We start from the raw sequence: 72089 nt of genomic DNA, 5'->3' as shown, positions 1-72089 counted from the left end.
TTTTCGAATAATTTTTTAAATTTGGAATATTCATTTTACGCGTTTTTATAAATTACCTTTAGATTTTAGGGTTGGGAACAGTAAGAAATCAAATATTGTTCTTGAAACATAATTTGTTCATTATTCAGCTTAATCTGTTTTAAGTGCTTGTGCAATTTTCTGAATGAATGATCAAATTGACTGACTGACTGAAATTAATAAGCAGTTATTTTTCAAAACAAATTTTAGAAATGTATACCAAAAGCCACAGCTGATATTTACAGCCTAATCGTGTGTCTCGCTTTTTTTACTCACTTTTTATTCATTTTCAAATCAGAATTCTCCGTTTTTCTACTAGATATTTCATTTTTCCAATAAAATTACTAATTTTTTCAATTGGATTTTTACATTTTTTCTGAAATTATCGACTCAAAACATCGACTTTCAAAAACAAATTGAATAAATTGTGTAAACATTTTGGAAAGAACAAGATATGCAATACGAAATAATTCTTCTCATTCTAAAATTACATTATACAAATATATTTTATGATAGGTACTCACTTTCTTATCACTTGCCAAGTAAAATAGCGAGATAGACGATCGGACCGTAAATTTAAAAATATTAAAATTTGACAGCATGTCCTATGATTGTTTTAATGCACTATAAATTTCCAATAAAATTTATAGAAAATAATTATTTTTTTATGTATGTATGTGCTTCCACATTATTTTGGCACAATGTTCTCTTTTATATTCTTGTTGAACCAATAAAATTATTATATAATCATTGCAAAAAAGTTCTTCCGCTTTTATTTTTCATATAACCGCAATAAAATGTAATTACTATTTTTTTTTTGTGTTCCTAGTTATATAACATTTATTTTAAATGAGAGTACGATGACCGATTTAATTCGATAATAATTATGTACATTTATTAACATTATATAATTAAATACTATTTAAGTATATATGTATGAATGAAAATTTTCTAATATTAAATTAACATTAGGAAACTAACTGTTATTTTCCGCTCCAATTTTATTATTTTATCCACAAAAGTACTTACTTATATGTAAAAATTATTATAACAATAAGTATTTTAAGTATTTATTATTTAATTTGATATTTCAGTTAATTTTGTATATATACATATATATATATATATATATATATATATATATATATATATATATATATATATATATATATATATATGGTAGTTGTGTGTACCATGGATTAAAATCTTGTTTATATAAAAATTTTTTTGTTATTCAAGTTAATATCCTTAAATAAATAATTATTGTACATACATCAAATATATATGAATGTGTATGTAAATGTAATTAAGAATTTATAATAACTAAAAGTATAAAAGAGGAGCGATTTAATTTAATGATTAAAAAAATAATAAATGTCAGCATATAAAAGGTTAAATATTTATATACATAACCTTCCTACACTGTTATGTAACAAATTGTTATTATTACAGAATATTAGAATGTTAATTTGTACAGTATTACTGAGAATATTTTAAAACAAATTTGTTCAGTTTATGGTTAAGAATAAATTTACATTCGGGTGGGTGTTCATTTACGATTAAAATCATTCATTTTATATGGTGAAAAGAAACTTGCATATATTTTTGAATAATTTAAATATTACAAGACTTTTTACAATTTCTTCCTTCCTGGACTTACTTGTACATATATATGTACATATACATATACAAGGTATTTTGCAAAAGGTGGCAAATAATTTCAGAGATGATTACTTGGTCAATTTCCATAAGAAAATTGTACGGGTGGAGGTGCAAATATAGTCGTTTTCGAGCTATAGCCTGTTCAAAAAAAAGTACCAGATTTTTCCTGCATATAAATAAATTTTTATAACTTCAGAAACATGCGACATAGAGCAACCATCGATTGCTTGTTTTACAGGCAATTGATTGCGCTTCTGATCTCACGAACAATTTGATCTGAGCCATATTTTTCGAGGTACAAGCGCGCCAAAATCAAATTTTTTTTTTAAAAAACTCGAAATTTCTCAAAAACTTTTGTTATTTTTTTTTTGTTGTTTTTTCAAAGCGCTACAATGAGAGCTAAAAGTTTCTCTCATAATTTTGCCAGTAAGACATGTTAAATGTGTTTACACCATCTTAGTGCGAGGAATCAAAAATTAAGTGAATTGTAAGCAATTTTTCTTATAATATTATCGGCTCTCTTTGTCATCATTCTCGAACCAAATCAGAAATTGCAAAACGGAATAATAATCCATACGAGTATAACTTTTGCCTCCTATATTTGAAAGATATAGGCGAAAGATATAAGAAGATCTCTACACTCCCCATCTTAACAGTCTTCCCCGTCATAACCAATTCAATCACCCAAATTCCTTTAATGATTTATTATACACCCTTTTACAGTGATAATGTGATTTTTCGTATTACGTAGATCTCGTTTTGGTCACAACAATCAATTTGTTTTTAGAATTCCATCGTATCTTATCACAAATATTTTAGAATATTAAGTTTCTTAAATATTTAAAATAAATAATTCTTAATTGATAAAATTTTCTGAAGTAAATGTGTAGGTGTCGTTTTATTTGTAAATTATTAATATATGCACATTATCCATAGTAATTATTGTTTATACTTGAATATCCTTTATTAAACTTAATCTTGTATAATACTTTGCACATTCTCTATACGTTTAAATATTATTTTTAAGTACAAAATATATTCATATAGAATATATGTAATTAAATAATCTAGAAAATAATGTTTTATTAGTGGTAATTTACAAAATAAACATAAGAAGAATCTATATCTATGAGAAGGATATTACATATAAATGCAATGAATGGATGTTAAACTTTAATCTTTCTTATTTGTAGACAAAATTTATAAATAATTAAGGTAAAACGAACTACACTTGAAATTATTTTAAGAATTATTATAAATTTCTTATTTGTATATTATTATTACAAGATATGCATTTGAATAGAATTATTAAAACAGTGTTTATTAGTATTATTCTAGATAGAATAATCTGCAATTTTTTTAAATATATAGAAATTTTCTGTTGTTAATTAATAATATTAAAGAATATCTACATTAATACATTTACAATACACCCACTTAATACTCAAATACTGTACCTCATTCTTATGGAGGTGTGTAGATTTGAAATTTATATTATTTTCTCTTATAATTTTATTAACAATAGAATTTATGTAATGAACACACACACACATTGCATTCTTGTAAAGAAATAATTTTCAATAAATTATTTAAAATTATTTGAGATTTGTTATAGAAAATTTTCTATTGCAAGTATAAAAACACAATATAGATCGAATATATTGATTATTGAATGAAAAATATTTCCGTATAACAATTATCCTTTTAATTCCACGCAAATTACTTTGAGCAGAAAATATTTTATTAAATTATTTATTGAAAATTTATGTATGATTTTTTTTTTTTTGTAAGAGCCTTCATTTTCTAGTTAATTTATTCCATTTTGTATTATTGTTAATATTGGAAAGAATTCAATTATATCGATTTCAGTATTAATAAACTATAATTCATTTGTATGATTGTGTATATTAGTATAATAAATATTATGACAATATTAGTTATACTAATATATGTATGCCTTTTGGAAACTATTTAGAAAATTCACAATGATAATATTTTGTCTTATATGCTGCTGTCATTTTCTCTTTTAAATATAAAAAGTTTAGTAATTATCATAATGACATTATATGGATGTGAGCAACTGTTCCATATATTAAAATAAATTAAATATACTCTGTATTTATGAGAATATTATGAAAATATGTACTCACGATATATGCATGAATTATATGAATCTGAATCAACTGAACTGTGAATCCTATATGCTATTTAATGGCAAGGCAATTGCCATTAAATACATTGTATTTGAACAACTCTTATAGAATGGATGGGTTTTAAAGGCTCAAACTACGTATACATTTTATTTCGAAATAATTGAGTTCAATATTTTTGTAAGAGATGTGCAATTTTTATTCTCAATAATTGGAATATAAAAAATTATAAAGAATTCAGGTGAATTTCCGTTCCAACAACATTTTATATTCAATAAAGCTTTACTATTGTGTATAGTATAATAAATTTTTCAAAATTCAATTGATGTCATATTCAATATTAAGTATATAAGTTACGAAAACTATGAGAATTGCTTGTATACTCTTTTATCAATGGTAAATCTAAAAATTTTATATATTTTAGGATTATAATGTGAGGCGATTAAAAATTCAACAAATATGTATATGGTTATATCGTTGAAAAGAACTAAAAAATTTTATCCAATTATTTTTCGAAAAATCCGTCATGCACTGTTAAATGTGCTAATATTAACAAGAGCCTTAAGAAAATTAGCATATGGTATGGTTTTTGTGCCACATTCTAGAAAAGTTCTTGGCAAAACTTTAGAATTTTTGGTTCGGCAAGATATTTGTTTGCTTCAATGACATCTCAGTTTTCTTAAGTCTCTCATAATCAGAAGACAATTAAGAAAAGGCAGTAGTTTCAATTTTAATCAAAAACCAAAATTAAATTTTTTACTTGCTTCATTCCTAAATCATATTTCTACAACGAGAGATTTGATTTTGCCATTAGCAACGTTTTCATATATTAGAATTTCGCAAATCGTTCGTGTGAAATTATTCCAAATAACATATGAGTGTATTTGATCTTACATTTGTTATTTATGCCTAATATATTTAATACCTAATATACAATACAATAATACATAAATGTGTGGAATATGCGATGATTTGAATAATAATTCAATAATTTTTTTTTTCTTTTACTCTTTCTTGTCATTTAATATTCTTGATATGTCACCATAAATTCAAAACTAATCAGGTTTAAGATAAACAAATAATAATATATGGAATCTATGAACATGCGATTTATTTCAAGTAGGTATACATTTTTGATGTATAACACAAATATGTGTATAACAAAACAGCTTTAATAATTCTGATTGAAAAAATGTGTAATATCATCTTTAGAATTATTATTAATTTTATTCTGAGTGTGTGTTTGAGAGAATGATTAAGTAATTTTAGTTTAGTTTGTTTGATGTGCGAAATTGTATAAACTTTCTCAATTTTCGGATTAAATTTAATTGGCTTTGGTTTTGTTTTAAAAAGGATCAAATTAAGAAAAATAAAAAAAGCAATATCATTTTCATGACACACTCAAAGAAAAATATTAGCGATTTCTTAAAAATTTTGTTAATATTTAATACTATTTATAGAATTCGAATATGGTATATCGAATATGTTCGAATTTGAATAATTCATACAGATAAACTTGTTATTGGTACGGTTTATTTTATTGTATATTATTGTGTATTATGTTGCCATTATTAGAAATAGAAGACTGTAAATATTTTTTTTTTCAAATTAGTACCCTCTTGTCGGAAAATTTTAAAATTATTTAGCAACAGCAGTATATGTAAACAAATTAAACAATAATATGCATAATAAAGTAAGAATTCACCAACTCCTGGAAAAAACTTATCAAAAGGAACTCGTCCTTTTAAAACTATTTCTGTTCCAATTAAAAGAATTCACACTTTCTATTACTAAACTGTAATAAAGAGGTATGATCTTAATAACTAAAAATTTAAACTGTTTACCGCAAAAAATTTTAAAGAAATTTCTGCTAAGACTGCGTAAAAGTAAGTTTAGATAAAAACCTACATTTTATTCGACTAAGATTCCGATTCTCAAAATTTTCTACTCAGATAGTTAAGCAGCATTATCAATTTTAAAAAAGAAAACCATAATTTTTATGCTCTCGAAATTCATTAAACTACATAAAATATTTTGTTTTTCGACATTCAATATTATTGTAATAAATTTGGACATTGAAAATTTTCTAATTTTATAACAAAAATTTTAAGTATTCAATTTGTGCCCCCCGCCTATTTTTTTTTTAACTCTAATATAGTTTTTAAATGCGTTTGTAATATGTAAGAAGCAAAGGATGACGTTAGAAACCCCTACGCAAAATCTAAATCAAATTCCTTGTTTTTTTTTTCGTTTAGAGCAAAAATAAAGTATATTTGGTTGTAAGAAAATCAAAAACGATTGAAATATAAATCAATCCTATAATAACGATTGATTTTTTTTTTATATTTTTCTTTTTTTTTTTTCTGTTTCCCCTTTCAAAATTCGTTATAAGTTTAATTTTTTATTTTGTCACGAGGTTTTATCATTATCCTTTTCACAATGTCAAATAAATCCAAAAATTTCTACATATCAACTTTACCGCTTTGGATTTCCTGTGGGTTCAAAAAAAAAAAAAGAAACAGAAAGAAAAACAAACGAACAGAAGAAAAGAGAGTATAAAAAAGATAACAGTAAAGTGTTATTGGTATTTGAAAAGCAGCAAATATTCTCTATTCTATAAACATATTTTTGTAATAATGTGTGTATATGTATGTATGCAACAAATATATATATATACATACTACACATGATAATACATGCATATGTGGGATGATGGCATATGTTTAACACAATAAGAAGGGAGAAAAGAATGAAAAATAAAAATATTTCTGATAATAAAACAGTATGTGTGTGTGTGTGTGTTTATGTATAAATATTAATCACATGTTTGTGAGTATTCATATGCGTATGTATATAAGCCGGTATTATATTGAATTCATAGGAATTGTGGCATGCAAACTCTATAGATTTTCGCACTTACAAATTGAAATTTATCAAAGTTGTGCTTTTTACCATTTTTTTTTTCATTTTTTTTTCAATTTTGTTAGTTTTTTTGTATTTTAGAGCAACAAAATTCAGATGGAAAGGAATAATGAATGGTTTTTCATTGGTAAAAATATATACATACGCATATTATTGGTATGTGTGTTTGTATATGCTTAGACTTTGCCGTAAAACGAAAAATAGCATACGTAAATTGCTGTATGTACAATAATATATGAGATATACGACCAAATGGAAATGTAGAGGAAAATCTAAAGTGGATACATTTTTTGTAGAAACCATTCGAATTCCATTTAATTTTTTCTCTTGTTTTTTTTTTTTTAATTTCCTTTTTTATTTATAGATTATTTTTGTTCTTTTTTCTTTTTTTTTTCAGTTTTTTTTTTGTTTTATTACTGAAATTGTAATGGCAATATTCTGGAATTTATTTTATAAAGTGTTATGCGTTTTTATTTGTAAATTTCAATGAATAAAATTATTTTTTGTCTTTTGTTCAAAAATATCACGCGAATGGTTTTAATAAAGTGTTGAGAATCTTGTTAAAAAGATGATGATCATGATGATTATGATGATGATGACGATGAGGATAATAATTTAAAGGACAAAATTCAATTCTGTGTTATTAAAAATAAAAACTTTTAATCCTTTTTACATGATATCATTCATGAGATTTTATTTGAAAATAAATGAAGTTGGGTGAAATTGAAAAAGTGTATAGTGAGCAATTTAAGTGTGTGTATATATAATTACATAAATGTAGTTAATAATTTAATGATTAAAGATTTGTTTTATACTTAGTTACAACCCTCTATCTTTGTAGTACATTAATATTTCAATAATTCATGTGAAAGTAAAAAAAAATTAACGCTAATATTTCTATTTCAGTTACTTTTAAGACTTGCAAAAAAAAAATTTCACTCAACAATAACAATCCAAACATTAACAGGATAGTACGCAAAATAATTCCGCTGTGATCCAAGTAAGAACTCAAGTAAGGTTGGTTTCGAACGATTGCGCTATTTCTTTAAGAAATTATCTGAAATTCCGAACTGTTCTAGAAGTGGACATTTCCGCTTCTCTCTCTCTGCAAAGGTCTCACCACTTCGGTGTTAATGATGCGTGGCTGGATGCCCCACCTCTTTCCAATGGCTCACTTGCACGAGTAAAGTGCAGTAGTCCAAGTTCAGTCCCAAGAATCGAATCTCAGAAGATAAAGAGAGCCTTACAAGGCATTTATAGCCAATAGGTAAACCAAAATGGATGAGGTATACCGTGATCAAAATTACAGAATTGCTCATGGAGCATCATATATTTGTTGCTTTGAAAACAATGAAATTAATGGTTTGGTTCCAACACTAGACTTTTGGAATTGAAAATAGGAATTCGAAAAAATTTAAATTTCATAGATGTATAAATTTAAATACATGGAACTAATTTTTTCTTTAACAATCGGAACGATGCAAACCACGTTAACCATACTAAATCGTTGCTGAAGCAGAGTAAAAATATATTAACAAAAAAATGGTAAAATATAAATGCAGTTGAGACATAGCAAATTTTGAAGAGCAAATTTTTGAGAGAGCAAATTTTTCTGGTCGAGTTAAGTACCTCAAAACTTATATTTTTTTTTCAAAGGACCTTTATTTATTTCGTTAGGTAGGGGGGAGCGGGCGTTTCGATTTTTATAATCAAAACTTAATTGCCCTAAAAAATTAATAAAATATAGTCGACTCGTATACAAGTTTTTTTGCTGTTTTAGTATTAAGGATTTTTCTTTTTATGAATGTTCTTAATATATGGACTCGACTGTATTTTTTAATAAAAATTAAGGTAGATTCAAACCAATTCTTATGTTTTTACTTTGGTATTTAAGTTTTACATTTTTTTAACATTTAATCATCATCATTATTGAATATGTTCTTAGTTTCTTAATATTTTTCTTCTTCTCCAATTCGTTATTTCATCTCCAACTAATTCAAAAAGGAAAAACCCCTTTTTTATTCTAATAATAAAATTTTAATTTTATTCATGCATGTTATTTAGGCATGTGATGCATACAATTATATAAATATATGTATATAATATGTATTTGCTTTAATCTATATGATAATATGCATATATATGCCATTATAGTGTGTAAAACATGGTTTCATAAATCCCTAATGTATTAAAAATTTAAATATAATCTTAATTCAATTATTTTAGAATTTTTTTTTTTGTCCTTTAACACTTTGTTAAAATTGTTTTATATTCTAAATTTAATATTAACCTTGACACTTATAAAGGATATTATATGAGTGTGTGCAGACATATATATATATATATATATATATATATATATATATATATATTGTAATTATAATTATTTTTATGCAGATATGTGAATATATCTATTAAACTATACATGGCATGTCATGCGTTTGTTATGCATTTGATGAGTAGTCCTTTGAAATATTTGATATTTAGATTAACACACGCATACACACATACATTCCTTCCAGAATGTTTTTGGATACGTTATAATACATTACGTACTTATACACATATACATATAATATTAATCCTTTTCAGTTTTAATATTCTGAATTAAATATCGGATTTTTTTTAATAACATAAAAATTTGTAAAGGTCAAATGAAAAAAAAAAAATAAGCATTTCATATTTGTGTATATATGTATGTGCGTACTCGTTTTCATATGTGTTCTAAGGACTTTTTAACATTTGAAAAACAAATTTATTTGTATTACTTGCTCCTTGTGACATTTCAATTTTAAATTTAAAACTAAAATTACCGTAATCAATAAATTGTCTTTTCGGCCAGTATTACCAAAATTTTTATCCCCATGATTTGAACTTAAATTTTATCTTCTTAATAAAGAACTAAATATTAAATTGAATTTTAAACAATTTTTTCCAAATTTTATTGGTATTTTTCCTAGAATGCCCAGAATTGTTAAATAATTAATAAAGTGTTATTTTAAAAACACCTAACGTGTGTGCCAAATTATAAAATAGAATACGCATAAGTGTATTGGATGTATTCATAAGCATGTGTTTTCTATAAAAAAAATTTTTATAGAAAAATATCATGGGAAATTAAAAAAGTTTTAATGAAAATTCATATTTTTATTTTTTTGTTGATTTTATTAAAACAAGAAAATATAAATTAATTTTAACAACAAAATAAAATTGATATTAGAAAAATTTAAATAGAAAATTTTAAATTTTAATATATATAGATTTAAATTTATTTGTAAAATATAATTTAAATATTGTCAGTGCCATTTACATTTTGCCCTGCCACTGCGTAAGCATATTAATTTAGGAATAAACCCAATACAATATAAAATTCTAATGAATTCACTGGTTCAAAAGAATTCGACATCTGCCATAGACAATAGGGATAGGTGATGATAGGATGGAAATAAATTTAATTTTTAAAAATTTAATAATGCTTATAGGTGAATGTATTAATTTTTTTTTCAATTTAATTTAATTTGCTCATTTAATTTTAATTTTTTTACGGTAGATAGTTGAGACCAAAATTGATTCATATTTGAATGGCAGTTTGTGGAATGTGCCGTTATACAAGAAAATTTAGTAAAATATTTTCATTAATTTTTATTACTAGAAAGGCGAATTACCGGAAAATATATAACATGTATGTAATATCAAAATCATATCAGAGATAATTATATTGAACTCAATTTAAGTTGACTATCTCCAACCGACTTGTGAGTTAATATGGTATCAACATATAATGAAAGCTAAAAATCTAAATATTTTTATATAATTTGCCTAAATTTAAATATTTTTTCAGCTTAATCACTTACCAATATTACTTTACACTGTACCACACATTATAGTCTCAAGTATATCATCATTTGGTAGTACCAAAAGTCTTGCACGCTCCCTCATCCCACATAACTTAACATAAATAAAATTAGTATTAGAGCAATATTCTTGAATTTCATGAAATAATTATACAAAGAATTTAATATTATGTTCTATGTAACACTTTTATAACTCAGATTCATAATTAAGTATATAGATAAAGTAGGTGTTTTTTCAATAATGGAAGTATATATAGGGGAACTATCTTATTATGATATTCCCTTTATAATGTTATAGGTAAAAAAAAAAAAGTAGGTCATAAAAAAATTAAAAAGTCTTAATAAAATAAAAGGAGAGAAAATTAAAAATCTTAATTTCCCCATTTTCATTTTATGTTATAAGTGAAAAGAAGAAGTTCAGTACTCTTAGACCATAAATGTTATACCGTATATGAAATATAAGGCACTATATCTATATATACGTAATTAAAATGAATTGCAAATTGTCGGTGAAATTTTCTTTAAAAAAACAAAATGGAAAACGGTGGAAATTTTTTATTAATTTTATATGAAAAAAAAACTCTTCTTCTCTATTTTAAAATTTTCTTTTTTTCTCTCTTTTGATACTTTATATAATTAATAACTTTTTTTTTTATTTTAAATGAATATAGAAAATAATAAATTTTAATTATTTGTTGATAATTAAAAAATACACGGTGAAATGAATTAATTCTCTTTGGTATATATACTTAGGCACCTGCACACACACATTTTCAGTCTCAGTTTTATAAAACCTTGTGGTATATAGGCAAAAATATAAACGTAATTTTAAAGTACGCTATAGAATTGTGCGCTCGTTAATTATAAAAATTTTTATAATATTTATTTATATTAATAAAAATAATATTTGTTTAATGATTACTCACCTTAAGGATATTTATTTTATCTTTAATATTTTAAAAAAAGCCCACAAACATACAGCAAAATTATACTTAAACAAAAGTTTCCTTTTTTTTTTTGCGATCTATTTAACATTATTTTGTTTGTTCAAAAGGAAAAATGCTTTAAAAGCGCTTTATACCATATTTGACACAATTTCTATAACTTGCATATAATTTGTAGTCTGAAGTACATCTCCCAATATCATATATGACGTTAATAGTGAGATAATATTTATGTAGTTAAAAATAAGAACAAATTTTGAATTTTTAAGGAGTCATGACAAAAATTCTGATATTGACAATTATGAAATTTGATGTGTCATAAAAAACAAATTAAGTAGGTTCATATAGCTCGCTTATTTTCAGATATTTTTATGTAGAAAATAAAATTTTGGCTGGTGTCATTTTAATATGGCCACCTGACGATTTTCTTTTAAGAATGCCAATATTGATTATAATATTGAAGCAATGCATCTATGCTTTTATTTGGACAGTGGCAACTCTTTTCATTATTCAACTTTTATTTTCTCTTATTTTCAAATCAATGGCAACTCTTATTTTAAAATCAATAACAACTCTTAAAATTAAGAATTATTTTAAAATTAACTTAAAATTAATGGCAACTCTTAATTTAAAATTACTCTTAAAGAAGTATGTACTAAATTAAGCATTATTAACTGGAATATTTGAAAATAAATGGAAACAAGAAATTAATTTTTATAGAATATCGAATTAAATTTATTGTGAAGCTTAAAAATATTTCGAAATTTGATTTGAAAAGGGTTCATGTTATGAAAGTTGAAAATTTTTTCAAAATTATTTACCATAACACTATTAGAGGTAAAAAGAGTTGTTTTTAATTTATGTTTGCATAAGTTATGAATTGTTAAAAAATATTTTAAAAAATTATAAAATACAATCAAACCCGTCTAACACAATCTCTCGAAAGACAAAGTTCTACTCTGTTCAAAGTTCTGCAAATGAATATTATTTCGTTTGATATTTTTACCCAAGAATTCCAATTCGCCCTAATATGAATTAATTTTGTTGGCAAAAAATGGTGATTTTCATTATAAAGGTCCGACTGTGTTAATAACGAAATACTGAATTAAGAATATGTAGAGGGTAGAAAATAAAGAAGAAAATAATTTTCAGGATTTCAGAAAATCAAGTAAACAATTTTGTTTTTCTATTGTAATCAAATTTAATGAATCTTATTCAGCTTCACAACTTGGTCACTTTTCACCACTGAATTTAGTATATTTTTCGATGTGATTTTAAACTTATTCTGTTTTAGAACTATAGACCCCTGTAGACACTCTAAACACAGATATTTATACCCTCATTTAATTCTGTAGAATATACGTAACTCGCATTATTTACGACTTTCTACATCTTTTAATTATTCTGATATTTTTACATAATAAAATTTATTTGCTTGTTTCTATAATTTTTTATGTCATTTATTAGCAATTAAAAAGAAACTATTTTGTACTTATTATACGCACACTCCAGTTTTCTATTAATAAAATGCAAAATTTTTATTCTTTTATGATTGCAATTAAAGTAGCAAAAATCAAAGGTCGTACAATTTTGAAAACAAAAAAACAAATTTTTTTTTTTTTGCTCGAAAACTTTGAAAATTTAATTCACACACTTTGAATTAAATAATCAATTAAACAAAATGATTTTATTCTGTTTAATAAAACAATAACGTAATATTTAACTTTTTATAAAAAAAAATTTTTTTTAACAATAATTCATTTAATTCTCTTCTACTTTTAAAATTTTCGCGACCATACACCATGCGTGTATTATGCGATATAGCTATACGAGTATTATTGCAAAATGACAAAGGTTATGGTCCAATTTGAGAAAGAAATTACCATTCTTGTTTTTAGTTCAAATTTTACAATCCAATTTTTAGCAAATTTTCCAAAAATAAAATTTTATTAAAAAAATTTTAATCGATCGGTTTGCATTCAAGTGAAATTAAAAAATGAAAAATCAAAATAAAAAAAAAGGAAAAAAAAATGTTTATTTAATCTAAATATCATATTGGAAATTCATGTTGCCCTAAATATAATAAAATGAAACTGTACTTGAATTAAATTCAAACACAATATAGAAATATGGGGAAATATGTAGGTTGATTGGTTAAAAAAAAAATTGTGTGAATTTCGAAATGAAAGCAAAGTATTCAAAAAAAAAAAAAATATAATGAAAATTTTTGCACTTTATGCTTCCTCCCACATCAGCATCACATTACATAAGATTTTTTTTTTTTTATTATGCACAACGTATATTGAGATTTAACCACATTATAATCTGTAAAATTTAAAACAACTTAATATCACGTTTAAATGTAATGTGTAGTCAGGAATTGTTAAAATTTGGTTTTTTTTTAAATTCTGATTGCTTGTATAATATAAAATTGGTCTTTTGGTATACAATAATTAAACTTCAAATATGTTTGTTTGTAAGTTGATTTATTCAAAAGGAGAAATACAAAATCACGTGACATTTAGTTAAATTAAATTTTGTGATGGAAAATTTAAATAATGTCGAATGTCAAATACATTTTGTTAAGTAATGAATGAATTTGTATCTAGCGGATGGTTTTGGAATTTTACGCAAAATATCAAAGAGAAAAAATGCATTTATTTAAAATTTCATTACATAAAATTAAAATTTTAGTTGCTAAATTATCAGAACCCTTAAATTCATAAAGATTTTAGAATTACGAGGCTTATGACTAGGCTAAGTATCGAATTATTTATTGATATAGTGATAATTTTGCAAAAGCTTCAAAAACTTTACTGTAGACACGAATCATTTGTACGAACTGAATTGCGTTAACAAGAACAGTAATGAACTAATTTACGAAAGATATCACTATCATTTAATCACTCTATATTTTGATACTTAGAATAATTAAGAAATAATTTTGTTTAAAAATTCATTATGAACTTATGAAAATTAATTAATTAATTGCATATAATTTGAATTTTTTAAATTTTATCGGCAAAAAATTTAGAATTATGCATTTAGTATGCAAAAGTTCTGTAAACAAATATTTACAAAATATTCAAACGAAAATTGCATATTTATGGGGGTATGCCAAATACAATGAATACAAACCATAGTTTGCTATTAACATTAATAAAGTTGACAATTTTGAAAAATTTAATTTTTTATAGAAACTATACAATTCTCCACGAAACGTAAATATGTCACCCTGTGTATTATTAGAGTAATCGTCCTCTGCATATTATTAAACAAGAATAACTTTCATATTTTTCCATTTAAAAGCTAAATTCAAATATAACAGTTGTTCCCTCTGCGTTTTATGTAACAGCACATAAATAAATTATCAAAGATTTGCAATCCCCAAAATCTTATCAATATAATTTATGTCGTAACATTCTGTCAATTTGAGTCCAACTCAGTAATGGCGATATTTTGTACTATTATAAAAAATTTCCTACAAAAATGGAAGAAAAGAATTAAATGTACAAACGTCTATTAAGAAAAAGCAAACATAAATTGTATGTTTCTATATATATTAGGTCTAAATACCCTCCAATTCAGAAAAATAACAAATATATCCAGATATGCTTGAAGGACAATTTAATATAAAGTATTCTGTTTATTATGTTTGAACACTTCCGTAAATTATTCTTAAACCTATATACAAAAAAATAAATGAAACGAAAAAATAACTTGAAAGATGGCGCCGCGAGCATTTCTTAAAAAAAAATGGGGGAAATAATAATAAGTTACCGTCTTCTCTCTTTTTTCATATATGATTTCCGATAAGAATTACTGAATAAATTATATTACAAGAAAATCAAAAGTCCAATGACACTAAACTGAGATATTTTTTGTTTCTTTTTCGAATTTGTATAAAAACTTGTATATATTGTGTAAAATGTTTTATTATACACAGAGTAATTTAAAAATACATAAATACAGATAGTTCGAATTCATATTCCGGTGTGTGAAGAAGTAAAATAGGATAAAACTTCTGTTTAGAACTTGATGCAAAATTGTAATCGTGTCCGGAATGTGGTGATTTTCAAAAAATATTACAGAGTTTTTAATTTGCTCCTCTGCATTATACAAAACTTGCTGTACCTATATTTTCTGTTCTAAGAAAAGGAGGTGATTTATGAAGTTTTAAACAGTTTAATTTTTGAGTCACCCTGTTTATAAATTACTTTTTTTCATCCCGCATCGTATAGTATCAATATTGTCTAAATATATTTATATTACAAATGTAATTCTATATATAAAAATTGAGTTTAAATATGGGACATTTATAAGATATCTCTGTCTCACGAGTAAGATAAAGATAATTGTACTTCTCTATGTATTATATTGTAGAGAAAGAAGTGTACATTCATACACAACATCTGTGTGTATATGGAATCATGTAGTATATGTATGTTAAAATAGTCAGATTGTATTGACTTTTCTGATTTTGATTTGAAGTTTACATATTGGAATTGAACATTTTAATGTGAATGAATACATTAAGAGTGAAATTGTGGTAACAATATTCGATTTGAAAAGGGTTTTTGTTTTGCTGTTTCTGTTTTTCTGATAATTATATACGTTTTTTTATCTGACATTATTTATATGCGAATGTGGTGTGTTTATAATGTCCTTTAGTGTTGGAAAATGAGAAATTTACGAAAATGTATCTACTGATGGTTACCGTTATCAAAAGGAACAAAAATTATAAAAAAAATTTTTTTTTTACCCATAAAATTTATTACAATTTTGGCCTAAATTTTGGTGTTTCTTTTTAAAATAATATTCAAATATTTGTTGGTTTTTCAAATTCATTTATATATGTATGTGTCATGTAAGTGTATGCGACAATTTTCTCTCACCAACAAAAATTTTTATGTTAAATAAGAAGTATAAAAAAAAGTATCGGTTAATTTTAACCAACTGCGACAAAATTTTTCAAATTTTTTTAGGTATTCTAAAAAAAAATTTTATTAGGGAAAGTGCATTTTTTTTTATAAAAGGCATACACAATGGTTTTTAAGGTAATAGGATTGAATGTTTCAATTTTTTTTTCCATTATGTGGACAAACAGTGGTTCATTAGTCTAATTGTGGAATTCTGTTGGTAACTTTATTGAAATTTAATTTATTTGCATGCATTCTATAAAATTTTCAAAATTTAATCATAAAAATATAAATAAAAAAAATTTGGTCCAAGTTTTGGAAATGATATTAATGATTTCAAATTGTATTGAGCAATAATTATAGGGTTGGTAGATCAATTATAAGGCAAACAGATAATAAGCTTTCTAGAACAGGCAAAACTCACATTTCACTCAAAAACACGCATTTCACTGTTTAATCTAGTACTTTTTTAAATAAATCAAAGCGTTTACAATGTTCGATTTAAGATTTCTGTTGAAAATCCTGCACTGGACAATGCTCATTTCTTATTACTTGGGAAAACTTATTGAATTTTCAGAAAAATAATTCCAAAATCACTTTAATAATAATGCAAAACACACACGTCATTGTAAGAATTTTCAATTCCCTTAATTAAAATACAAAACGGTGCCAGAATGAAATTAATATTTGTAATTTTTTGACCCAATCCTGTTGATATATGCATGGATTTAGTTTCTTATTAAAGCTGATATATTTAAAATTATGATTTTGTTTCTGTTAGACTCTGTTAACTTTAATCATATAGAATATTAAATTAAGTACATATTTTTTGAATTTTACTCTAAAAATTTTCTCATATATGCTTTAGAAATTACAAAGGAATTTCGAACAATAACACGATTCTCTATTATTATAAATGGAAAAAATACAACTAAAAAAAACTTTGTTTTCTTCATGATTAATCAACTATATAAATCAACTAGAAAATCAACTTATCACATACTTTTATCTATGACAGAAAATGAATAGACCCGTAAAATAAATTTAAACGAAAAATCATTTTGTAAAGAGCTAGAATTGGAAAATTTTTTCCAAATAAACTTGAAAGAATTTTCCTCATATCATTTTCAGTTTTTCCATTTAATTCCACTTTTATCTATTTTCTTGTTTATTTTTATTTATTTTTACTTTTTTTTTTTTTTGATAGCTTTATAAAACTGTCGATTGTTATTTCTCGAATTTGTTTTTTTTTTCCTTTCAAAACAACTAACAGGAAGAAAATTAAGGAAAAACGAAAAAAAATAAAACTTTTATTTTCTTTTTTTGAAACTTTTGATCCTAAAATGTGAAGAGGAGAGAAAAATAAACGTAAAAATAAAAATTGCATTCCTTAAATTTTTTTTGAATTTTTTTTTTTTGAAATGAAGAAGTTTTAAAGAAATTTTTTTCCAGGTTATTAAGAAAAAAACATTGAAAATTAATTATTTTGAAAAATAATTAAAAAGTTAAGGTTAACAATTGTTCTTTTTTTGCAAAAAATAATTACATAGTTAGGTTGATATTATTGGTTTAAGCAAAGGTCTTATGGCTACAATAGTTGAAGGATCCATTGCATTAAGAAGAGGTCAGTAAAACAAACAACCTAAACCGAAACCAACCTGATCGTACAAGTGATTGAAAATTGCATTTCTTATTCCTATTTAAAAAAAAAAGTTGAACATATTCATGTAATTAAAAAACTAATAAAAAGATTTGAAATCGTTTCTATCACCCTGTATTCAATTAAATTTTAAATTTTCAATTCAATTTTGATTCAGAATATATCTAGATAAAAAATTAAATTTAAATATTAAACTCTAATGCAAAATTACTAATCAATAAAAACTTAGAAAATTTGAACTTCGATTTTGAATTTCACTTTTAAACTGTGGAAGGTTCTTAATTCGAATTGGAATTTTCAAAAACTTGAAATAAAATAAAAATTTATTCTATTCTACTTGTGTTTAATTTTCTCATCCTTTTCTTTTGGTTCATACAGCCAAGGAATGGGTATATGTTTTTTTTGCTTTAATGACTTATTTTTTCTACAATACTTGCTTGTGTGTCATTTTCTTTTGCAATTTTGAATGACCATTTATATAATATGCCTTCCGCAATCTAGACAGTCCCAAAAATTTCTTCAGTTTCTTGTGTTACAGAATTAATTGCATTGTAATCAGAGTATTTTATTCAATTTTCTACTTCCGTTTTACAAATTTTCATTAAAACTGAGCCGATTTATAGGTAAATATTCCCTAAAATTTTAAATGCAAAGTAATTTAAATAATTTCTATTTGAAAATTTCCAATTTTTAATATTAAATTTTGGTAATATTTTTTTGTTTTTTTTCTTGATTATTAAAAAATATTGCATAATTTTCCAAACTATAACTTAGATAACATTTAATTAGAATAAATTTAATTAGAAATTTGTTGGAAAAAAAAATTAACTATGAATTTAAAATTAATAATAATTTTTTAAAATGAAACGGAAGCAAATCATTTTTTATTCTAACAAATACACAGAAAAAAAAAAATATTTACTTTTATTTAAGAAAAATTTCATTTCATTTTTCTATTAAATTATGCACATGCATGCATTTCATGTATACTTACATTATATATAGACATTTAAATGTCTTTGAAAAGAAGAAAAGGAAGAAGTGTGCATTTAAATTAAACATTATAGTTGGTTTTTTCTTCCTAGATATTCTACAAACCTTTTTTTTTTTTAATTAATTGTTGTTGTCATCGTACTTATTTTTTAAAATTTCTATTCATTACTTTCCTCCTGTCGTCATCTTTCCCTCACCTATATGCACTTAATGTATACAAACACTTAAAATATACTTACATAAGAAGAACATAATATACATACTATTTAAGTATTTATTAGGAAAAAAAAATAAAGGTATATAGGCAGCACCCTAATAAATATATAGGAATGAAAAACTTTTATTTACGCACTGAGAAAAAAAAATCATTCAGAATATTTTAAAGAGAAGAAAAAGAACAAAAATAATAAATTAAGAAAAAAAGCAGAACAAAAATAGCTTTAAAAAAATCTTAAAAAGCAAATTTATTTAAATGGGAAAACTCTTACCTTTTATAGACATTTAAAATACAAAAAAAAAATTAAAGTGGGAAAAGAAAAAATGTTGCAAAAAATACACAGAACAAAAAAACAAAAAAAGAGAAAAAAGACTTATTTGCTCCCAGCATGCATCACAACATGCTGCTATCATCTACTTGTATACGCCATTAGAGGTCCTTTTAAAAACAAAACACAAAAGCAGAAAAGGAACAGAAAAAGAAAAAAAACAAACCCACATTTTGCAATTTTTTTTTCATTTTTATTCATTTTTCTTCATACATACTTATGTACATTACATAAGCATTATATAAATGTTAGGTGTGTGTGTGTGTGTGTTATATGCCATTTATATAGGAGTTTTCAATAGTATATGCTTTCAATTTTATTCTAATTTTGTATGTGGGACAAAAAAATATTTTTAATTTAAATTGCAGTTGGATTTCTTTTAATTTTCAATGATTTTTTTATTTTAAATTTGACTCAATAATTGAAAATCAAACGTATAATATAAAGGAAGAAATTTGAAATTCAGAAAATAAAAAAATTCAATTTTATAAAATTTTCGTAAATATTTTAACTTTAAAATTCTGAGGACAAATGTTAACATTCTAAGGTTTTTACCCATAAAAAACAATAAAATTGTATGAAAAATTCTCTAGATTTTGGAAGCAAAAGAATTTGATTCAATACGATTGAACTTCAATATTAAAATAATCGGAAAACTAAATTTTTCATTTTAAACCCTTGAACGCCCAGCATTATGAATTACACATGAAACAATTGGCCAACAGTTGGCGGTGCTGTTTAGCAAACAATAATTTTATGGAAAATTTGTTGGATTAGTCAGAAAACAACAAATTTTCTTTTGTTGATTTCGGAACATTTTTTTATTAAGTACCGTTACTTGAATTAAAAAGAAAATATAATTTTTCAAAATTTCCTTACAATTCGAACTATGCAAAACAAAAATTTTTCTATCTTCAATATAATTCGGTTTTTTTTTTAGAAATTTATAGAAATTTTTGAATTTATATTTAAAAAAGATTTCATAAAATAATTTTTACGTCATGCTCGTTAAAGCTAAAAGTTTATGGAACGTTACAATATGATTTGGAAATTTAATTTTCTCTTAGAAATGAATGAAAGAATCTTGAAGTAAATAATTTTTTTTTCAAAGCCACGAGATCCCACCATATTTCGGAATTATAGCGATAATAGTGTGGCACCATATTATTTCGAACTTATAAGGAAAGTAGTAGATTTTGTTTATAAGTATAAACTATGGAAACAAAGGGGTTAAATAAGCTGTTAATTAAATTATAACTTCAATAACTTATGTACAACTGCAATGTACATTTGCTGCAATAACTCATATTTAAGAGATGGCTTGGGAAAATTGTAGTTTTATTAAGTTTTAAACACTGTTATTGTCGATAGAAAGGTCTTAGAATCGACTCTTATTTATTAGAATGGGCCCACAGTTAATATTCACTTTTAATTTAACAATTTTATAATTTTGATAGTAACAATTTTTACGACATACTGCATAACCCTTTACTTATCATATGTATACATACATATTTAAACATAGTACTATACATATATACATACATATATGTAAAAGGATTTATCGTAAAATTGAAATAGGAATAAAATAAGAAAAATAATGTTAAAAAACAAAAATTGCGGTATAAAAGTAGGTTTCACTTTAAAATGTGAACACTTTTTTATTTTATTCTTTTCTTTTTTTTTCTTATTTTGCATACTTTAGTTTTTTTTTTTCTTTCATTTTCAAACCGTTTTTTAAAAATTCAAGTAGACTCTGTTTGTGCACACACACACACACTCATTAAAAAAAAATTTTTTTTTAAATGCATCATGAGCAATGAAAAGAAAAACTCTTTAGAAATTTTCAATTTTCTTTTGTTGTTTGTGTTTTTTTTTTTATATTTTTTTTAAATTTTGAAACACTTTAATATTCGCACAAATTGAAAATAGAAACTATAACGAAACACTACTATTGAAAAAAGAAATTAGAAGAATAAAAAAAGAAAATGTAAGAAATATGCAAATGAAGTTGATCTGAACAATCATAAGATAACAGAAAAAAAAAGAAACAAGAAAAAAGTACTTTTAAATAAGATGGGGCATTAAAGTTCTTAAAATGCATTTGAAATAATGATCAAATTTTACTTCAAGTTTTAGAAAATTGGTGAATGGTAAAGGAAAATTTTCCTTTGTGGTTTTTGAAAATTTTCTTAAGTTTTTTATTATTTTTTCTTAAGTGTTGGGAATCGATGCATAACCAATATCCTGACATTTTTTTTTCTAAATGTTATTCATATTTCAAATAAATATTTTATTTTCTTTTAATGATAATGATTTCATTTTGGTTTTCAAGGATTATTAAAATTTTACACCAAACTATAAAATTTTCGATTTTTAAATGAGAGTTGAAAGTGTGAAGATGATTTTCGAGATTTTAACAATATTTTTGCTTTTTTAAGAAATTCGGAAGAACTATTATTGCTGTAGTTGGAAAATTTACAAATATAAATTGAGTTTTATGATTTCGCCTCAACAATAGATTCTAAAGTAGATTACTTACCAGAAACTTTAATATTTTTTATAATCTTTAATTAATTATACAAAAAAATAGGCTACGTTTTTGTTAAAACAAAATTTACCAAACAAGTTAAGTGTTAAACTAGCTGTTTCCAAGCTGCGCACGTTTCTAGACGCTTATGATCAATATAATTAAGTAGACAGTCGTAAATACGCCATTCACCCTTAAATTTTGTAAAACTATTCAAATTTATTTTGAGAATTGGTTATCAATTAGTTTAATTGATTTGTTAAAAAGTGTTATATTGGCAACAAGGTGGAATTTGCAAACTGCAATACCTTCTTCAGGAAAATACATCGAAAGTATACAATCTAAAGTATACAATCTATAATATGGAATAATAGGACCCAGTGTTTTTGTCATTGATCTATCAATTTGCCATTCAAATTTAAATTATCTCTGAAAAATTTCAGTTATTTCCTGTAAATCCAAAATCGTTTGCCTCCAAATACTCGTATTCATAAATTTTGTGGTAATAATAAAAAAACATATTTTCAAAAATTAGAAAAAAAAAAACAATTATTTTTTTATATTTTACCTGAAATCCACGAAATAACAAAACAAAATGAATTCATACTTTTTATTATGACATTTATGAGAACCTATTGTTAATAATATTAAACAAAAACCTTTAAAATGTGTAAAGAACAATTCATTAAGATTTTATGATAAGAAGATTTTTTAAGAGATATGCAAAAACAAAAACAAGAAAAAAATCAAGTAAACGAGCTGAAGAAAACGGAACAAAAAACTTATGACAAAATATAACAAAGCATAAATAATAAAAGAATAAAGACAAAAGCCAAAACAAAAAAAAAAGAAAAAGAAAATCTAAGGATATCCTAGCTTATTACATAATTCAGGGTTGAAATGAAATCATCTGTGTATATATGTACGAGGACATATATACAATTCATAGAAGCTCTTCATTCTACATATACATACTGAAGACTTCATAAATTATGTTGAATACAATTTATATATGATTGCATAGCTTTAGGATATTCGTCTAATAATAAAAATGTGGTTTCTTATTTTGTTTATTTTTATCCACGTATAAATAGTTGATAATTATTGTGGGAGGTTTTCAAAAACAAAACAAAAAAAAAATTCACCAACCTCTAGGACAAATTATTAATATTTTTTTCTTTTCATTTTGCTTTTTTTTTTTGATTTAATTTCTTTCAACTTTTGCATATTCTTCCTTTTTTGCTTTTTAATTAAGCTCAATGTTAAAAAATATCAGGTTAAATATAATTCACCTAAAAATACACTCATATATACAAATATGCACTCAAGCATAAACACATACATATACATTGATGTAAAATGTATGCAAATACAAAGTAAGTAATCTACATTTTTAATTAAGAACCGTGTAATTTTTAATACATTCAATTTTCTTTCTTATACAACACCCACACACACCCAAACACATTTATTTTATGAATAGATTTTGGATATAATATAGACTGCAAGTATAAATGCAGATGACTTTTCAAAACTATCAAAAATATTACATAAGGAGGGAAGTTACAAAAATATTATGACATGTGGCAATGAAATATTGTAATTTAGTTGTGACCACAAATCTTAAATAACGGGAATTCAATGTTTCGTATAAAAGTGTTGAGTTCTTTCTTAACATGGTAATATTATAATTTACCACTGCGTTACGTGAAAAGCCGTTCCAATTAAAATTTATATTTGATTTTACTTTGGATTTGTCATAGATTGATTAACTTTTGGGATACGTTGTCTAAGAAAATATGTAACAAATTAATTTGAAATTTTATGTATACAGTAAGTTATATAAAACTAGTTGTCAGTAACTGACCTTTGACTTGAGGCCACTTCCACATTTTTTCCCATACCTATGAAAACAATTGATAGAATTTATTAGATGAGGTCTCTTTAGAACTGGAACTGTTCTAAACCGAACTTAATTTTCTGTTTCCTGTCAGGAAACTCGGATGGCATAAAATTAATAAAATTTTCATTTTTCCAGTTGTGTTTACATAGGACACTTTTAGCCCTTAAAATTTCATCAAATTACAAAATAAATTTTGCAATCGATTATGTGCTAACCACATCCGATTTTTTTTACATGCAATTATTATCTTTTACGAATCCACCATTTTTTAATAACATTTGACAATAAGGTGAGCTAAATGTATTTTTATTTGCGAATTTAATCATAAATTTTCAAAACAACCACCTTAGTGGCCAAATTCATTCGGATCTAAGTGTTTTTTGTAATTAAGAACAATATAAATCGAAATGTGACAAATTCAATGGATAATTTAGTCGAAAAACAAATTTTTATTGAAAGTCATATGTTTTTTTTGCTTTCTGTTATACAACAGTTTTTAACAAAAAATGTTTTCGTTTTAGAAAATAATTTTGGTTTTTAATATTTACCTTTCGAATTCAAGAAAATTTTCAATAAATTTTTATTTTATTATTTCGTAGAGATTAAAAGCCGTGACAAAAATATTATGCAGCCTCTGCCGAAATAATTGAAAAAAACAACAAAAATCATTTGCAAAATAAGTCTATAAAGAAATTTTAGGAAGAAAACTTGTCATAAAAGTTTGTTTTTAATTTCAATACCTAAAAATTTTTTTTATAGAGATCAAGACTACAAAAACTGAAAAGTTAAATATGCATTTGATTTTTTTTTTTTTTGCAATTTTTTTAGCTTTTTATATTTTAGGAATGACAACCCTTAGACGTAATGGCACCAAAAATATTATACCCTTGATATTTTTATGTTGTAAAAAAATAAAAGAAAATTTATAAAAAAAATTAAAAACTTTGGGAAACTTTTTCAACAATGAATGAAAAAAAATTTCTCTTTTTTTTTTATAATTTTTTTAAGAATTTCGTAAAAAACCCTGGTGTATAATGGTTGTTTTCAATTTGATAATCTCATTTTAAATAATTAATGTAAGGTTATGTACTTAAATAATTTCAATTTAAAATTTTATTTGTAATTGCAAGTGGCAACTAATATTTTGTATTTTTAATAAAAATTATAAGAAATTTACAAATGTAGTGTTAAATATTTTAAGAGATCTTCGAACATTTATTATAAGATGTTTCACCGTATGTATATCTATGTTGCTTCTAAGATTTGAACGAAATCGTCCTTAATTATTTTAAATCAAATTTATGATATATTCAACAAATATATTTGAGCTTCAAATTACAAAGTTTCAAATTACAAATTGCTTATAAAAACGGCTTAATCAGAAATGAAACCTGATTATATTTAGGATTGTTATTAAAAACTAAATAAATTTTATATTATGAGGTGCTCAGCACATTTGTGGCCTACCTGCAAAAATGACATTTCCAGTAAATTGAAATTTAAATGTTAAATATTTAATTTTTAAGAAAATTTTTAGGAGGCAACAACAAACTTATGTCAAAATAGAGGGGAAAAAAAGAGTAAACTTAAGTATTTTGAAAATATAGAACAATTCTTTAGGCCATTATAGTTCTATTGAATGTAATAACTTATTTTTTGCAAAAATATCGGATAGGCCACTGATATTGAATGAATTACTTTGTAGAATTAATATTTTTGAAACTGCAACTTTTTGAATTTTTCATCTATAATTTCATACGTTCATATGGTATTTATGTAACACTTGTGTAAATACAAAAATTATATAAAATTGCCAAAAATTAAAAATATTTAGTAAACATTAATTTAAGAATTCAAGACTATTTACATACATACAACCATATATACACACAAAATTCAGTGTAGCATAAAAAAAAATTTTATAAATCAAAGAGCAAAGACCAGGGAAAGCAATCTTATTTGGTTTTTCTTTTTATTTTACAAACAATGCAAACATATTGACGATAAAAGCGGAAATTGCAACGGTAATTTTTATAGTAAAACAATTCTTATACTTTAATTTTTCTATTTCGTTCTGTTTTTTTCTTTTTTTTTAATTTAATTTTGTTCTAGTTTCCGTTATTGGTTAGTGTTTAATTTTTTTTGTTCCATATGATATGGCCTTGAAATTTCAATTGGATATCCAATATCGAAGTATTAAAAAATCGAAGCGAAGTTAAATTTTCCAAATGTACGAAAAAAATAAAAATACAATTGAATTTTGTGAATATTTTAGAATTTCTTATTTTATTAAAATAATCTGGAAAAACTTTAATATTGTAAAAAAAATTTTTTTTAATATAAAAGTTGCAAATATTAAAAATCAAACCCAAAATTTAATCAATATTATTTTAATTCTTGACTAGTTTTGCTATTGATTGGAAAATCATACAAATGTAATATAAATTTTCTGGATTTTCTGTTCTTCAGAATATTCTAAAGCTATGCAATCATAAAAATTGTATTCAACATAATTCAGTGTTTTTCATGTACCATAAATTTTGCAATACTATTTCTTATTCTATTTTCTAGCTATCTAGATTGAAAATTTTTACATAAATAAAAACAGATCAATGTTGTCTAAGTACATGAAATTAACCTCGTACACGAACCTTTTTTGTTGATTCAAAAATATTTAAATTGCTCTCAATTTAATTTTTTTAAGCACAAATCCCTACAATAAAGGCCTACATCCTCTCATATACTTAAACTAAAAAGTGTATTTATTAAATATTTTTTTTTTATTTGGCTTAATATTTATTATTTTATTATTTTTTTACCGACCGCATTGCATACAATAAGGGAGGTTATTTGATGTCACTAAATTTTGGACGGCGAGTTTTCGGTGGGAATGCTCTCTATTATAGTAAAGAAGCGTAAATAAACTATTTTTAGACAGATATCAATCTGTCTACAGAGACCTCGAAACTGGATCTCTTTGAGGGCCGATTTCACATTTTTGCTCGTATAGAGAAAAGTGAATAACCAATTTACTTCAAATTTAATATTTATATTAGGAATATCAAAATAATGGACCTATAATTTTTTTTATGATAAAAATCCGGGCTTGCAAACCGGACTAGGGGTCGATTTTACATTTTTTATCCTATATACGGAACGGGTTGATGGAATTTCTTGAAATTTGATGTTTCAGGTCTGATTGTTACCGAAACTAAATGGCGTACTTTTTAGGGAATTCAGGCGGCACAAAGCGAAATTCTACTAAGAATCAAATTTACACTTTTCTAGGTATCTTAGCTAAAAGTTTACTAGCATTCTTATTTGGCTTAGTTTGTAAGTTCTGTAAATCATTTTTAAATATTTATATACACGTCAATTCGTTAATTTCTAATTTTAAAGAAATTAAATTTAAATAAAAAACCAATCCTGTAAAATATCGTAAATCCTCGCATAAGTCCAGTATTTTCTCGTTACATATTTGCAATTTTATCTGTTTAAGTACATATACAAATCAATATTTTATTGTATATAACATTATTGCGTAGGATGCGTCACATCCCCATTTTATTCATGTTTTCAATTTTTTATATTGTTATACAAGAAACTAACATGTTACAAGCGACATAACCTTACCGGTTTCCTGTTTTTTTTTTATTTTTTTTTTTGTGTTTAAAATTTTGTTATATTTTGGTTTTGCTATTTTTTATATGGTTTTTATTTTTGTTTGTTGTCTTATATCAAAAACATATGACGGTAATCAAAATATAAAAACTATATTTACTTGTATGCATACAAATTACAATAAAAAAAAACATATTTGCATAACATATAAAACTACTGGCATAATAACTTTCATTTTTCGTGCCAAAAAAAAAAAAAAATTGGGAAGAAAAAAATAATGTGGTTTTTTCAATTTTATTTTATTGGTACAACAATAGAATTTGAAATTCCCTTAAAAGAAATTGCTGTTTTCAGTGTATTCTTCACAAAATAACAACAATGGAGAAAGGGAAAAACAGAAAATATAAAGATTTTTCAAAAATTTCCTCTTTAATATTCTAAAGAATAAAAAAAAATAAATGTTCAACTTTCATAAAATAAATAACAAAAATGCCAAAACAAAAAACAAGGGAAGAAAATATAAAAGTTTGTTTATTCAAAACAAAAAGAAAAATTGCAAAGTTTACAGGAAAAAAAAAACTTTTCCTGATATACGCCCAACTCCTCTATGTGCTCAAAAATTGCACAAAATTAATGAAGAAGTATCCAACTTTGTACATTTTACTTTTTTGGGTTTTTTTTATGTAAAAGAAAAATGGGACCACATTTCTGTAATTTTATTTTTGGTTTGTTGTTTGCTTCACATCTTAAATTGAATTTATCAACAATGATACGAGCACTTTCTCTGTATACATGCAAGAGTAAACGAGAACTACAAATAAAATTTATATTTAATTGTGTTGATATTAAAAATAAATAAGGTATAAATTTTATATTTTTAATATTACAAGTTTTATTCATTATTTTTTTATTAATTAAATACAAAGTAGAATAAATGTTAAAAAAACAACTAGAAAGCAAATTACAGATTTTGATTTTTCATTCATATTAGGCTTCATTTCTTGTTGTATGTTGGCTCAGTATGTGTATGTAAAATTAAACGTTACACCTGCTTATAGTGGAAAAAATTTACATAATTGCAATAAAACAGAAGTAAAAAAAATCGCTCCACTTTCAATGTAAATTCTTCTTAGTAGGCAGTGTAAGAGAGAGTGCATTATGCAACATTACAGCGCAAATTGGTCTAACAATGGCGTATCGGAATATTTTTGGCAATTCATTTGACATTTTTTTTTTTACAATACATTCCGCTATATAAACTTTTAATATGGCAGAACAGGGGGCTCGTCAATAGACTGAGCCTGGAAACTGGAATAAATGAGGAGATTTCAGTACATCTTCTGGAGGATTTTGACAAAGTCGCTTGTCTTTACTTTCGACTTTCATGTTGGGGCGGTGGAGTTGCGGTCTTGCAGGACATGTCCCACATTTAATGGTGGCTCGGTTGTAAAATCTACAAATTTGGTCATTGTATTTGACAGATAGCAAAAATAATATTTTGCGTACGATTTTCGATCCCGTATTATGCATTACCGTTTGGAATTCGACATGTGAAATTTGTGACAATAGCCAAACCTCCATTACTGTATGTATATTGCATACACATTCGATGGTTTGTTATAGAACTTAGATCTATAATCTAAAAGAGAATGGAAAAGTTAAGTAAATTATAAAAGACAAAATATTTAACTGGAACGAACTTAATTTCAAAAAATATTCACCATTTAGATGAAAATTTCCCAGGCAAAATAGGAAAAACTTTAAAACTTCCGCAACAATTTTGGAATATTTTGGAATATTTTATTGCCGGACAAATTTATTTGCCGAAAATTTAATTGAAAATTGGATGTAAAAAAAATAGTTTCAATTATTAAATAAATATTTGTAATTAGATTAGTAATTTTGCAGTCGAATTCAATTTGAAATATTGTGTAGATAGGTGTAATAAATTTTTCAATTTTATCAACAAGAAACACATAGAAAAACAAAAACATAAATTTTAAAATTAATTTGTTGATTTTCAATTAAAAAGGACATGTTTTTTCAATTTTTTTTCCGAATTTTATTGTAAAATAATTATGGTGTACAAATTTATTGTATGCATAATTAAAGAAAATAATTAAATTTTCAAATTTAAATAGTCAAAAAAATTTTTCTCATTTTTATAGCTTTAAACATAAATATGTTTTATTTTTTTTTTTGTTAATTTTAAAATACATGAATTATAAAAATTTTTTTTTGATTTAATTAAATAAATGCGATGTGTCATTATTAAATTTACAAACCTTGTATAATAAATTTTAAAAAAATAACAAGAAGCATTGAACTTTTTTAATAAAACGATAAGCGTTGTGATCCATAAACCGATAATGAAAATATCCGTATTAAATTCTATTTTTGTGTTTAATTAAATTAAATTGAAATTTTTTTTAATTTTTAAATTAAAATATTTATTTTAGACTATTATTTAATATTAGCATTGTATTTATTTCATTTCATTAAATATTTTAAACATATATATACATATAATGGACAATTAAGAGTTGAACTTAAATAAATACGAGTACAGTTATAAATTTCTGTATTTAAAATTTATGAAAAATATGATACAGAGTAGGGAGTAGTAAGGATTTTCTTATTAAAATTGATTTGAATTCACAAAAGAATAATTAAAGAATATTGCAAAATTTGGCAAAAATAATATCAATATAGGGGTATTTGATAGTACAATTGAATTAAGAAAAATTGTATTAAGAATTCTTAAGCTTTACAACACAATCTTCTTTGAAGTTTAATTCTATGGTTTCCTATAACACAGGCACGGAGCTATACATAAAATTTCAAAAAGTAAAAAAATCAGTTGAAGTTGACTTTAAGCCCTTGTAACTTCGAATCTGTTGGTTGACCTCTAAACATGATTCCTATTTACAAGTTTTTTCCAATCATAGGGGTCTATACAATGGTATATAGCAGTGCAATTAGATATGAGACACCCAGCATATTCACCTAACATTCAAGGACATATAAAATGTTTTCAAAAGAGTATTTTTAAAAAATCATACTGCACTGCACTGCAAAGGGTATGTAGTCGAATTTTGTAAAGAAGTTGTTTCAAAGTTGTGATAAATTTTTAGAATTTTGTTTTCTTATGTTTAAAAAATATTGTTGTATTTTTTCAAAACTCAACAACAGAATGTTAATTATAAATGATTGGTTGCTAAATATTTATTACGAGTATTAGCAATATTTTTAGCATATATTCGAAACATATCTTAAACTAAACCTTATTTCTGTACACTTGTACATTAACATCGCTTTAGTAAGTCTTGCTAACAAATGATAGCAACTACATGATGTTCTTAAATTACATCAATAAGAAGCAATAGAAAAAATCTTAATCTTAAAATCAATTTCATTCTTTTCTTTTTTTTATTTTTAATAAATTTTTACAATATACTTAAATGTCTAGACGAATTGTAGACGAAAAAAAAAATTTAATAAAAAATTTTCCAATTTGAAGATTTTTATTTCCTTTCTTTCTTTATTTATGTTTTAAATCAAAAAATTGACTGAGAATATGAAAAAGGGATTTTTCTCGTAAACACATACTTTACCTACATTTAATAAATACCCACTAAAGTGTATACATATGTATGTAGTGTAATTTTTCAAAAAAAAATTACTATTTTTCAACTTATCACTTTTATAATGTTATTGCTATCGAAGGTTAAATATAGTAATATGTTTTTGCTCTATTAATTTCTTGAAATTTTTGAAATATTTCGAAATTGAAACCAATAAAATATCTCGATTTAAATGTAGAAAGAATTTGACTATTATTGGTGTTAAGTTAATGTTTAAGTATAGAAATGTTTTTAGTGAATTGAATTGATTGGATAGACTATAATCATAATATAGAAATTTATTAAATATAGACTTCCCCCCTATATTGCAGCCCATAACTACTCGTAAATTATAAATTCGGAATAAATTGTATAAAAAAAAAATTAATTCCAATATGAACTGAAAATTCAGGAAAAGAAAAATGTTCGTGATATTTTTGATATTCAGAATACACTTTAGATGACACGAATCACAAATCTTCAAACTAAAGAATTCATCACATGAAGTCAACATGAAGCTAAATTAATCCTATTTTAAATTCATCCAATTTTACATATATTGTTAAAGCATTAATATCCGCACATAAATAGCATAAACAAATGGGTACTTATTATTATGTAGTTAGAATTTAAAATAATTGAGAATATTACGCATAGATCACAGAACACAATAAGCATATTTATTTAAATGAATAAATTTCAAAAAAAATGTTCTCTCTTAATATTCTTGACGCTTCTTAAAAAAATATTTTTGTGTATGATTTATAAATCATTTCACATAACATAATTTAAGTGCATGCATACGGAAGTCATGAGATTGTTCATGAGAAAATTACCATATAGTCATTTAATATTAATCTCGTTTTTTAAAAAATACGGTAAATATAGTAGCACATATAAAATATATTTTAAAAAATATTGAAAATGAATATTTAATTTTTTATCCTTAACATTTTTTTCTTATATAAATTCAAATATTTTTCTACACGAATATTAAAACATTAGCATTGCTTCCGTGTTCTTGTAAGTGAAACATTGAAGAAACTTAAAAATAAAAAGTGTTTAAATAATTTTGGAAATATGTTGTTCTGTTTTTGATAAATTTACAAGAAGCGTTATGAATTATTATTGTGGAATTTCAAACTGAATTTAAATAAAAAGAAAAAAATATTTCCAAAGGTTCTCAAATTTATCAAAATTTTTAATAATTTCTGCGGTCTATAATCAAATTTTTGAATTAAATTACTCTTCTGTTCTGAAATTTTACAAAAAATCTTATTTATATGTTGAATTAAACATTTTTCTAGCAATGAAATCTCTTTTAAATTTTGTTCAAATTATATTTGAATAAAAATTTTTATAGCCCATATCTTACAGGGAACAAAGCTCTTAAGAAACTCAAAATATTATTTAGTAGCTTTATCATTTATACAGAGTATATGTAAATTCTTTGGCTTTAAAGAAAGATCGATAATCGAGGTAAAATATAATTCGAGTAATTTAAATTGAAAATTTAGATTTATAACCTTCGGAATTCGACGCACGGTATATGAATCGAATTTTGCCAGGATGGAAATAATTTGTAGTTATTTTTGAGGATTTAAAGTATAAATTGATTTTCAACAAAAATTTTCGAAATACTCGTATATTAAAATTTAATTTTAAGAACAAAAAATTTTTCGAAATCAACTTCGAAACTTAATGTAATTCTTACAAATCTTACATTTGAATCTTAACACCTTTTTTCATTAACAAATTGTAAGAATATTAATGTTTTGTATTAATGTTTTGTAATTAATCTTTTGTCAATCTCGTCTTCTATTAAGTTGCTAATTATAAGAATAATTAGCACAGTTATGAATACACAAAATATATGAAATTTAAGGATGTTCCATCTGAGCAACTCAATTTTCGTCAAAATTAGTTAGCCCCCCTTTGTCCATTTACCTATTCAATTCAAATATGCAATAAAAAACAGAACAGCTAAACTTGAGTTGAAAAGTTTTTGTGTTTCTTTCAGAAACTTTTTATTTTTTATCCCAAAATTAATAACAAAAAAAAAAGGATATTTTTCATTTAAAATGTAGGCGTTGTATAGATAGAATAAAAGCATTACAATTATTATAAAAACTAAAAATTTTATTCCTTTTCGAAAATTATTGTGATTACATCAAATTTTGTTTTCCTTTTCATATTTTTTTTTTCGCCCACACTATTTCTTTATTTGGATTTAGATACATGAGAAATGGAAATTTCTTCACTTTGTGTTAAAATGCGTTCACAGTTTTTCATTTATTTTGAAATTCAAATACATCTAAGAATAGCTGTTTCCCCACCATTCACAATCCATTACTTAGTCTTATTTGTTCTACTACATTTTATATTCTTTCACTTTTGTTATTCAAAATCACATGAATACATGTATATTTATCGGTAATCCAATAATCCTTTAGGATTTTCTTTCTTACTATTTTTATAAATTTTTTTACTTTATTCTCATTTTCTAATTTTTATTGCTTTTTCATTTTGTATGACCCTATTTTTCGACCTTATTTATAATATAAAAAAAAATTGAATACAAATTTTATATATTGTGAACCTATATGTAGGTTCACAATAGCTAGTTCTGTTTATGAAATAAAAGGTTAAGGTCGTGTACTATTGAATTTGGATTTTTCCTTTTTTTTTTAGATTATATCATGGGTATGTTAATAAAATGGAAGATTTTATAGTGGAAATGATATGCAAAGTATGAGAAATTTGAATAAAAAAAAAAAACAAGGAACTTTTTATTATTTAAGAAGAATTTTTGTTTTTTTTTCTTTTCGAAAATGAAAATTGTGAACGATTCCTTTTTTTTTTTTTTGTGAAACGGTTATGAATTCAATTTATATTTGAGATTTCAATTTTATTTTATTTGATTTTAAAAAAATGAAAACGACCATAAAATGAAAATAAAGGTGAAGAAAAAAAAAGGAGAAAGAAGACAAGAATAGAATAAATGAAAAAGTGTAATAAAAAATGAACTTACCTTCGAATAAATATTAAAATAGTTGAAAGAATCCAAACTCATTTTAAAATCCTATTAAACATTATGATTTATTCAAGAATGAATTTAAAAATATTGGTGATACTCGTAAAATGAAATTCAAATAAGGTATCGGCATTTGAATATAAATTTTTTTTTTGATTAAATATAATCGATTCCGATAGCATGGAGGTTCTTCTAAGTTTATTATTTTTTATAAATGCATAAATTGAGTGAGCATATTATCTTTAATCTTAATTCATTGTAACAGATCTGGAATATTTTAATTGCCGATTGATGAGTTCAAAACATGAAATCAAATATTTTACACACCGAATTTTTAATAATTTTGTTAAATAAAATCTTAACTAATTTGGAAGTGTTATGTTCAGGCGCCAGTTTCATTATGATACAATATGGGAAGCCAAATTGAGTCGATATTCTCTAAAATATCTTTTTCAATTCATGATAGAAGAAATTCTGCTTTAATTTGGATAAAAATGTTTTAGACTTTCACTTTTCTTAATTATAAATTTTTTAATTGTATTTACTTTCAATTGACCGATGATATTTTTAGCATTGTAGCGTGAATTAGAAAACATTTTTTACATTTTGTTATGGGAAAATATTTAAATTCAATAATTTCATTACTTTCCTCTTATTTATGAAAAAAAAAGGCTTCCTATTATAGAACAATTGCGGGATAGAATTTATTTTTTTTTTTGAATAAATTACTTCACTATTTTTGTGCTGACTAAGTTTTCAAACAATTTAGACATTTTTTTTCTTCTGCTTTATTTTTGTTCTTTTTTGTACTTCTGACTTCCGATTATTCAACTCAATTAAATTGTTTAGGTCATATTTCATATTTTTTACTTTTTCCCCAACAACTTTTTATTTTGAATATATTTCCAGAAAAATTAAAAAAAAAAACAGTCGTTTTCTCTGCGCGTCCATCTACACTATCAGTAGACGGACGTCTAGTAAGAAAAATCTATCAGTAATAAATCTCGAACCCCCATGGGCAACTCCAAGAGTTGTGGTGTCTTAAAATCTTAAAAATGCAATTTTAATGGCAATTTATTGCATTGAAATCTTGAACATTTTTTAGATGTCGAAAATGCAGAAAATTAGAGTTTTCGAAATGTATTTAAAATACAGCAAATTTTCTTTTGCTATCAAAGGAACATTTCGTCGGCAAATTCTTCATACTCCTATAGCTCAGTTGGTAGAGCGTTCGCTTAGAAAGCGGAAGGTCACTGGTTCGATTCCAGTTCGAGGAGAAAAATTTTTTAATTTCTTTGATTACGTCATCCATATGTTCTGCAATTGTATTAAGAGGTTTCCATTAAGTTAATATTAATAGTTTAATAGGTACATTGCTTATTAATTAAAGAACTACATGTTGTATTAGTAATTCAATACTTAATTCATCTAATTAACCTTCGAATTCGGATGTTATGTTAATGCTTCTTTTGCATTTTATTGTCATCCTGAAAGTATGCAATATTTCCATAACTATTATTATGTTGCTATTTCGGATATTGATGAGAATAATCAGTAATTTGTTCAAGGGAAAATGTGCTACAATACAAATACACAATTGTTTTGATCCGAATTTATTAGATTTAAGTGTACTACAATTATTACCATATTTTTTTCTGTTTTGTTTACTAATTATTATTCATATTTTAATAATAATTATTCACAAAACAAAAAAATATGAAGTTTTTCAGTAAATTAAAGTAAGAGTAATGAAAATGTCACAACTGTTTTTTTTTTTTTACTTTTTTAAGCAATAAAAGGTAGAAGGAAATATAATAATGTACTTGAATACCAAGGATTTGATTTATTTGATAAAGAAAATTTTATTGATACAAGGAGAAATATCAGTTTTCAAGGTTATTTTCTATTTTTATTTGAAATTATAAATATTTATCAAGTAAGTCGAATAATTTTTTTTTTTAATTTGTTTTCTTTTACATTTTATATAAATATTTTTTTGTGTATATTTTATTTTTCAATTTTACTACAATATGAATATTTATGATTTAGAATATAAATACATACATATATATATAAATATATAACTACTCTTAAATTGATATCCTTGAATATTATATTTGTTCTTTTAATTGTTTTCTTCAGAAATTTTTCTTTCTCTTAATCAAATTTTGTAAAAGGTTCGATACAAATCACTGATTCGAATATACTTGCCATGTAAATCATAAAAATTCCTCTCCTGCCATAATTCTTTTTTTTTTTTAATAATATTCAAAATCTTGTAAATGCCACATTTATTTTCTGATTTACCTAATAATTTTCATTTTTGAAAATAATTTTAATATTTTAAATTTTAAAATTATTTTTGTCATCATTATCTTTTGACATAAGGCTACTTTAAAAATTCATGAAGAGCAGTTAACATCAAAAGAAAATTGAAACCGAAAAACAGAAAATATAAACAAAATTTTCCTTTCATATTTACTTAGAAAAGTGATTTTGAATTAATTCAAGAAGGATTTCAAATATTATATACAAAATTATACAATTTTTTCTTATATCAAAATTTTAAAGAATCATCAGGAATAAAAAACAAAATGATAAGGTAAAATTATTTTATTTCTTTAAGCCGCAATAAATGTTAAGGAAAAATTGAGTTTTTTTTTTTTTTTTTTGAAAATGTTTACTTACATATACAAGCCCCCTTTTGGAAATGTTATGCACGTTTGTTTATGAATAATATTAAATTGAACTTTTCAAATCGAAAAATCTCGAGATTTCAAATAATTTTCTTCTTGGAAGCATACTAAATTATTCTCGAAAATCGATTTAACAAACAACATTGTGGAGAACAAGAAATTTTGAAAGAGCGTTAATCGCTATAAAAGGACTCACGGAAAATTAAAGAATATTTAGAAAAATTTAAAAATTCAATGTCATACCAATTTTAAAAATTCGCATCTCTTATCTCTCAAAGTCAACCAAAAATCTAATACAAGACTGGAGCTTTATTTATTATACTATATTCCCAGTATATTTATGTATCAATCATTATGAATGTATGTATGCGGGCTCGTTTAAATATTTTCGGTATCAGCTGCACTTTTTGAGTACAAACAAATTTTAAGAATTAAGTGTATTATAAAGAAAGTGAAAGAAAGAAAAGAAAAACAAAAATTTAATTTAATTTTCCAAAAATTCTTTTTTAAAAATAATTTCCTCATAAATAAATTTCGATTTGAAAATTTTATTATAGAATGTAGGGTTGCTGTCAACTTTAATTTTTAAAGTTTTTCTTCTTTATTTTCCACTATTTTCAAGTCATTCAATTTTGAGTAAGGTAAAAAAGTAAAAATTTTTACGTTAAAAAACTTGTTATTATTAATTTAATTTTTAAACTTTAATAATTTTTATATTAAAATATAGAAAATGTAGAATTTTTTTAAAAAATGTTTGATTTTAATTTCAAAATTGAAGAATCTACATTTTTTAATTGCAAAAAAAAAAAAATTAAGAAAAGTTTATAAGCATTTAAATAGTATTTTAATTTTTTAAGTTGAACGATCAAATGAATATATTTATCCTGATGAAGCTGCGATTTTCAGATGGAACAAAGTATTAAAAAATTCAAATCTATATATGAAAGGTGACACGATTAGTTCGAACATAGAAGGCTCGAATTATTACGCCTATAAAACAAAATTAAATGTGAAGTTTATCTCTACTCCAAATCCAAAACTTCTTAAGCTAAGTAATTTCGTTTTTTTCTTAAAAATTAAAGTTCAAATGCCAAATCTAAATTTACTAATTGAAAAGCACTCATTTATGAAGGAGTATTTATTTTTTAAATAATTACGATATTAGAAATTCTTTTCATGTATTTAAAATTATTTATTAATTCACATACTAAATAATTTCTGCAAATGTACTCTAGTTGAAATTTTTTTAATTGTTATACACTGTGTTATAAACTGTTATATATTGTGTTATATAGTTGTTATATACAGTGTTATATACATACTGCGTAACTTCAACCAATATTTTCTTATATTACAACAAGATTTTCTTATATGATAAATGATTTCTCACATTGATATTAATTGTACACATCCGTGGATTTTTTAATATTTTTATTAATAAGTTTAATTTTATAATTAAAGCCAAAATAATCTATTTAATACAATAATAATAAAATTAATCTAATTAAAATTTATACTTTTAACAAAAACTGCTTAGATTAATTAATTATGTTTATTAGAAAATTTATTAAAAATTATATTAATTAAAAAAAATTGTGACTGAAATAAGATAATAAAAGTGTTATAACTTTATATAGGATAATAATTTAAAAAGGGGTAATTTATTAAGTTGTATTTTTTAATGTTATAGGATCCACATTTTCCAATTCCATCATTATCACCCCTAAATATTAATATGAGAAATGGAACATGATATATACATTGAATTTGCCCAAAACAACATTAATATATATATATCATGTACATATATATATTCATTCGCAAATATTATTATACATAAACATTTAAATATTTCTAAAGTTTATTATATCAAGAATAGTTAAAACAAGCTTATTAAATTATTTTCCTAACATAACATAATTTAAAAGAATATTGAAATTAAATTTTAAACATTTTAATATTATTATGATAATATGAAGTTATTATATTTGATGTTATTAAATATTTTTCACATATATGTAAATATAGTTTGTTTTTTAATAATAAATAAGGTTGCCGTTTACAATGAATCAAAATTTATAAATGTTAACATTGTTTGGTTGCGATGAAAGAAAGCGCTCTGAATAATTTTTCCTACAGTCATGCAAGAAAGTATGATGCATATTATTAGAATTGTTTTCTATTATCTGCATAGATGGCGAAAAATTTATGAAATGTTAGCGCACTTATGAAATTTTTTCATGTTCAACTCAACTTGCAATGTTTTTCTCCTGAGCTATTTTATGAAAAAAAATTTGAACACAGCATTAATTGTATGTGTAGCGTTGTGCTTTTTATGAAATGAATTAACAAATAGGCTATATATGACAATTTTTTATACGAACAAATTTTTACAGTAAAGTGTACAACGAAGAATCGTCGAACTATAATCATGAAATCAATTTGCAAATTGAACGCTATTTGAGTACTAATTAAACTTTGATATTTCATAGTAAAATCTTAAAGCTGCATTGCAATTGACAATATTTGGCAATTCTAAAAATTTTAAAAAATTTCAAAATTTTTTCATACATACGAGTATAATAACAAATTTCGCTAAAAATACGTAAAAATATTTCCACACGAGTGAAAATGCATATGAGATATTTCATAAATTTTCAATAAAATAATTTAATTTCAAACTAAAAGTCAGCAAAAAAGATGATAAAAACAAAAAAAAACAAAAAAAGAAAATTATATAAAGTTTTACGTGTTATAAATACTTTATATCCTTTGAGAAATTTTAAACATATACCAACATTCAAACGTGTTCGAAGAGAAAAAACAGAATAAAATTATTTTCTTCTTAAATCCGTCTTAAATTTATTTGCGCCTTCAAGTATAAGACTGCATGTTTTTTTTTTATTATTTGTTTCTCATGTTAATTTCTTATTATATTCATACCGTTATGTGCTTACATGTATGTAGGTTTCTGTGCAAATAATATATTTGTATACATACATTTGTGAATTCGTGTAGGTAAGTAAGAGTTATATAATCAAGGTTATAATAATAAATTGTTAAAGAAAAAATATATGCTTATTATACAAATTAAAAATTTTTTTTTTCTTTTTTTTTTAAATAAAAGTGCATTTTCTTGGCAAAACTAAAAATTTGTATTTAAAGTATTATCTAAGTTTATGTTTTGTAAAAAAACATAATTTATACTTTAAATTTACGATCTGTGCATTTCTTGTACTCAATTTTTCAAATTGTAAATATGAATAATTATAGCGTATATGAATATATGGGAGGCATTCACGAATTATAAAATAAAATAAATTTTCATACCGTTGCAGACTATTTTTGTAGATTCTATTTCTGAATATTTCTAGAAAAGAGAAAATCCTCTTTTCTCTGTGAAGAGCTGCTGAACTTTGCGGCATTTATATTAATACAACTTATACATTTGTAATTGAGTGTGCGTTATATATAGAGATTCTTGTCTCAATGAGCGTGATATTCAATTATTTTCGAAATATTTGACCCGATAATTAAAAACTAAATAAAGCAGTAATACTGGTATAGCAGTTACAAAATTTAATTTATTCCTAAAATATTTATGTAGCCTTTATTTTTACTTATTTTTAGTTTGTAATCATTACCCAATTTAATAAGTTTGCAAAGCAGCTTACAAGAAATGGTTTTAATTTGGAACACTGTTTCTAATTTTTCTATAAAATAAATTCAAACACATTGATATGGTATATTCTGTAGTAGCTTTTTTTATATTTCAAAATAATTACCATATGATCTAACAAATTTAATGAGCCCGCAAAAATTTACAATAAAATAATCCAGTTAAATATCTAGAACAATTGAAATCAGAAGGGTTCAGGTTTGCATTTATTAGACACAACGTTGAGGAAAAAAATCATTTCTATAAAATTTTGTGGATAATAGGTGTAAAATTAAAATATAGTAGCTTTCTTTCTAAAATATACTGATAATAGTAGCTTTCTATTCAAAATCATTCATCATCATATGTATATAAAGTGTTAAAATCTATAATACAAAATAACAAGTGAAGAAAAACATTTTTCAAAATTTAATATTAATGTTAATATTTACCCCATCTATAAATTACAAGATATTAATCGATTTCTCTATATATGGTCATCAATATTGCACATTATTAATTTATATTTTAATATTCTATATTTATATATAGTTTCGGAAATTCACTTATATGCATATATACACCCATATACTCTATATTCCTTAAAGAATTCTATAATAATAATAATTTTTTATAGAAAACGTGCCAATATTTTAATATATGTAACTATTGTTATAATATGTGTTATGAATACATCAACAAATACAAGGCATTGTTATACAATATATAATATGCTTATATTTTAATATATACATATATACATTTATTCAAATATATATATATATATATATGTATTTATCTATTTATAGTTGAATAGAATATTTTCAAATCGCATGAATAAAACCAATTAATTGAAAGTTTTTTTTTCCCAATATATATTTTCAACATTTTTCTTCCCTCATATGTAGTTTTCAACCATATATGTATGTATATACCCACTTAAGAATTTATTATGCATATTATATATTATAATGCCGATATATTTTTTCTTATTAAATTTGTTAACTTATATACCTTATTACATTTACCATGAATCTTTGTTTTTTAATATTAAATTATAATACTAATATATATACACGATATAACATCAACCCCTTGTGTTTTAGATTTTCATTACATGCATACATATTATATAATATTGACGTATATATTTATGCAGATATACGCATATTATATACCACAAAGCTCTAGCTATCCAATATTTACCTCTTTAAAAGGAAAAAAAATAGAAAAAAATATTAAGATTTATGTTGAAAAATGTATACATAATATTATATTTTTTTTATATACATACATTCTATTATAATTTATACATATATTAATTACATAATGAATAATATGTAGGCGTGTATACTATATAATATATATATATATATATATATACTTATATAGATACAATGTTGATTTTTATTTTATTAAATGTGAAGCGAAATCAAATTGAATTCATTAAAAATTAAGTGAAAAAGAATTGCATACGATTAGGCGATTCTATTATTACGATAAAGAATATTCGTGCTTCGTAGTGTACAGCGAGTATAATATAAGAACATTTTTGTATGTGCTATTTATATTTTATATTCATGTTGAGCATATATACACATATGTAATACATGTTATATTAAAAGTATATCATGGTAATTTTACATTATATATGTATATATATTTTTTACAAACATATCCCTTTACATTACAAATATACATTTTTTTTTTTTGAAATTATTTTAAACGATTTAATGTTTATTGAATTAAATTAACACGCTAACAAAAAAAAATATTTTCAATATATTATATGTGTGAATATGAGTGTTATACTCGTGTCCATACGTATATAGCTGCACTACATTAATATTATATTGTAATGTTAACTCTCATTAAAGCACTGGTAGATCATGATTGTGTTAAAATTTAATTTAATAAGTAATTATTACCCAATTAACTTATCGTTTTTTTAAAATCTCAATAAAAGTAAAAAACCTCTTTTGTTTTTTTTTTCACTTATTTTTTGCTTTGATCGCACATTTGTAAGGTGTATTATTTAATTAAAAAAAAAAATGGTAATAATAATAATTTTTATTTTACAATTTGTTTAGTCAATGAAAAAGATATTAAAATTTTAGTTTCTGTTATATTATATGTACATATATATAAGTAAATATTCGTGTATAAATATTTAAATTTCAATTATATAATATTACCATGCGCATATTATAAATTAAATGTTGTAAAAAAGGTGACGAGAACATTTTCATTTATGGTTTATTTCAATTTTAAATTTATCCTTATTGTACTTATAAATTAAATAATGTAGATATGTATATACAAAACATGTATTTGTTATACAACGTATTAAAAACTTGCGAATTATAAAATGGTATTGTAGAAAATATTAAAATATTATGAAAAAAAAATTTTCTAGTTTAATATTTAAGGAAATTTAGATGGGAAATTTTTTTGATATTTTGAGGGAAACGGAAAAAATATAAAAAGAAATAGAGTGGTTCTGTTCAATTTAAAATTTTAGCAGTACGCAAGTTAATATAGAAAAATGCTTTGGTTTTGAGATATTTTTTGGGATTAAAGCTAGTAAACAGATGTAAAAGAGGCATTTGAACTTTTTACTATATTTTTTAAAAGCCTAAGTCTTTCAAAAATGTTGAATCATCAGTCAAGGTTTATTCAAAGGTGAGATCAATTTTCCATTTAATGTTTTTGCTTCAACTCCGAGTATTATTAAATCTGTTTTGCTTAACTCTCATAACTCTTACCAATTATTGTATTTTTTAAAAATGAACCAGTTCTATAAAAAATGTTCTTATAATTACCAATATATAATTATTAATTAATTGGAATATTTATATGAAAAATCAATAATTATTTCAATATGAAAATAAAAAAATAATTTAATTAATTGAACACAAAAATAAGTAAATTTTGTTTTTGAATGTTATATACAAGCATTTTAATATTATGTTTTATAAAGAAGTTGCAGATTCATAACTTAAATTGCTATAAAATATTTAAATCTCCGGGTATTTAAATTTTACCACATTGTGGTCCAATTACTATTAAAACCAATAATTGCACAAAATATTAAGCAATTAAATAAATATTGTGTTTTTAAGCTTATATTGACATTGATTCTATATCCATAAAAAAAAGATTTATATAAAATTTTATGCATTCACTTGCACATTGAAATTTTAAAACCCATATAACATTATTTTCATTTCATTTTTAATATACACACTATTAAATATGTATTTTAAGTGCATGTTCATAAAAATACCATTTTAAATTTATAGAGAAGGGAAATATAAAAATTTATTTTAACAGAAAAACATTTTAGAGGTGTAAAAATTAAAAATTTTCTTGAATAATAAATTTCAAAATAAAATAAAAATATTGTAATAAATATGTGTATATATTCTTGTTTTTGGTTTATATTAAATATTAACATTGCATTGCGAATATTTGATGAGTTGTTCAAAAGATACTTGTATAAAAATTGTTTCTTCTAGTATGTGAATAATTAATAAAATCGACTGAATAAATCTATTGTTACTGGATGTGTTATTGATTTACTTGAAACGAGTTATTTGCACTCAAATATGCCAGAGTATTTATTATATTAGTTATGGGTACCTATGTTTAATTTATATACATATAAAATAAACTTTTCTTCTGGGTATTTTCGAAAATCTATTTAACAACGAAAAAAGTCCCTGAAACTTTTCATTTGCGTGATCACAAATAAACTTTTGTTTAGTAACATGAGCCGGTCGCAAAGCCGGTCGCAAGCCACCCCTAGGCTACAGTTACGTATATATATTCATATATGTACCTTTGGCTTAAAATTATTTTTCTTTAAAAAAATTGCAGTAAAGAAAATTAAATTGGGATAGACTATAGATCAACACCGTTTATGCTATACTAAAACCTATATTAATTTTAGCAAATTTTTAAATTTTGTAAACCTTTTCAAATATTCTTAACACTCCTGTGTCACATTTTTTCCTAATAACATATTCGCATAAATTCATTATATTAAAATATGAAAAATTTAATCTTTTTATACAACCTGTTAATTACAAATTCATAAAAACACAATTCTTAACCTATAAATAAATATCATGATTTTCATAAATTTACTTCAACAAAATACTCTATTATTTTTATTATAAGATACTTTTCAAAATACAAGAAAAAATTTTCTAATATCTTGAATAAAAATAAAAGAAATTTATTGTATGTATTTAATTTTAATTTGAAATTTGTATATTATTAGTGTGTGTCTATGTTTTATGTATTTGCATTTCATTCAAACAATTTGATTCATTTTACAAAATCGAAAAATCAAATTTAAATATTTTTCTCATTACTACAGTAATTGCATGCATTTTTAAAAAATGCAAAATTTTTGAATTTGAAATATTATTCGTATGCAATTAGATTACACGATTTATATGGAGAAAGCATAAGTGTATTAAAAATGGAACATGATTTTATGAGATATAGAATGTAATTTTATAAGAAATTTTAAATTTGAGATAATTTACAATAGATAAATTATACAATAGTAAATTAAATTAAGAAATTTTAATTAACAATTAAATACTTAATAATAATATTTTGCATAAAGAGGTTCACAACACAAGTTCTTTTAAATCTGGAAAATTACAAAAATTTATTTAATTTACAAGAAAATTGAACCGAAATTTATTCGAAGACAAAAAATGTTTCCACTCACGTAGTTTTAAAGTTCATATTATAAAATTAAAATTTTAAATTTTAATAAAATGCTGCCAAACCCAGCTTAAGAAAAGAATATTAATTTGAAATTTTTTATGTGGTACACTTTTGCCAGTAATGAATATAGGTACGTACTAATCCAATATTATTATTTGAAAAAAGTATTGAAAATTTTTTATAAAATTAATAAATTAACTTAAAAATTAATAAAACCATTTTTGGGCCACTTTTGATTTGAAAAACAGATATATTGCATACTTCTAGGTGTAGCTCTATTGCATACGCAGAACGTAAATTATTCAATTTTGTCATAGTTTTCTACCATTTAAACTGCAACTAGTTTTAAGTGTTATGTAAATTTGTGACTTGCTGAATGTTATTTTGTCATGTGAATTATTTTTTTTACCAAATTTTAGCACATAATTCTTACACGTACTTAACATTCAATAATAAAATTATAAAATAATTTTTTTTATTGTAAAATTATAAATAATTCTCAATGAAGCTTGAATCCGATTATAATTATTTAAACTTAATTAATTTTAAAGGCGTTAATTATTAAATGAACACATAATATTACGGACTACATAAATTATATATACAGATACCTATATAATAATAATTTATATATTATTATTATGTAATAAATAAAGAAAAAAATAAATAAAAATAAAATTTTTTTCCAATAATTTCTTCTTGTATAATTTTTAATTGCATTAAAATTGATATAAATATTTATTTGTTTGTAAAATGTGTATACATGATATATAAATATATATCTTTTATGTAAGTATATAAAAAAATACAATAGATTTCATACGAAAATATATTATATATCCCTTATATCAATCACATATTATACAATAAGACAAGAGAACATTTTAAAAATTCTATATTGTATTTTTTTCGTATATCAATTTTCTCTAATACCTGACATTTTATAAATTTGTATGACAAAATGTTATAGGACAATTTTTTGTTTTTTTTTGTTGAATAAGATAATATTATTTTATTGATTCTTGACATATAAAGACTATTCGTACATTCATAATAATATAGGCGTACATTTTACTCCCATATTGAATATTGTTTTTATATGGGAATTATTGTAAATTAACTTTGAAATTTTGTGACATATATTTTTATTTAAGTTAATTTTTTTGCATTAACAGAAGATTTTTTGAATGTCAAATGTTAAGGAAATCAAAATATTAATAAATTTTGTTAGTATTATTCTCTTAAATATAAATTTAAGCTTTAAAGATTTAAAAAAGCAATATTTTAAATAATTAAATAAATTAATCATTATTGCTTTTTGTATTTACTTATTTACTATACATGTTGTTTTATGAAAAGAAAATATGGGGTTAAACTCGAGAAAAAATCTCTTATCATATTTTATGAAGATCAAACGTCCAATCTTAATTCTATAATTAAATATGTAAATTCTGTTAATCATAATATTATAATTAATTTTTTTAAATATTTTTGCCTTAAATATACTCGTAATATACGACTAAATAAAAAATATAATGTATATATGTATATCAAGGATATTTGTATAAATTTTCGTTTACCCTTGTTTATTAATTTTAGTGCTAATCTTCTTTTTCCTTATATTTTAAAATAGAATTTTTTTTTTTTGAAAGTACTTTAGGTATGTACGAGTACAATTAAAATTGCAAAACAAAAAAATAACAGCAAGAGATGATGATAAAATGCTATGAAAATTTTTTACATTCCGTATCCTTAATATAAAAAATATTTAAATCTTTAATAATATTACTTTAATTTTGTTTAAAAAGCAACGAAGAAGAAAATATTTATTAAAATAAAAATCCACGTGTCAAATCATTTGCTTTTGTATTTTCTTATTATACTTATTGTTGTTGTTTTTGTTTTTATTTCATTGTATAATATTTTGGTTTTTTTTTATTCAGTTAAAGTAACAGAATTAAACGTTCATTTATTGTTATGGAAAATAAAAACAGAAGAGAACAGAACGATTTTTTTTTGTTAAAGAATATTTTCACTTTTTCCCTTAACTTCTTCAACCTTCTTATTCTTTTTTGTTTTTAGTATTTTTTTTCTTTTAATTTGTTACCATTCTAACATTTTATATAAATTCACCCTAACATCATCTTCATCATCATCATCATCATATTTATATTATGTATAAAAAGTACATACCATATATAATCAAGATTGTGTCATCACATCATTATTGTTATATTCATTTTGGAACTCCTTAATGATTTTAACGACCTCTGAATTTCATTTCCATTACTAATTCTACTCCAGTTTTATACATTACTTGTTGTTTCACTCTATATTTTTGTTTTTCTCCACTCTTACCTCGATTTTCTCTTAAAGCACAAGAATAAGAAGAGGAATGAATATTGTAAGCTAAAAAGAAAAATAAAAGAAAGAATATGAAATTAAAAGAAAAAAAGAATAAATTTATAAGTTAGAAAAAATTAGAGTTACCATATGTTCTAAAATCGGGGTTAATAATTTGATTAAGATATCATCATTGTCACAAAAAAAAAATTGAATGAAAGGAAAAAATGAGTCTAAAGATGAAAATTACGTTTTTATTCAATGATGACACCGATTTCATACAAAATTTGCAATGCAATTATTTTTGACAGTTCCTTTCTTAATGACAACACCAAAAGTGAATATTCACGTTTGTATGTAAGTAAATCAAATAGTGTAAGTTATAAATTACATGACAACTGACCTCTAAGATTTAAAATTTAACAAATAATCAAAAAGTGAAATATATCTACCAAAACTTATAACCCTCAAACGGAATTTAATGAATTTAATAGAAATGACATGTTATATCAAATGATTTTTTTATCTAATACTTTGCTCCTGGGAGGAGCATAGGGTTGGTGCATGATGTTGTAGATAATCATGCGCTAGTTTCTTACGTCATTGAGTTAACTAGGAAGGTGATGAGCCTACCATAGCAAATATCAAATGATTATCTACATTGATAAATTGTTTGACAGACCTATAACAACTATTATTCAAAATAGAATGACTACGTGTACTTTACGTATAGAAATGCTATAACATACCATATGAGAATAATTTAAATTTATCTAAAATTTTATTTATTTTCATAAGAAAATAGCTTATGTTTACAATTTAAAAGAAATAATGCACATATATATTATACATATATATATATATATATATATATACGTATACATATTATATACACATATACTTACAAAATATACTATTAATTGGCTACTCTATATTTATATGGAAAAAGAAAAAAAGAAAATAAAAAATTAAAGTAAAATATAAATTGAAATTTAATCTTAAGAAATGTTGGAAAATGAAAAATAATTTTTAAGAGAATAGAAAAAGAAAAAGGGGTTATATGAACATTAACCTAATTTTCTATAATAAATTTTCATGTAAATTTTTATCCTTTTGCAAAATTTACATCAGGATAATACAAAGGTACAATACTCTATGTATGTATATATTATATCTACATAATATATACTTTGACTATATAATATATAGCTTCTTAAAAAAAAAATGAAACAATATACGATTCGTAGTGGAATAAAAATACGAGTTTTATTTGTGTACTTCTGTTTTTATTTCATTTACTTTACTTTTATTTTCTTTGTATTTCTATTCGTTTTTTTCCCTGTTTTTTGTTATTGTTTTGTTTACGCAAAATATTTTCCTAGAAATTCCATTTATAAACAGTAAATTAAGTTAAGTACCTGTATTGTCGGTTGTAACTTATTTCTCTCATCTTTAAAATTTTTTTTTATTTCGGTCTTTTTTTTTTTTTTTTTGATTATGATGATAAAATCCGACAAGCTATTACATTAAGGGGTTGAAAATGAGTGAATTAATGTACCTTTATTCTTAAATATATTTACATTTTGTGTATGTGTATATGTGTGTATACGAATATACATTGTACTATTACTAAGCATAATTATATATAAATTATTTATATATATATACATACATATAATATTTATATATTATTATTAAAAATATGTTTCTGGTCAGTTGTACGAGCAAATTATTTTGTAACAATTGAATTAATATTGGTGTGCATTATAATACTTTTTTATATATTTATACACATACATATTATACATACATAAATATACAAAATATAATAATATGTTTGAATATACAACTATGATTATTTGAAGCAAAAATTGATTATAAAAAGTAATTTTTGTTTTTATTTTATTTATTTTGGTAAATTTTTATGCATATGTACGGTAATTTATAAGGTAAATTTATAAAATACTTGTTATTTTGTAATTAGAAAGCACAAAAAAAAGTTAAATTAATATTGCTTTTTTTTTAGTTTTCTTTTTTTTTTTTGTTTATTTTGCCTTAAATGAGGGTAGAAATCGAAAAAAGAAATATGAAATATTGTTGTTCTCTGTAATTTAATTATAATTGAAGGAAATTGAATATACACATTAGACATGCATATGTAGTCAAAAATGTGTGTGAATATTAAATAAATTTAATTATCTTGGGTTATCTTACTATATATACAGTATAAAGTTTATTTAGTATGTATTGTTGTACATTATGATGTAAACAAATAGTAAAAATTAATAAAAAAGATGCAATAATAAAAATTTTAAAATTAAATTAAAATTAAAATTTTAAAATTTAGCATACTTTTAGGATTTGAAATAAATAATAAGTTTTTGTAAATTTTCATCAAAAGTATTTTTACTTGTAAAATAATTAATTTTTTTTCTTTTTTTTTTCTTAATTTTTAGGTCGATGGTCAAAAGTATTGTGGGCAAGGACGAAGTAAAAAAATTGCAAGAATTGAAGCAGCTGCAACAGCATTAAGAAGTTTTATACAATTTAAAGATGGAGCTGTGTTAACACCATTAAAACCAACTGTTAATGTTGATTTTACAAGTGATGAACACCTTGAGAATGGTACATGTACAAATGGTGTAATAGATAAAGAATTGTTAAATAATAGTGTTATTGGAAATGATGATTTAGTTGAGCTTATAGAAAACTATGTAAAGCATGCTAAGCAAGCTAGTAAATATGGTTTAAATAATGATTGGAAGTTACGCATGACAAGCAAGTATTTTGGTTTTTGTTTATTTTTTTTTTAATTTTTTTTTTTTTGTTGATTATATTTTTTTTTTAATATACATATATAACGTACAGTACAACTGTTTATATATGTATAAAATATATGATTATTTTTATTAAATTTTTTTTCCAATTTAAATTATAGGTTTTATAATGGGTTATTGTTTACTGTTGCGGGTTTCTTATTTGTTAAAAAGCTAACAGAAATGCTTATTTAGTTAGGGTCAAAATTTTCAATAGAGGTTGTGGTTTCCAAAAAGGTTCTTTTGTTTTTCTTTCATATGGTTTATTCTTCTTGTTAGGGTTTAGGTTTTGAATTAATAAAAACTTATACTGTTTTTTAGAACATTTTTGATTAATTTGGTTGAATGAGAAGCAAATTATAACATCAGTTAAATAACATTTTAATAACAGAATAAAATAAGATTTTAGATTCATCTTATTCTCTGTATTGATCTATAAATTCTGAATTTTCTTATGAAAATTATGAAAATGTAACATCATTTTTTTCTAATTATGAAAATGTTGTCATATTTAATGGTATTCAATAAAATTTAACATTAAAACAGGTTGCTAAATTTATTAAGTTCTAACAAATATAAAATCCGGAGCTGGAAAATCCTAAATGTATTGCAGAATCATTTTAGAACTAAATATATGTATAATTAAATATTTTTTTGATTGAATCTACTTAAATTTTCAACAAATTCCATTTATTTATCTTGTTCAGTTGATATTATTTTTATCTCATCTAATAATATAGCAATTAAGCTCAGAATTCTTAGATAATTAGTAATATAATACAATAGTTAGTAATACAAACTATACTTGATACTCACTTGAAAATTAAATTAAATGTTACTGTTTCTCAAGTTCAGGATATATTCTATTATTCTTGCATCTAATTTTAATTGTTTCCTTTAGATCGTCTTATTTCTCTCGAAATCAATTTCTTATATTGTATACTTTAAGTACTTAAGCATAAAATGTTGAATTAAGGTTGTCATTTTTTAAAACAAATAAAAAAATTTCACCAATCCAGAAAAGATAGATTAATATCTAAAAAACAATATATATGTAAAATTAACTTTTACTACAACTTTATTTTCAAATATAACAAAAAAGATGGGCTTACTGTATATCTCTTATAATTTGAAATTACATACACAATAATTTTTAAGAAACTATGTATGGAAATCATTAAAATAATAATTAAAGTGTCTAAAAGATTCACAGGTATTTACTTACATGTTGAGGAATAGGTTTAATTATATAAAACAGGTAATCGTGGTAATTTAAATCAAATTTATATTAGAAAAATTATTAATTTTATACACTAATTTTTTTTGTTTTGTGTTCATGACCACGTTAAAACAAAAAAAAAATAAAGAAATATTACAATCAATGCTATGCCGACAACAAAATTTTAAAACCTCTAATATGTATAACGCTAAAAGAAAATTAATAAATTGTCATTTTCGCATATCGATAGTACAAAAATCGATTATAAGAAAAATCGATGACATTTAAGCGAAATATGAAAATTAAAGATTCACAATATATTTAGCAATTCACAATGAGAAATTGAAATTGATTTGTTTTTTCTAATATCAATATTTTAACACCGATATGCGAATTTTACACACTCTACCGATACTTTTTGAAAACGAATTAAGTTTTTATATCTCGTTCAATTGATGTGTCAAAATATGCTATAGAGGTTTGTATTGACATCTTTTTTGATTTTACGTTAATTTTTCCTATATTTTAAAAAAAAAGCAGATTTTGAAAAAAAAAAATATTATTTTGCATAATAGTCTATTTTTTTTTTGCTATAAAACTAACTTAATTAATTAAATTAAATAATATGTGTTCAAATATGATTTTATCTTCTGATGCTATTTTCGAAATTATATAATAAATAGTGTAACATTGAACTTAATTTCGAGGTTGAAAAATTTTTAATTTTTCTTTTTTCTTTTTTTTTTGACAATTTTGAAAACAATTTTTTATATGTGTATTTAAATGTTTACCAATTGTTCCGTTCATTTCTTCTTTTTTAACTTTGAACAATGTAAAAATATAATTACTTTTTCTTGTTTAAAACAAAAACAAAAAAAAAATTCAGAAAATTTAGTATTATTAGGGGTGAGTAAAAAAAAAATGTCAACAATTGCATGATAAAATTTTAAATCGCGTTTTATTCTCATTATTTATTCAGTTTTAGTTTTTTTTTAATTGTTTAATTTAATTTTTGGTTTCTTAATTTTAATTTATTTTCTTAATTTTATTATTAAAATTTTGGTTTTTTTGGTAGTTAAATACGTTATTGTTTTCTTATTATCAGCGTATACATACAAACTTACATATGTATAAAAACATTAAAGAAATTTTTCTTACATTTTATGTATACATAAACACATAATATAAAAAATATCTATGGTTTTTAATTAATAATTATATATTTTCCTTGCAAATATTTTTTAGCAGCTAAAAGTAAAAGTTTTTTTTTTTGTTTAAGTTTTACATTTATTTTTTTCAAGCTCATCATTATTAATATAAAATTGCAGTTATTTAGCTATTTATTTTCACTTGTAATATGTACATATAAATTTATATAAAATTGTAATTATATAAAAATTAGTAGTATCTATAATAAATAATATATATATAAATAAAAATTTTATTGCCAGAAAATCATTTATATAACAAAAAAATATTTTTAAGCGCAGCCCCATTTTAGTTTATTGAATCGCATTTTGACAAAATTTTCCAAAAAAAAAGCGTATGGTAAAATGCAAAAATATTAAAAGAAAAATAATTAAAATGCTTATGATTTTTTTCAATTATTTATGCAAAAATTTTCAATAATATTTTTAATACTTTTAAATTAAAAATATTATTAATATATAAATAATAGTAAATAATTAACAAATTTATTATAATAATAAATTAAAATTCCAAAATTGCAATTTTTCAAAAACAAAAAATAATTATACTATATTTGAAAACGAAAATCAATCATAAGTATTATTTTTTTCATAATTTCATTTCAAAACATTTGCAATTTAGTAATTTTTTTCTTTGGTTTAATTTTATTTTTAATCAGTCTAATATTTCAATTAAGAAATATTATTATTTAGGAAGTTTTGGTTATATTTTTTATGATTTTACCGCATTACCTTTTTAATAATCTAGCTTTAATTTTCAAAGTTCACCACAATTTTTTTTTTTTTTTTTACTTTTTAAAATAATAATTAAAATAATTTTATAAATTAATTCAAAAGATAAATCTCTTTTTATTATAATTTATTTAGTTTATATAGTTATATTTATGAGAACGTCAAAAATAACCACTGAATGTCATTCGAAATTTAATTAAAAATTGGTTTGAATTTCGAATAATATAAAAATTAGATTTACTAAAAATTCGAACATAAAAAACTTAAATGCCAATTTCGTTCATTCGTTTGTTCAGAATAAATTTTACCAAAGTGTAAGAATAATATATTTACCTAAATTTCTCAAAATTTGAAACGATTACAAGTAGATCATAGAATCGATCATAGAATTACTCAAATTTATTCTCTTAAAAAAATTTATTGTTTAATTCTTGTATAATTTGTATACTTAAAACTCAAAACCTTGTAATTGTAAATAACCAGAATAAAAATAGCCTAGAATCTCAAATTGTATGACGTCGAGGAAATTTGACAGACGTAAAATGAGAAAATAATATTATATTATGTTGACAACTGTGCGCGACCTATGTTAAGTGTTAAAAATAAATTTATGGCGTTCTTAGAAATATAACTTCTTAAATTTTTAGATTTGGTTTAAATTTGTTTTTTTTTATAATCCTTAATATTCTCTTAATAGAAGAGATTTTTTTAAAATATTTTTTTCAAATTAAAATTGGTTTTTTAAAAATAAATACATATTATATTATATAAGAAAACCTTTTATTACAAGTTTTTGTCCAAATTTTTTTGAGTGGTTTTTCTTCCTACCCCAATTTTTTTAAAAATTAAATTCATTTCTCAATTTATAAATTAGTTTTGAATTTTTTTTAACTAATTATTTTTCACAATTTAAAATGGAGAAATTAAAAATTGTTTTAGAAAAAAAAAGACTTTACATATAAAATAAAAATTCAATATTAAAAAAAAAACATAATAACGGCGGCGATAATTAAGAAAGGTTTAAAGATTGAATAGAAGTCAAAATTCAAAATAAAATTTAGAAAAACGCTTAAGATGTGATTAGAGATTTAAAAACATAAATTGTCATTCCAGATGGTTAAAAGTTCAATCAAAATATTTTTGCCTTATTTGACTTTAAATAAACTAGGCAGATTGCTCATGAAGTAATCATATATTTGAAAAAAAGGTTTAACAATTTGTATTTTCGGGCTTTCTTAGCTAGCTTCAATTTTAAATAACTGGCCCAGAAATAATTTTTAAAATGAGTTGAGTGAAGTACAAAGATACTTCTGATTGAATGAGTTCAGTGAAGTAGAAAGTTCTTGCGCTTATTTAAGAGGAATTCAATCTAGTTTCAAATTCAAATTTTAACCATAACTCGATATGTATTTATATAATTCCAAATTAGTTATCAAATGAAAAAATAATTAAATTTCAACATATTTATTTCTTTTGTACCGAATTTTAGTGATTATGTTATTATATTTACAGCTATAATGGTTTAATGAGTAGAGCATGAAATATTATTTTAAAATTAATACATAAATTAAAAGAAAACTCATTAATTAAACATCAAAGTAGATTCAATTTCCAACGCTGTAGGTACATAAAAATTTAGATAATTTACATAAATCTAATTATTTAATTATTTGCGAATTTTTTGGACAAAGATAATTTTGAAAAAGAAGGTAAATTTCATGTAATAGTTTAAGCGTAAAATGTTTAAACAAACATTTAGTCAAATATTTGTCAATAAATCATTTATGCTTTTATTTGCGTAATAGCTCATAATATTAATAATAATATTCATAGCGTAATTAATTTTTAAACATTTCAAATAGCATTAAAAGCTCGTTATTTAATCCAATTATAATTTTGAAATATAAAACCATTTGTAAATTTTTTTTATACGCATATGAACGTCATCTGTCAAAAATTAAGTTTGAAAGTTTCGACGTAATACTTACATTGATTAAGTATGCTTATCATTATATAATCTGTTAGATGAAAGTGTTAGGTAACTTAATGATGTTTAAAAATTAATTAAATGTTTATGTAGTCTTATGATCCCCTGTGTCCATATCTGAAATACAATTTTGTAAAAGTTATTCACGTTCAGCATTTAAAACTCTATACAAATTATTTGTAATTAAAGTTTTTAAAAACAATTTCAACAAAAAAACTCTTATTGTCATGCGTTAACTAATTTTGATGGTTTCTTAATTGTCGCCGACTGTGGATTTTAATTGAAGTATTAAAAAATAAAATAAAAATAGAAAATAAATGAAAAAATTTTATACCTTTTTTTATGAAATTATTTAATTTACTTCTTTTATATCAAAATATTTTTTGTGTTTTCTTTTCTCTTTTTTTTTATCTTTATTTCCTCTGCGTTTTTTATTTGTTAAATAATTCAAAATGAATATTATTCCGAAATATTTTTTATGCAAATAAAAAAAAATTATAAAACTTCAAATTTTGTCAAATTAAACAAACAAATCACATACAAATAAAATCAATTGTGTCAACTTAATTAAAAAAAATCAAAACAAAAAAATTTCTCAAATTGTGTATGCATAAAAAAAACACTCAAAGAGGTGGCCAGAAATTTGATATCAACTGAGGGTCAAAAGAAAGTTCCCGATAAAGGTCCTGTGATGTTATTATATGAATTATTCAATGATGTACATTTCGATTGTTCAATGGTAGATGGTGCTCAGAATAATTGTCGTTTTAAAATGACAGTGACAGTAAATAATTGCAAATTTGAAGGGACAGGTAAAATAATTTTTTTTTTAGATATTTTGTCATCAGATTTGTGAAATGGATAAATTTTATTTTAAAAATTAACCGATTCGCAATCAAAATTGTAAATGTATAATATACATACATTATTTTTATTTGTGGCTATGGAGGTACCATTTTAAATAATTACGTATTGAAATACACATTTTTTAGTATAAGTATAGGTTTCGTAAAGTGGGATTTCTATAAGCGTAATAAAAAATTTTTAAATGGAGTGAATTTAGTTTTAGCTGGTCGAAAGCAGCTCTAATGAGATAATTAAAATATTGTCATTCTATCAAAATTTTTAAATTTTAGTTAAAATTTGAGTTATTGTATTTTGAACTTGACATGAAGAACAAAGCATGGTGTGTTGATTAAGTGCTGTAAATTAATTTGTCTTACTAACAGTCATAATTTTACTATAAGATTTCAAATAATATATTATTTGAAAAATCACATAATAAAGTTTTAAAAAACGAATTAAAATCTCATAAAATATTTGATTTTGCTTGCATAAATATGAAAAATTGCGAATGGGTTGAAATTCATATTGTAATGGAAATTTTAAAATTATTATAAAAAGAAAACAAAAATATTCTGATCTAAATAATAATATTTATTTTTATTTGTGTAATTTTTAAGGTCCCTCGAAAAAATTGGCTAAAAATGCAGCAGCAAAAGCTGCATTAGCATCATTATGCAATATATCATATAGTCCAATGATGCATCCGCAAAAAAATTTACCCATTCCAATTGATGATAAAACAGCATCCATGGAATTACCACAGATACATGCTGATAAAATTGGTATGCTTGTTTTAGAGAAATTCCAAGAAGTTATTAAAGGTCAAGAATCATATTCAAGACGTAAAGTTTTAGCTGGTATTGTTATGTCAGAAAATATGAATTTTAATGAGGCAAAGGTAAGTTTTCATTTTTCTTTCCCAATAAATTCATTTTATGTTTTTCTTTTGCGTTTCATTTTAATTTAAAATAATAAAAAAGAACGTGAAATTAAAATAGGAAGGAAAATATTTGAATTTTAGCACATTACTTTACATTTAAAAAAGAATTATAAAAATCAAGGATATTTGACACAAAAATTTTACATATATACTTTTAGGCATGATTAAATTAAGGTATGAGAATTACCTTATACCTTATATGTACTTGAAATACTAAGAAAAACATGTTCAGTTATACTAATATAAGAGGCGCGGTGTAACATAATATATGCAAATGGGTATATACGTGTAATAGGAAGATAATAATTATTTACTTTGTGTTTTGGTAATCAAGTTTTAATTAAAAATTTTAATTTAATGTAATTTACATTAAAAATACTGCGATTTTTAAAGTAAATATAATGAAAATTTTTAAATGGCAATTAAATTTAAATGTTGAAATGACGAAACAAAAGAAATGTTTTGCACAAATTATATATTTTTTTATTTTTATATTTGATATTTTTATACTTGAAACGAAAAAGCAATAGAAATTAAAAGGAATAATTTTTTATGTTACCTAATCCCGTGAGTTATTTTGATTAAAAATTAATTACAAAAACATTTTTAATGATTTTTTCTTTTATACTCCAATGTGAAATGGCATTTTTCTTTTAAATCACTTTTAAAATGACATAATTAATGGATTGTGTCTTTTAAAAATTAAAAAGTAGTTGTTTAATTGGCAAAATTTAAATAAATTATTTTAGAATTTTTGTTAAACAATTTTAAATTACTTCATTTTGTCAGTTTTGCTTCAAATTTTAAATTTGCAATACAAATAAAAATATCGTCGCGCATGTCGCACTTCCGCTTTAAATTGAATTTCCCTATAGTCAAAATATCTTGGTCATGTACCTTTTGTTATGTTTTTGTCCATTATGTTTCCCAATTAATGATTCCCTTAGAGATTGAAACACCAAATAATCCATACCTACAACTCTTATTTCGGTTTTTCAACTCTTTGATCCGATTACGCAAAAAAAAAACATTATAAAACTTGATATATAATTGTGGCAGTGTATTTTTTTTATAGTTATAGGGATGTTCGTATTTCTTTGTATAGCAAATTGAATATAAAAACCGTGTTTGTCTGCAAAAATTAACGATAATAATGATTATGACCTTTAAAAAATAATATAAAATACCGTACTAAAATTTATAATAAATTTTTTTGAAATAATTTTATAATTAAAAAAAAATATAAGAAAGAAATTAAGAGAAAGAAGGAAAATTATCTTTTATATTTCTTTTCATTAATTTACTATAAAAATATTATATTCAAAAAAATGAACGCAAAAGACCTTCACTTGTACCAGTTTTCCTCATTTTCTGCTAATACAAGTACATTTATGCTAAAATATAATGAATTCTTGGACATTTTTTAAATTTTTATTGGCTTATGCCTCACACATAATGTACTTTCATTTTAATTATTCGTATAAAAATTTTTAGTATAAAATTCTTCCCATAACAGCCCTCTCTATAAGTAATATAAAATATAATAAACATCATGAATTCTTCTCGTAGAATTCAACGAAATACGAATTTAGCTAAGACCTAGACTTTTAAACGATCACAAATTCCTTTCGTATAGAGATTATGAATCAGCAATGGCAACACAAGTACAAAACTTTCATAAAAAAGGATATTTTTTAAAAACGGAGTTTTGCAGTTTTTTCGTTTTTAATTTTTTTTTTGAAAAGAAAAACATTTTTTTAAGCAAATATGAATTCGTTTCATTTCATGATAGCTATTTTGGAAGAACTCACATGCAAACAAAAAATTTGAAAACTTAAAAACTTATAACAACCAGTCTCTTTAAATTGCTTGTGTTCGTGTGAGTATTTCTTTCGTAGGCTATTGAAGATTATTTTTACTACGAACGTAATTTGTGATCACAGTATTACGATTATTCGTAGTAGAATTTTAATAATTCGGAATTTAGAATATAACATTCGTAATTTTCTGAATTTCGGAGCTACGAACGATATTCATGATGGGGATGAAAAATGTTAAATTGAGTCTAATCAAAACTAGTTAAGAAAATTGTTAGATCAAATTTAGTAGTTACTTAATAAAAAAACAAAATATTTCATAAGCTGAATTGAAAAAAAAAATCCACAATAAAAGTGATTTTAATTTTAACTCTTTAAAATTTTTTCATAGATACTTTTATTAAAAAAATTAAAATTTTCAAAAAATTTATGTACTTAGAATTTTTTATATTTATTAAACTACGATATTCCCTATTATAGCCTCAAGAATTTAGATATCTAAGAAATTAAAGCTCAAACCAATAACATTTGCTACTTTATATTTAAAACTCATCCTCCGCTGTATAAAATTTTGCGACTTTATTTTGATCTTATCAAAAAAAATTTCTGAAATCCGGTTCATTTCGAAAAGAACATTAAAAAACAAAAACAGAACGAAAAATTTAGGTAAGAGATGCTTGGAATATTTGCTTTTGTATTTGTATACGTAATACTTATACAATTCAAGTTGTTCTAAAAAATGTCCTTATTTTTATTTTGTTTTTTTTTTTTTATGAAAAATAAAGAATTAAGACAATACAAAACAATTGTTTTTCTTTTTAACAAAAAGAAAAGAAAATATATTTAAATTTTTTTTTGTTTTTGTTTCGTTCATCGTAATCGTCATCAACATCACCATTTTATCATTATCATTAATTCAAAAGTGTATCCTTTTTTTTGATTATTATTTTAAAGTTTTATTTCGTTTCTCTAGGTATCTTTTTCCCACACAAATTCCTTATTTCTTTCCATCCATATTGTTGTTGTGTCATTCTTATCCGTATAATGAAATTTATATACCCTTTTTAACTGGGTGTTTTTTTTTTCAGAAGGTAAAATTGATTTTTGTTTTTTGCGTTTTTTTTTTTTTGTATGTCCCTATACACTTTCAAATTCTTATTTCATATGACTTGTCACTTTATATATTTTCAATGTTATTCTTATAGGATCAAGGAAAATACACTTGTTTTGTTTTTTAGAAATTTCTAAGAATTTTGAGTGTAATACAACAATTCAACAATATTCTCAATATTGTTGACTTACATTATAAAACATAATTCTCGTAACAAATCTCGTATTCAGAATTCTTATAACAGCAAAAACACGCTAGTATCTACAGAAATTATTCGTAATTTTTTTTTGGTATACTATCATAAAATATTGCCGATCATAATGACATTGCCGATCAGCTAACTTGATCACCTTTTCTAGTGTGCTGGCATGAGAATGCACTGAATTTTACTTAAAAAGAATAATGAAAATTTTAAAACATTAATAAATTAATTAAAAATAGTACGGGGTATATAGAGAGAGAAAGAGAAAAAGGCCAATAAGAAAATTAAAATTAATAATAAAAGAATAAAGTGCATAATCTAAAAAAAGACTATTTTAGGAAATTAAGGCTTTTTCAATGTCAAAAAATTTCAATCGAAAATTTTCAATTATTTATTATTGTCCTTATGGAGATTTATCCGTGTATGAGGACTTCTTTTTAAATGCTTTCTGAAAAAAAGTATGCCTTGAAATTATCTCTGAGATTGCCTTTCAATTTTTTTTTTGATAAATAGCATTTAAATTTTGAACTTGACGATTGTGTAGTTATTTTCGTCAATTTTTTTCAATAAAATTTACATCTAAGTGAATGTAAGTACATATATATACTTACTTATATACTCATGCAGACATTTCAGATATTTTTAATAAAATATGTATGTATATAAAATCGATTTCATAAAAGCACTTACATTAATCGTTTTTATAGTATTCATTTATTGAGGTGTTTTTGAGTGGTTTTTCAATGGTAGCCAGAGATGATCTCGTATAATTATACTGAAGAAAATTATATTTCACAAAATGAAACAATCTCTAGAAGTATAATATAGATGAAAGAAGTTTAACTGAATTAAAACGAATTTAAGAGAATTTTCAAAGATCTGTTAATCAAATCGTGCATATTATGAGGTTTTGTTACCAAAAATAATCGGTTGCATATTTATAGTGATAGATTGAGTTAGTCAACTTTTATAATATAAAAGTAAATTTTCTTTAAGGTCTAATTTCACATTTTCTTCGTCGTCATGTACAAAATTTTTTAGGCTGTCTAGATTGAATTTGATTTCCCGGAATATTTAACAAAAATCAGAAGAAAAAGTCGACTTTAATTTGTATCGGCTTTGGCATCTTTAAATAAGAAATTTTCGAAAATAAATAAGAGACTTATAAGGATCTCAATCCTTTTGTTAATATTTTTATGATCACTTATATATACTGCAATCATTATGTGAATTTCTAAAGGAAAAAGAAAATAAAGATAAAATTACACTCAATCTCTTTTATCAAGTTACATTAAAATTATTAAACTTACATTTTAATGTATGTTACATAAAATTATGATATAATGTAAATTATTATTCTGTATATGTATATACATATACATATATTTACATATTACATGTTATGTTGAAATCGTTGTAATCAAGCCTATGTAATAAAATGTAAAATTAATGTCTGAGTGAATTTTTTACTTCCTATACTTTCCTGAAAAATAAAATATATGCATAAATGTTCTGTACTTAAATATTTTAAATATGTTAAGTACTAAAATTCAAATATAATTTTATAGCTATTTAGAAAATAATTTTAAGAAAATCATATACTTGTATGTAAGTTTTTAATATATAAAAGTTGAGTGTTCTAGAATTGAAATTCTGTTCTCTAACAAATATTACAAATTTTAATATGTAACCCAAACTCAATTAGTTCGGATTTAGAGAAAAAAAATATATTCGGTTATATATTTCAAGCTATAAATTTGTATATATACCTGTATAGAGCACTTATATAACACTAAAGAAATTCAAAAATAATTGCATTGCCAATGCTTATAAGGTATGCTTGTACTCCTTGAAAAATATCACATTTCAAAATTATAAATATATATACATACATATGTATATTTATATTTGTATAAATATAACCTAAATTGTATTAAATTTTTAAAAAAATATGAGCGCTTTAGAATAATGTCATATGGTTTTTTTTTTCTTTGTGAGATTCTATTTGAATGTCTATACGATTTTTTTCCACCACATTTTCTTTTATATTCACCATCCCAAAATTTTTTTTATTTTTGAATATTGTGTGCTCTAATAAAATCGTATCCTCGTCCTTATTCTTTATAAATTTTTCTATTTTTCTTTCGTTTTTGTTGCATTTCACTTTCTTATTACACAATAATATCCTTTTGCCACTTGAAATTTTTGAGTCTGTCCAATCATAAAATAAAAAGCACCATCATTCTTAGTTTTTTTTTTCTATTAACATACTTTTGTTCAAAAATAGAAAAAAAAATTTTTTTTGTTTCTCAATTTTTCTTTTTTTTTTCTTGAGTTTCGAAAAGAAATTTTTTTTGTTAATAATGGTTATGTAAAATAAGAAATAATACCTTTTTGCTAATATTTATATACTGTAGAACACACAAGTTTCGTTCGATTAAAAAATGAAAGTCATAATACAAAATAAATAATTTGAATTGAAAAAAATTTTTTTGTATAATTTCTGTAAAGGTTAAAGTTGAAAAGAATGTGAAATTAAAAATTAAAAGTGGAACAGGACATGAAAATAAAATGTAAACTCTTCTCTTTTTAACAAAACAAATTCAAGGGTCAAGAAATCTCACTTCCGAATTCATTTTTATTATTCCTTGAATAATTCCATTTAAAAATGCATTACTAGGTTTATATAATTTTGGGCTCCATTTGACAAAATCTAAATACTCGTAGGTATAATATAAAAAGTGAAATTTGTGGATATTTGCCTTAGGTCGATTACTTAATTTTCGAACAGTTTAAGAATTGAAGAAAACAGTTTAAGAACTGAAAATTTTTGTTGTGTCAGAACCATAATAAAAAATATCGGGTTTTGATAAATTTGCAAGAAAAAAGACTAAGACAATTTTGTTCTCTACTGTACATCGAAATGTTAATATGTATTTGGTTTACTGAATAGGTTTCAAGAATTTAGATTAATGTTATATAAACAAGATGTGTTATATTATAAATATAAAAAATATAAATTAATGATGAACAATTCAAAAAAGAAAAAGTAAAGTAAAACTTCTTGTCTCGTTCGTTTTTTCTTTTATTTTTTTTTTTTTCTATTTTGTTTTGTATTTTCACTTTTATTTTTCTTAAACTTTTTGTTTTTAGGTTATATCCGTTTCAACCGGAACAAAATGTGTATCTGGAGAACACATGAGTGTTAATGGTGCTGTTTTAAATGATTCTCATGCGGAAATAGTATCGCGTAGATGTTTGATGAAATTTTTATACGCACAATTGGAAAAGCATTTGAATCCTGGTAAAATAAAAAAAAAACAAAAACAGAATAAAAATCAAAATGCTTTTTATAAAAAAGAAAATGAAAAAACAAATCATCTATCAAACATACAATCTATCTCTCTATATATTCATCTCTTTCTTACTACAATATATTTTTGAGTAAATTAAAGGTATACATAAAAATGATAAATATAAAACATTAAAGAGAAAAATAATATCACTTTCTTAAAATAAAATATTTAAATTTATCATTTTTAGGTATATTTGAAAAAAGTTTAATCAAAAAATAATGAAAGAGCATGAGAGTATAGATAAATATCAAAAATATGATAGAAATATCATTAATTTTTATTAATTATTTGACATTTTATGTGTCAAAAGCAATAAGAAAAAAAAATGAATTTTGAAAAAATTTCCAAACACTACCAGCAAATACTTTAATTTCCGTTTTATATTCATTTAGCAACCATAAATCAGTCTATATTTGAAAGAAATCCAGATAACACGCAATATCCGTACAAATTGAAAAATGGTGTCCTATTTCATTTGTACATAAATACTGCACCGTGTGGCGATGCTAGAATATTTAGTCCACATGAAAATGATTCCGGTGTTGATAAACATCCAAATAGGTAAAAAAAAAGAAATTAAAATAAAAAACAAAGAAAAAAAAGAAATTCATGAAGGAAAATAATAAGAAAATATTATAAAAAAAGAACAAAACAAAAAAAAAAAAAACAAATTGCAACCTTATAAAAAAAAATTCGATGGATTTTAGATATCAAACATTGTTCATGAATTTTGTTTTGATGAAATTTGGATGACGATTTTACTATCAAACAAAATCCATGAACGTTTGCATGTCATACTTTTATAAAGTTCAATTCAACTTATTAGAAATGTTTGATAGTATAAATCCTGACTTTTATGTTATAATTCAGACTTTATGTTTATTGTGATTGTCAGCTGTCAAATTATAATTAAAATTGTTAAAAGTTCAATTTTAAATTGTTTTGACTTTTTATTTTATCTGACAATTAAAAATTTTTGATAATCACAATTAGCATGAATATTTTCTATATGCTTATGCAAAAATAACCAAAATTTTCTATAATTTTCAGCATTTTTTTGTAACAATTCTTTGATAAAATTTAAAATTTTGTCAGTGAAAATAACGAATAAGAAAATAACCTTATTTATAGCCAATATTATAATAAACCCTTATTCATAAATATACAAATTGTTTTATGCAGTAATATAATTTCAATTGTTGAAAATATAATAAATTTTAGAATTGTCAGCAAATAACGAACAAAAAATTGGTTTAGCAACGTTTTTCGAATTTAAATGTCAAGGCCATAATATTTCAAGATTGTGCCAGTCTTACACTTACAAATCTATGAATGATTTTTCATTTTGATATGTTTGAGTTATTATAAAAGTTTAATATTAAATTGAATTTAATGAGCACGTTATGATTATGCACAATTTGATTTAATTCCCAATAAATTGAAAACTATTCCCAATATATTTTATAATATCCCAATAGGCGTTATAAAAACGGTTTCATATATTGAGAATTTTAAATATTAAAGAATTATTACAAAAAAAAAGTTATTGAAAATTATGAAAAATTGACAAAATTAAGAGCATAGAGATCAAAACTCTATATTTTTAATATTGAAAAATAATAAAACTGAAAAATGATTTAAAGAAAATTTTAAACTAACGCAATAACGATCAAGTTATTGAAATAGTTTAAAATAAAATTTTGTAGAAATTGCTAACGTTTCGTGAAAAAAACTTTGAAAGAATTTATTTTAATAATTTTAGTTTAATGTCAAAAAATAATTCCTAAATGTGATGTTTTATTAAACAAAAAGATTCTTAGCTGAATAACTTGTTGTGTTTTTTTTTTTAATAAAAAATTAAAGATATGAAAACTTAATATCTTAATGAACTCGGGTTTGACTGAATTGAAATATAATTGACTACTTTTTTCAAATTGTCATTATTGATTGACAACTGATTTCTTTAGGGTTTTCTTATAAATTTATAATAAAAAATTGTTATATATTCTATTTAAGTAAAACATTTGAAATCTTGATGTTGTAACAACAAATTGTATTTTAATTTCCAGTTCATTTTTAAAATAGTGATAAAAATGTAAATATTATTATGTAGTCATTTATGCATGTTGATGTTGTGATTTCATGTATAATATAAATAAATTTCTTTTAGAATTAAGTTAGATAAAAATGATGGTTCATTTTATAACTTTTAGAATATTTGTAATTTCTTTTCAAAATTTTAGTATTATTTTCCAACGAGAAAATTAAAAAATAAACTGTTATACGCTTTTAATTATTTTCACAGCCCTGTCAAATTCACAATAAATTTGTACCTAATTTAATTTGATTCTTGTGTTAAATGTCAAATGTCAAAATATATTTAATAGTAATATCAAATTTTGAAATTCATTATTTAATAATTTAAAATCAGTTATTTTTAAATACCATTAAATTTTATAAGAAGAATTATTAATTTTTATATGTATGTGTATCTTAAATTTCGAGTTGGTTTCGGCTGTTTATTTAGAAATTTATAAGATGTTTAAACATTTTAAAGTTGATTGATAGAAAAATAGCAAGGAACAATTGATAGAAAATACCAAGGATTGATCGAAAAATACCAAATAACAAGGATTAATAGAAAAATTGCTTCTAAAGCAAACCTAATGTAGCCCACCAAAACTGAACTCTCAAATGTCTTAAAGTTCAGAATATGTACAAAAGGTGATCAAAAATATTTCCGCAAAAAAATTGGTCTGACGCAGTATTGGCTTTTGAATAATTTTTTTTTTTATATTGTATATACTAGGTCTATATTTCCTAATTATTGATGTTACTTAAACTTTTTTTTCCATAAAATTTGATTAAAGTTTTATAATTGTTATTTTTTCAAATTCTTTTCAAAATTTTCAAACGAAACGTTGGTTTAGTGAGCAAAAAATACTTTTACCTTATTTATCTATTGATCTTGTAAAATTTATTATGATTCTTTTTGAAACTCAACTCCCAAAATACTTAAAAAAAAAACAAATATAAAAAATAAAAAAAACAATGTGAACATAAAAATGTAGGAAAGCAAGAGGGCAACTGCGCAATAAGATAGAATCCGGTGAAGGAACAATTCCTGTGAAAAGTTGCGATGGTATTCAGACTTGGGATGGAATATTACAAGTAATTAAATTTTACAGAAGAAAAATCTTTGTATTACATTATATTTCTTTGTATTACATAAGAATTCAAATAATAAACTTATTTGCATTATAATTTTATTTATTATATAATTTTCTTTTATATTATTTTATGTTACTATAGGGTCAACGTTTATTAACAATGTCATGTTCTGATAAGATTGCAAGATGGAATATTGTAGGTATTCAAGGTGCATTATTGGCATCGCTTGTCGAACCAATTTATCTGCATTCAATTGTATTGGGAAGTTTATTACATCCAGAGCATATGTATCGTGCGGTATGTGGCAGAATTGAAAAATCAATTCAAGGTTTACCACCACCATATCATTTGAATAAACCGCGTTTAGCATTGGTTACATCAGCTGAGCCGAGGAATCAGGCAAAAGCACCAAATTTTGGTATAAATTGGACAATTGGTGATACAGAAATTGAAGTTGTTAATTCATTAACTGGGAAAACAGTTAATAATCAAGTGTCACGTTTAACAAAAATGAATTTCTTTATGAAATTTGCAAATCTTTTAAAAAATTTACCAGGTTTACAACAACGAAAAATAATTATGGATTATGGCGAAACAAAGAAAGCTATCAAAGATTATCAGGTAATGTTAGAATGTAATTTCTAATTAAAACTATTTAAACGGCTTAAATTATAATTTGCTATTGGATTTTGGTAGTATTAGAATTTACATTTTCATATAAATAAAAATATTTAAATTAATATGCATTAATTGATATTAAAAATAATTCGAATTTTATTAATAAATGTAAATAAGTATAGTCTTAAAGTCCTAGTAAAAGAAAAAAGTTCGTTAGTAAGACGCACTGGCAAAAAATAAGTAAAAGAAAAACAAAGCCAAGCAACGAATTGCTTTATATAATATCAAAGGTATATAAAAATATTTGAAATTAAGACCAGTTTTTTCCACTGTGACTAACATGAATTTCAATCGAAAATGGAATACTTCCATTATGTATGATGTTCTCAATGATTTCCCACTTTCGTGGTTTAAGTGTTTTTTAGAACTATATTAAACTTTAATTTTTCTGATGTTCGTGACTTTATTTTATAACTGTAGTTTTATATGCAAATTAATTGTAAACATTCTTAATTAATACTAATTTTAAACATCTAAATATTCAAGAGGTTGTTTTTTGTTTTACTTTGTATTTGATAAATATTTGTTTTTTTTTACCATTATATTTAAATTTTCACTTTCATATATGTTTGTTAATTTAATATAACATATCTAATTTTTGTCGACTTACGTTTAATTCTAAAATAAAATAATATTTTTCATATTAAAATTTTGAAATTCAGTATCGATCATTCTAAAATAAAGATCAAAAATACTATGAATATTTAACTTGTGTACAATAATACCCCATTGTGATATTTATTAAAAGTTTATTATCTAAAAAACACAATAATTAATACTGTTTTTTATTTTTTAGACCGCCAAAAAGGAATTATTTGATGCTTTCAAAAGAGAAGATTTGGGGAATTGGTTAAAGAAACCAATTGAACAAGATGAATTTTGTCTTCCTGAATGACTACCTTACACAAAGAAAACAAATCAATTAAAAAAATACAATAAATTTAATAACAAAACCGTTCATGAAGTTGAAAGATATTTTTATAATTTTAATAATTTGATTGAAAAAATTATGTTTAAGCAAGTTATTTTTAATTTTATTTTATTAATCATTACAAAATTTATTTGTATAGAAACAAAAATTATTAATTCAAAAATAACATTGATTTTGTTATTGAAATCTTTTTTTGAATGTATTAAATACATATTTTTATTATCATTGACAAGACTTGCGTATAATTTTAAATTAGATTCAAATAATTTATTAAAAATTCTTTTCATATTTATTATAAAAATAAAAACAATTTCAAACATATTAATAAAAATGTATAATACATTGATTTTACAAAGCAATAATAACGATGAATTTATTAAATTCTTTACATTAATTAAAAATTATATTAATATATTAAAAATTAATTATTATACTTTTTATTATAATATATTACAAATATATTCAAGAGAAATATTAATAATATTAAAATTCAATGACAAAATAAAATTATTAAATAAAATTATAAAAACATTTGTTAATATTACTATTATTATTATTAGAAATATCATTCAATTTAATTATACAACAATAATACAGTTTATTAAAAATTTCTTCAATATTTATTATAATATTAAAATGAATTTTCTCTTCTATTATAATCATCATTATAATCTATATTATGTAATAAAAAATTTCTTGATTATTATTGAATTCAATAAAATTTCATTATTCTTAAAATTTATAAATTTATTAAATGATATTTACAATAATAATAATATTATAATATATTTCCATACAAAAACCATTAACAATTTTCCAATCAAAATTGAAAATTTCCAATATTATATTAAAGTAATTTTAAATAAAATTAAAAATAATTCAAAAATTACCATTAATTTGTATAAGAAAAGTAAACTAAATCATGAAATTGATTATAAAAAGTTTTTAAAAATTGAAATTATAAAAGATATAAAAATGATATGGAATTATAATCTTTTATCCAATCAGATATATATGAAGTATAAAAATATTATAAAAAATAATATTGAAAAATTTATGAAAATCTTCTTATATAAAGTACATAATTTATTTGAATCAACAGCAATACTCAGTAACAATGAAAATTTTAATTATTACGATAACAAAATTTACAAGAAAATTAATTATTATTATTTAAATGAAAATAATAGTAATTGCAATAAAAAAATATTTAAAATGTATGGGAACTATAAAACAGTAATCGATGATAATTGTAAAAATATTTTTAGCATATCTAGAATATTTCTAGAATAGAATGTAGCTTATTTGCTGGAACTAAGTAAGAAAGTATTATGGCATTTTTGTAGAATAATTATTTAATTTAAAAAAATAAATACTTAAATAAAAAATATTCAAAAAAAAATTATTGTCAAGTTAAAATATTTTCATATATTTTTTAACTTCTAAATATTTCTGTTATTTTTTAATATAATTTTTAGTAAAATTAAACATATTTTTCAATTATTTATATAAAATACGTATATAAATACCTACTTTGTTATTCATTATTCTATTTCATAATTATTTAATATTAAAAGCTTCATTTTATGTAGGATATAATATATTTTTATGACACATTTCATATTACATCTCAAATTTAGTTATTTGGTTCTCTTATCATATTAAATTAAAGTACTTAATTTTGAAGCTTTATATTACAAGATAGCACATTTGTTATATTCTATTTTTTGAGTTTGTGGCCTCGAAAAGTTAAATGTTAAAAACACATTAGAGAAAAAGCTGTATAGCTTATCCCCGAAATTTTGATACATCCACATTAATTTTTTTTTTTTGGAATGTTTTAAAGGAACAGATAAATTTCCTTTAGTTCTTAAAATTTATTTCCTCTTGCCTTTTTTTTGTTACAGAATGTTTAAAATTATTGAGAAGAAAATGAGAGTTTTACAATTTTTGTTCTACATTTAAAGTTTTAAAAATATACGCATTGTCACTTCCGTATTCTGATTGGTATGAACCGTCAATAAAATAGCCACAAAATAAACTTTAAACTATTAATTTTTTTTTGAGAAGCTTTTTGAATAAAAATTTATTAAATTAATTTTTTTTATATTAAATTAGATATCTAACATTGATAAAAATTATAGTGCATATTTATATGCATATTAAAAATAAGTGTTAAATAATGAAGTCAAAAAAAATTAAAAACGATATTGAGGATTGAATTGAAAGAAAGAGTGTTTTATATAATAAAAATTAATAAGTATATTAATATTAAATCTTTGATAAATAAACTTTCAATTGTTAAGAAATACATTTTTTCAAAAATGTATTTAGTTTCCAATATTTGGAATCACGTTAAAGCAATTTCAAATGAGTAAATGAATGAGACAAATGGTACTAAAATTTATTTAAGTCGAAGTACAATTTATTATGTAAAATATAACATTTACATATTTCATAAAATAATTTTTACTTTGAATCATTATTATTACATTACTGAGTAGTATCTATATACCTTAAATAACGTTAAAATATAAAATATAAATATATAAATATTAAGTTTTAACTATAAGAAAAATCCAAAGATAATATTAAATTAAATTAATCTTTTAATAAAATTTGGTATTATTGTTTACATATTCGTCAATATGTAAAAATTAAAATAAACTTAAAAATGACTGGAGTGCGAATATAGCAAATTCTATACATACATATTTACATTTGAAACTGTATAGATGCACTATCAAAAAAAATAATTTCTTTAAATATTTAAAATCAGTTTTTACGTATAATAAAATTATCATAATTTAGATCATTTTAAATTAATAAATCCTATTTAGTAATTTATGTTAAAATTTAAGTTTTCCCAAAGCAATATAAAAACCATATGGAGTTGTAAAAAAATTTATTAAATATTGAATTTTCTATCATTTTATGATTCTTCGATATAAAAAGAAAATTATTTTGTCTTTATATAAAAGATTATAAGTAGAATAAAACTTCTATCATTTGTTAACTAAATTATTAATTATTAAAAACAAAAAAGTATTTGCAATATTATATAACTAAAAGATAAGACAATATGTAAGAATGTCTATTTCAATAATATTATTAGGAAAATTATCATCAATTATTATATATCGTAAATATCTCAGAATACAATAACATTTTTCACACAACCATAATGAATAATTTTATAATATTTTATAATATTGTATTTAGTTTCAGCGCGTGAGTTTCAAATAAAAAGAAGA

At 22.7% G+C, this 72089-nt stretch overlaps 1 protein-coding gene and 1 non-coding gene across 2 annotated transcripts; both read left to right on the top strand.

Annotated features, from left to right (window-relative positions):
• The first annotated feature begins 35582 nt into the window (after positions 1-35582).
• Positions 35583-35657, top strand: Trnas-aga (transfer RNA serine (anticodon AGA)). The gene has a single exon. It is a non-coding gene; the product is annotated as a tRNA-Ser (tRNA).
• A 14604-nt stretch (positions 35658-50261) lies between these two features.
• LOC129613275 (double-stranded RNA-specific editase Adar) lies at positions 50262-68986 on the top strand. The gene is made up of 8 exons (XM_055527273.1): positions 50262-50446; positions 56413-56595; positions 57247-57527; positions 63853-64003; positions 64448-64616; positions 67127-67226; positions 67368-67847; positions 68701-68986. Exons 2-8 carry the CDS (start codon positions 56475-56477, stop codon positions 68797-68799), a joined length of 1401 nt encoding a protein of 466 aa, XP_055383248.1. The 5' UTR covers positions 50262-50446; positions 56413-56474; the 3' UTR covers positions 68800-68986.
• The last annotated feature ends 3103 nt before the right edge of the window (positions 68987-72089 follow it).

Source organism: Condylostylus longicornis, unplaced genomic scaffold, assembly GCF_029603195.1.
Source record: "Condylostylus longicornis isolate FDR11 unplaced genomic scaffold, ASM2960319v2 ptg000081l, whole genome shotgun sequence".
Lineage (NCBI taxonomy): Eukaryota > Metazoa > Arthropoda > Insecta > Diptera > Dolichopodidae > Condylostylus > Condylostylus longicornis.
Note: the sequence above shows the minus strand (reverse complement) of the source record. Positions and strands in the feature narration are given on the sequence as shown.

Coding starts and splice junctions, on each gene's coding strand:
- LOC129613275 (XM_055527273.1), top strand. CDS start 56,475: ATGTTATTATATGAATTATTCAATGATGTACATTTCGATTGTTCAATG. Junction 64,004..64,447: donor GGAAAAGCATTTGAATCCTG/GTAAAATAAAAA, acceptor ATATTCATTTAG/CAACCATAAATCAGTCTATA. Junction 67,227..67,367: donor CTTGGGATGGAATATTACAA/GTAATTAAATTT, acceptor ATGTTACTATAG/GGTCAACGTTTATTAACAAT.